The 72,089-nt window shown below is 42.6% G+C and overlaps 2 protein-coding genes across 3 annotated transcripts; both read left to right on the forward strand.

The window, feature by feature from the left end:
* Window positions 1–9,773: 9,773 nt before the first annotated feature.
* LOC117472966 (serine/threonine-protein phosphatase 6 catalytic subunit) lies at window positions 9,774–16,943 on the forward strand. Its single transcript, XM_034118427.1, has 7 exons — window positions 9,774–9,912; window positions 13,744–13,839; window positions 13,979–14,044; window positions 14,134–14,275; window positions 14,387–14,466; window positions 15,082–15,291; window positions 16,091–16,943. The coding sequence occupies exons 1-7, from the start codon at window positions 9,787–9,789 to the stop codon at window positions 16,337–16,339; spliced, it is 969 nt and encodes a 322-aa protein (XP_033974318.1). The 5' UTR covers window positions 9,774–9,786; the 3' UTR covers window positions 16,340–16,943.
* A 4,278-nt stretch (window positions 16,944–21,221) lies between these two features.
* On the forward strand, window positions 21,222–52,137 carry golga1 (golgin A1). 2 transcript variants are annotated; one of them, XM_034118288.1, is made up of 24 exons: window positions 21,222–21,396; window positions 22,165–22,466; window positions 31,931–32,021; window positions 33,628–33,702; window positions 34,645–34,742; window positions 34,825–34,857; window positions 36,024–36,152; window positions 36,759–36,928; window positions 37,319–37,409; window positions 37,518–37,601; window positions 38,195–38,320; window positions 38,659–38,754; window positions 39,075–39,170; window positions 42,937–43,032; window positions 43,911–44,051; window positions 44,234–44,308; window positions 45,396–45,485; window positions 45,698–45,800; window positions 46,957–47,108; window positions 48,264–48,422; window positions 48,529–48,588; window positions 50,155–50,379; window positions 50,470–50,556; window positions 50,714–52,137. In XM_034118288.1, the coding sequence occupies exons 2-24, from the start codon at window positions 22,338–22,340 to the stop codon at window positions 50,792–50,794; spliced, it is 2,487 nt and encodes an 828-aa protein (XP_033974179.1). In that variant the 5' UTR covers window positions 21,222–21,396; window positions 22,165–22,337; the 3' UTR covers window positions 50,795–52,137. The 2 variants fall into 2 exon arrangements, with proteins under 2 accessions (XP_033974179.1, XP_033974180.1); XM_034118289.1 differs by lacking the exon at window positions 36,024–36,152 and having other exon boundaries at window positions 50,714–52,134.
* The last annotated feature ends 19,952 nt before the right edge of the window (window positions 52,138–72,089 follow it).

Below are 72,089 nucleotides of genomic sequence, written 5' to 3' on the forward strand. Positions count from 1 at the left end.
AAAACTGCTTGTATCTGCATAGTTTCGCGTGCGTATAGCCCTATTATTTACACGAGGCCGATAGAAACTGACCCCACAAACGATAACGGGTCCCAAGGTGGATTTGCAAACGAAACGCTCTGGGGGGTCAACCGAGTCCATGTAATCACCTCTATACGAATATTTCCTGAAAAAATAGCGATAGCCCCGCCTCTCCCCACCTCTCCTGCTCACTGCTGTAGCAACTATCAAAAATAGCTGTGTTAATTAAACGCACAAGGGGTTCTTGAATGAAATAATATTATAAAAGGCAAACCAGAATTGTTAACGCCCAATATACTCCTTAAACAAAATAAACAGAGTCAGATTTCATGCATTGATCCATTATATTGACAAAGGAGGATCTCACCCGGTGTTTGTAGAGAATATCTCTCTTTCTGAGCGCGTCCTCTCCACGGAGACGTGCTTCTTGGTCGGGCGATGCAATATCCACAGATTCGGTTTCTTTCAGTTAACTTCCCCGTTGCATTTATCCATATGCTGAGGAAATTACTATATCCCGCTGAATACCAGCAATCGCCACACACACTTCCTCCTGTCAGTAGCTACTGCTAGTGCTACTGCTACTGACCATGCTACAGATATTAGTGCAAAATATACAGCTCCTCGACCACAACCATCAGCAACAAGTGGACATTGTCACAGTCTGCTCCATCATTCACCAGTAGTTTTCCATTCACCTGTCTCACCTGTTAACCACACCCACGTTTTTGCTCACTCTCTTTCTCTTCTGCACCCATTAGCTTTACTGCCAGTATTTAAACCCTCACCAGACACACACCCATTGCCAGATCGTACTTTGCCTTCATGCTAGTCTTTCACGCGTTTGTTACCAGATTGCCCACCCGGTTCCGACCCTGCCTGTCCCTGACCTGCCTGCTCTGCCTGTTCCCTGATCCTGCCTGTCCTTGGACTATCCTGCCTTGCCTGCTGTCTGACCCTGCCTGTACCTACGTTGACCGCCTCGCCTGCTCCCTGACCCTCTGCCCGGCCCTGACTCACCTTCTGCCCGCTGTCCTCTGGTTCGTCGGACTGCACATCATCCGGCTGATACTGTTCTGCTGGTATTCCTCTGCTCTGGTAGTATTACCAATAAAGTACATTACCAATACTCCTTGGTTTCTCGAGTGCTGCATTTGGGTCCTTCATAAGATTGTGACAGAACGATCTGGCCAGAACATGGACCCAGCGCACTCCTCTTCACCAAGAGACCGTTTCGAGAGAATTGAGGACGTTCTCCAGAGGCAGGAAGCCTCGATAGCCTCCCTGGCCACCGAGGCTCATCATGCTAACTCTACACACGACCAGACTCTAACCTATTTAGCTGCGCAGCTACAGCAGCTAACGGCTACTGTGCAGCAGCTAGCGGCAGTAGTGGCTGCTCCAGCGCCCGCTTCTGCATTCTCTCCGATGGGTGGGAACTCCGGAGCGTTACGCCGGGGAACCGGAGGGCTGCAGCCCGTTTCTTACTAACTGTTCTATCCTGTTCGCGCTGCAGCCACACACTTTCGCTTCTGAAGCAGCTCGTGTGGCGTTCACGGTCAATCATCTGACTGGGAAAGCCCGACTGTGGGGCACAGCTGAATGGGAGCGGCAGACACCCGCCTGCTCTTCTTTCCCCGCTTTTTCCGCGGAGCTGCGCAAGGTGTTTGGACCCGTGTCTGTGGGTCCAGACGCTGCAGGAGGACTACTGAGCCTGAGCCAGGGTAATGGATCTGTGGTGGATTATGCTATTGGGTTTCGCACCAGGGGCCGCCTCAGCAACTGGAATTCTGAAGCCCAGTGTGACGCCTATCTGCGTGGCTTGGCGGCTTACATTAAAGATGAGCTGGTGTCTTTTGATCTGCCCAACTCACTGGATGGGCTGATTGAGCTGACTTCCCGCATGGATCGGCGCATCCAGACACGGAGACGGGAGCGACGATCGGAGGGAGTTCAACATGCCTGGGCGCCCCGACATCCGGGTCCGACTGGGACTCCTCCCCTCACTCCAGAGCCGCAACCAGGGGGTGATGAGCCCATGCAGGTGGGTCGCACCAGCCTCACCTTGGAGGAACGTGAACATCGCAGACGAGGTAACCTATGTCTCTACTGCGGCCGGGCCGGCCATTTTGTTTCTCGCTGCCCGGTAAAAGGCAAGGCTCAGCAGTAATGGGGAACATACTGGTGAGCCAAACCCCTGGATTTGTTCCCGCTCAGAGACCATTGAGCCACGCCAGGTTGCTATTACCGTATTGCTCTCAGGCTCTTGCAGTTTTTATTGACTCTGGTTCGGACGCGAGTATTATGGACGAAGAGCTTATGCTGCAGTTGGGAATAGACCGGGTTCCCTTATCTCGCCCAGTTCCAGCCAGCGCCTTAGACGGTCACCTGCTGGGGACAGTGACTCATCAGACTGTACCCGTTCACATGCTCCTGTCCGGGAACCATCACGAAACTATTCAGTTTCATGTTCTCCGGTCTCCTCATATCCCGCTTATCCTGGGTTACCCATGGCTCCGCCGCCACAACCCTAACATTGACTGGGAGACGGGAGCCATTTTGGGGTGGAGCCCCTCTTGTCATCAGATCTGTCTGAAACAGGCTGCCGCGCCTCAGCGTTCGGTGAACCCCAGCCAAGTTCCGGATGTTACAGGGGTTCCACCGGAATATCTGGACTTTAAGGAAGTATTCAGCAAGACGAGGGCTACTTCCCTACCACCACACCGGCCTTACGACTGTGCCATCGACCTGCATCCCGGTACCAGCCCTCCCAGGGGTCGATTGTACTCCCTGTCTGCTCCGGAAAGAGTTTCCATGGAGACGTACATCAATAACTCTCTGGCGGCTGGGATTATTCGCCCTTCCTCATCACCCGCTGGAGCGGGGTTCTTCTTTGTGGAGAAGAAGGACAAGACCCTAAGGCCCTGTATCGACTTTCGGGGTCTTAATGACATTACTGTAAAAAATCGATACCCACTGCCTCTTATCTCCTCTGCATTCAAGTTGCTGCAGGGAGCAACCATATTCACCAAGCTGGACTTGCGTAATGCATACCACTTGGTACGTATTCGCGAGGGGGATGAGTGGAAGACCGCCTTCAACACCGCCTCGGGGCACTACGAGTATCTGGTGATGCCTTTTGGACTTACCAACGCCCCTGCAGTATTCCAGGCGTTGGTAAATGACGTGCTCCGTGACATGTTGGACCGACACGTATTTATTTACTTGGATGACATCCTGATATTTTCCAAGACTCTGAAGGAACACGTGCACCACGTCCAGGCGGTTCTCAAGAGGTTGCTGGAGAACTCACTGTTTGTTAAAACGGAGAAGTGTGAGTTTCACACATCCTCTGTCTCTTTTCTGGGATACATCGTGGGACAGGGGAGCATTGAGATGGATCCCTCCAAGGTCGATGCAGTCACTTCCTGGCCGGTTCCAGACTCCCGGAAGCGGCTACAACAGTTCCTCGGGTTCGCCAACTTCTACCGGAGGTTCATTCGTGGATACAGCACCTTGGCCGTTCCACTCACAGCCCTGACCTCCTCTAAGGTTATGTTCCAGTGGTCCTCCTCGGCTGAGGAGGCGTTCCAGAACCTTAAGGCCAGGTTCACCTCCGCCCCCATCCTCCGAGTACCCGATCCTGAAAGACAATTTGTTTTGGAGGTGGATGCTTCTGATATGGGGGTGGGGGCCATCCTGTCTCAGCGAGCAACAGACAGCCAAAAACTCCATCCCTGTGCTTTCTTTTCAAGGCGTTTGACACCAGCGGAAAGAAACTATGATGTTGGAAACCGGGAGCTGCTAGCAGTGAAGTTGGCTCTGGAGGAGTGGCGCCACTGGCTCGAGGGGACCAGTCAACCTTTCCTGGTGTGGACCGACCACAAGAATTTGGAATACATCCGGTCGGCCCGCAGACTGAATTCCCGACAGGCCAGATGGGCCCTATTTTTCACTCGGTTCAATTTCTCCCTCTCCTACCGCCCTGGTTCTCGGAACATTAAGGCTGACGCTCTGTCTCGTCAGTTTGGGGAGGGAGGTAACATTCCCAGAGGCTCGGACACCATCCTTCCGACTCCTCAGCTCGTCGCCGCCCTTATCTGGGAAGTGGAGGAGAGGGTCAAGGCCGCCCTGGATGACCAGCCGGGACCCAGTGCCTGTCCTCCGAACCGCCTGTTCGTTCCGCAGATGTTGAGGTCTGATGTTATCCAGTGGGCCCACAACTCCAGACTCACCTGCCATCCTGGTATCCAACGTACCCGGGAGGTAGTCCAGCAAAGGTTCTGGTGGGCAACACTTAAGGAGGACACCAGGGAATTTGTTAATGCCTGCCCTGTGTGCAATCAACACAAGCCTTCTCACCAAGCTCCTGCTGGTCTCCTACAACCTCTGCCTATCCCTCATCGCCCCTGGTCCCACATTTCTCTGGACTTTGTTACTGGTCTGCCACCGTCCAACGGGCACACTGCCATTTTGACGGTGGTAGACCGGTTCAGTAAGATGGCTCATTTTGTGCCGATACCCAAGCTCCCCTCAGCTAAAGAGACGGCGGAGCTGGCCCTGCTCCATGTGTTCCGGCTCCATGGGCTACCTACCGATGTGGTTTCCGATCGTGGTCCCCAATTTACCTCTGTGTTCTGGAGGGAATTCTGCACACTCATTGGGGCCACGGTCAGTCTGTCTTCCGGTTTCCATCCTCAATCCAACGGTCAGACCGAAAGGAAGAACCAGGAGATGGAGACGGCTTTACGTTGTATAGTCTCCAAGCACCCAGCGGCCTGGGCTAAACAACTGCTCTGGGTCGAGTACGCCCACAACACTTTGATCAGTTCGGCCACAAAGCTGTCCCCAATTCAGTGTGCATACGGGTTCCAACCCCCTCTGTTTCCGGCCCTGGAGAGGGAGGTTACCTGTCCGTCCGTTCAGGCTTTCATTCGTCGCTGTCGCCAGACCTGGAATCAAGCCCGGATAACTCTTGTTCGTTCGGCCAACCGGTACGCCTCCTCTGCCAACCGCCGACGTTCCAAGGCACCCGTCTACCAGGTGGGCCAAAAGGTATGGCTGTCCACCCAGGATATTCCTTTACGGGTGGAATCGAAAAAGCTTGCACCGAGGTTCATTGGACCATTTGAGATTATAAGGATAATCAATCCCGCAGCAGTAAGGCTAAGACTGCCTCGGACTCTGCGGGTCCATCCCACCTTTCATGTTTCCAGGATCAAACCTGTCCGAGAGAGTGCACTGGTTCCTGCGGTCCCTCCTCCACCACCCCCCCGGATGATTGACGGCGGACCTACGTACACTTTCCATCGACTGCTTCGTTCCCGTCGCAGAGGGAGAGGAGTCCAGTACCTGGTAGACTGGGAGGGTTACGGCCCTGAGGAGAGGTCTTGGGTTCCAGCTCGTCATGTGTTGGACCCCCGAGTTCCATCAGCGCAATCCCGAGCAACCTTCTAAGGCCATCACATCGACGGGCAGAGACACAGGGAGAGTCTCTCCACATACTGTCAGCTCTTCCGAGGAGGACAGTGAGGGGCCTGCTTCTGATGAGGACACCGATTCCCACAGGGGGCAGGAGAAGGAGGCCGAAAGAACTTTTTCAGATGAGTACTAACCCCACCTCCCACCCTCCTCTGTAGATTAGTGTTTAGGGATGTCAGGAGCCGTCCATTAAGGGGGGGGTTCTGTCACAGTCTGCTCCATCATTCACCAGTAGTTTTCCATTCACCTGTCTCACCTGTTAACCACACCCACGTTTTTGCTCACTCTCTTTCTCTTCTGCACCCATTAGCTTTACTGCCAGTATTTAAACCCTCACCAGACACACACCCATTGCCAGATCGTACTTTGCCTTCATGCTAGTCTTTCACGCGTTTGTTACCAGATTGCCCACCCGGTTCCGACCCTGCCTGTCCCTGACCTGCCTGCTCTGCCTGTTCCCTGATCCTGCCTGTCCTTGGACTATCCTGCCTTGCCTGCTGTCTGACCCTGCCTGTACCTACGTTGACCGCCTCGCCTGCTCCCTGACCCTCTGCCCGGCCCTGACTCACCTTCTGCCCGCTGTCCTCTGGTTCGTCGGACTGCACATCATCCGGCTGATACTGTTCTGCTGGTATTCCTCTGCTCTGGTAGTATTACCAATAAAGTACATTACCAGTACTCCTTGGTTTCTCGAGTGCTGCATTTGGGTCCTTCATAAGATTGTGACAGACATGGAGAATTACATGAACTACATGTTGCTAAATACACCGCGGGGCATGAACAGAAGGGTAGCCATGGCAACATTGCGGCGGGGCTGCTGGGCTGCCCTTCTTCGCTGCTTTTGGTGTATTTTGGCGGAAGTTACAGCGCCACTTACAGTCCAGGCATATGTACTACAGCGTTTCCAGCGGCCTCGTTTGAACAGACACGTTAAATGAAACGAATGCATGTGAACGGAAGACTTTTTTGAATACGCATACTGTGCATAAACGCAAACGTTCCCGTGTGAGCGGGGCCTTAGTCTGAGACGTCTAGCGATCGTGATTTCCTCCCTTCTGTTTCTTTCTTTATAAATATGAATTGTAATTGTCTTTTGTACTTTGTGATAGTCTTTGCCTTTCTGGTCTTCCTCCCACCTTTTCTGCCAGATCTCCATCCCTTTCTTCTTAATTACTGCTTTTCCTTCTCCTTTTCCAAGTTGAACTGGTAATGTTATTTCCTTTTGTAGTGCACTTTTTGCTCATTTACCAGCACACTCGTTCCCTTTCACCGGGAAAGCTCATTTTCCCATACAAATATTAATATGACAATATTTAAAGTATAAATACGTTTTATTAATATTTTGATGGAAACATTTGCATATTTCTTCAATAACTTCTAGATCATGTGACCTAATGACTCAAAATCAGTGCTGGATAAAATAACTAAACTTGCTGCATAGGACACACCTCTTTTTATTGAATTTGAATACTTTAAATATTTTTATATTAATATTTGGATGGGAAAATGAGCATATTGCTTCAATACCTTCCAGGTCATGTGACCTAATCACTCAAAATCAATGCTGGCTCAAAGAACTACACTTGCAGCATAGGACACACCTCTTTTTATTCCATGGTAATACTCTAAATATTTTTATATTAATATTTTTGATGGAAAAATAAGCTTATTTCTTCAATACCTTCCAGGACATGTGACCTAATCACACAAAATCAATGCTGGCTCAAATAACTACACTGGCTTCATAGGACACACCTCTTTTTATTGCATTTTAATACTCTAAATATTTTTATATTAATATTTTTGATGGAAAAATAAGCTTATTTCTTCAATACCTTCCAGGTCATGTGACCTAATCACACAAAATCAATGCTGGCTCAAAGAACTACACTGGCTGCATAGGACACACCTCTTTTTATTGCATTTTAATACTTTAAATATTTTTATATTAATATTTGGATGGGAAAATGAGCATATTGCTTCAATACCTTCCAGGTCATGTGACCTAATCACTCAAAATCAATGCTGGCTCAAAGAACTACACTGGCTTCATAGGACACACCTCTTTTTATTGCATTTTAATTAGGGCTGTCAGTCGATTAAAATATTTAATCGCAAATTAATCGCACATTTTTTATCTGTTCTAAATGTACCTTAGAGGGATATTTTTCAAGTTTTTAATACTCTTATCAACATATGAGTGGACAAATATGCTTTATATGTTTGTTTATTATCATTTGAACAATGACAAATATTCTCATGAATATTAAACACAACAACCTCTGAACATTACAAATATTCGCCTCAATTCAACCTGGAACCTCTCTCATACAATACAATACAAAGTGTGTGTGTGTGTGTGTGTGTGTGTGTGTGTGTGTGTGTGTGTGTGTGTGTGTGTGTGTGTGTGTGTGTGTGTGTGTGTGTGTGTGTGTGTGTGTGAAAATGTGGAGACACTGTGGGTGTTTCTCAATCGCGAGTAAAGCTGCTGCAGAGCCACTATTTCAAGCATACTACGTCATCAAGTGCCGCCGAAGTACTGTTCCAATCTCCAGCATACTTGGAAATCTACCGAGCCCGGCGTACTCCGTTTGGAGAAATATCGAGGCTGCACATGAGTAGACTCCGCGGTCTTAAAATCCCCACAATGCTTTGCGCACGGACCAATTTCCCCAAATCTGTGGCGGAAGATGTAAGGCGGGGCCTCTCATATGACGCACACCTGCACACTTGCTAGCCTGTTCCACTCTTTGTTTTCCGAATGGCAGGAAGTATTCTTGACTCGCTTCTGAAGCAAGATGCTCGGCAGACATGTGCTACCAAGCAAGCGTACTCGCGATTGAGAAACACCCCCTGATGGATCGTTGGAGCTATGTGCAGCTCAAGGCATATATCGAACGGGAGCTGCCTGGACGCTGCAATCATGTTGCACGCACTATCCGTGCTGAGTGTGCTGACTTTTCGTACAATGTCCCACTGTCTGGCTACCTGCATAAAGTCAAGTGCTCGGCGCAGTTGTCGGCGATGTCGCTCCTCTGTTTTCATTGAAACAGCTCCTTATATCCGTTAGCGCAGCTAGCTAGCACCAGATGCTAACAACAACAACACGTAAGGTGTGCCTCGCTCGCCCCACACATACACACACCCTCCCGGTCCTCCCGATGGCCAGTCCGGGCCTGCCGGTGAGCGTGGAAGTGTGGTCTGCCACAAGCGGGCGGCAGGAGCGGGGCTGTCAGCATCAGCTTGTATATGGTATTTTAAACTCGATGCGCTCTGAAATTACGGGGCGCGAGTACACTTGCTTGGTAGCACATGTCTTCCGAGCGTCTTGCTTCAGAAGCGAGGCAAGAATACTTCCTGGCATTCGGAAAACGAAGAGTGGAACACGCTAGCAAGTGTGCAGGTGTGCGTCATATGAGAGGCCCCGCCTTACATCTTCCGCCACAGATTTGGGGAAATTGGTCCGTGCGCAAAGCATTGTGGGGATTTTAAGACCACGGAGTCTACTCATGTGCAGCCTCGATATTTCTCCAAACGGAGTATGCCGGGCTCGGTAGATTTCCAAGTATGCTGGAGATTGGAACAGTACTTCGGCGGCACTCGATGACGTAGTATGCTTGAAATAGTGGCTCTGAAGCAGCTTTACTCGCGATTGAGAAACACCCACTGTCACTACCCGATCTGCAGCCCTGCCCTATCTGCAGTGCGCATGTGCGAGATGGTCCGCCATATTTGACAACTACATACGGCAACTCTAATAGGACACTTGACACAGTGGCTTTTGGCAAAGCAGAAAAAGAACCGAGAGAGATGAGTTATTGTTATTACAACGTGACTTCACTATTATTTAACAACTCTTTTTATTGGGTTCTTTTATTTGGGTTTAAGTACATTGTCAGAATAAGTGAGAAATGGATTTAACTTCTGTTAGACAGCTATCATACTGAATAAATATTTACTGTGAATGTATGCAAAAATGTATAGCATATAGCTGTCTAACAGAAGTTAAATCCATTACTCACTTATTCTGACAATGTACTTAACCCCAAATAAAAGAACCCAATAAAAAGAGTTGTTAAATAATAGTGAAGTCACGTTGTAATAACAATAACTTATCTCTCTCGGTTTTCGGAGTTTTCTTTGTGTGCTTTGCCAAATGCCACTGTGTCAAGTGTCCTAGTTGGGTTGCCGTACGGAGTTGTGCATCTCGCACATGCGCACTGCAGATAGGGCAGGGCGGCAGATCGGGTAGTGACAAACACAGACGTCAGGGGGCAGTAGAGGATGCTCGCTGAGTTGTTGCAGGAAGTTGCGCATGACTACAAGCTCGGCACCATGGCGCCTCTAGATCTGGATAAATATGCAGAGATTGCCAAACAGTGTAAATATCTCCCAGAAAATGACCTGAAGGTAAATGTGACTTTATATAAATGTGTTTTTGTTGAGACATGTGATGGACTTCTGATGGTATGTTGTAACAGCGTGATTATCTGTTAGCTAACGTGAGCTAGCTAGTAAGTTAGCCTGCTGACTCCCATCTCTCGGCCAGGAAGTGAAAACAGTTCAAAACAAATGTTCAGTTTAGCTGCAATAGAGAAACACAAGTCCGAATCTCCTTATTACATTTATCAACACTATGAATGACATGTCGTTCCCTGCTGAGGGTAAAATGAAAGATATCCACAGTGACGTAGCGAGGCTGCCTGTCATGGTGGTTGTTTACTAGCAGCATCGTTAGCTGAGAGCAAACACTGTCCACACAGGGTACCCAGGAGAACACACATATACTTCAAGGCTGTTCAAATGTACATATTTAATTTAATTACAGACTACTTTAGTTGTGCTTCAAACAAAAAACAATACTACCAGAAAATATACAAAATGATTTAGTTACAAATTGAGAGGATGAGCAACATAGAAGGAAATGTAAGTTTGCACTTTAAAGCAGACAGACATGTATCCCTGTATTAGCGTTAAACTGTGGAATTATTTCCCAAATGAGTTAAAGGGCTGTATGAACATCTTTAAGTTTAAGAAAATGTATAAAGAAAGAATAATTAGACAGTATGAAGATGTCAGGTAACCTGTATTGCTGATGGTGTTTTGATTGTGATTTTGGTTTCATGTTACTCTAAGTATTCGTTGTAAGCAGCTGTGATTGACAGATCTGTTTTTGAGTAAGGGGCAGGTAAAATAAGACTTTCTTCTCCCATTTACAAAAAACTGCGTAAAGTACATGTTTTGTTTTATAACAACTGCAGAATAAGTGGAATAAAACTAAAGAAAACCTGTAAGTTTAAGGAACAACATACTTCCCTTCTACAAGGCAAGGCAAGTGTATTTATTATATAGCACCTTTCAACACAAGGCAATTAAAAGTCCCTTACAAAAATGAAAAATATTAAGAGCATTAAGAAATGGCCTTTAAAAACATTCATTAAAAAGCAAAGATAATAAAATAAACATGACATTACATTGCATTTAGCTGACGCTTTTATCCAAAGCGACTTACAATAAGTGCATTCGACCAAGAAGATACAAACTTGAAGGAAACAGAATCATATAAGTACATCAGGTTTCATAGAGCCAAAACATTTCAAGTGCTACTCAACTAGCTTTAGATAAGCCAGTCCTTTATTAGTATATAAGTGCTTAGTTAGTAATTCTATCGCTCGAAGTGGAGTCGAAAGAGATGAGTTTTTAGTCTGCTCCGGAAGATGTGGAAGCTTTCTACTGTCCTGATTTCAATGGGGAGCTCATTCCACCATTTTGGAGCCAGGATAGCAAACCAACGTGTTTTTGCTGATGGGAACTTGGGTCCCCCTCGCAGTGCTGGTGCAGCGAGCCGTTTGGCTGATGCAGAGCAGAGTGCACGTGCTGGGGTGTACAGTTTAACCATGTCCTGGATGTAGGAAGGGCCGGAACCATTCGCAGCATGGTACGCAAGTATCATTGTCTTGAAGTGGATTCTAGCAGTTACTGGAAGCCAGTGAAGGGAGCGGAGGAGCGGCGTGGTGTGGGAACATTTAGGAAGGTTGAAGACCAGACGAGCCGCTGCATTCTGGATGAGCTGCAGAGGTCGGATGGCACATGCAGGTAGACCAGCCAGGAGGGAGTTGCAGTAGTCTAGGCGTGAGATGACGAGAGCCTGGGCCAGAACCTGCGTTGCTTTCTGGGTCAGGAGGGGACGTATCCTCCTGATGTTGTAAAGAGTGTATCTGCAGCAGCGGGTTGTTACAGTGATGTTTGCAGTGAAGGACAGTTTGTTATCTAGGGTCACACTCAGATTCCTTGCAGTCCGAGTCGGGGAAACAGTAGAGGGGCCGATGTTGATTGTTAGGTCAAGAGTGGGACAATCTTTTCCCGGAAGAAAAAGCAGTTCAGTCTTGTCAAGGTTGAGCTTGAGGTGGTGAGCAGACATCCACTGAGAGATGTCTGCTAGACAAGCAGAGATGCGTGCGACGACCTGGGTCTCTGAGCGGGGAAAGGACAGAATTAATTGGGTGTCGTCATTGTAGCAGTGGTATGAAAAACCATGCAAGCTAATGACTGATCCGAGCGAGTTTGTGTACAGAGAGAAGAGGAGGGGACTCAGACCCTCTCCAAGTTACCCTGTAGGTAAACATACAAAAATACATGAATAAAAGTTACAGTGCAGTTTAAGATATGAATAGTTCAATTAAAAGCATCGGCAAAAAGAAAAGTCTTCAGCCTAGATTAAAAGTAGTAACAGTTGCAGCGGACCTGAAGGTTTCTGGGAGTTTGTTCCAGATATTTGGAGCATAATAACTGAACTTCTCCATGTTTAGTTCTGACTCTGGGGACAGAAAGCTGACCAGTCCCTGAAGACCTGAGAGTTCTGGATGGTTCATCATTTAGCAGGAGATCAGAAATATATTTTGGGCCTAAACCATTCAAAGCTTTATAAACCAGCAGCAGTATTTGAAATCAATTATTTGACACACAGGAAGCCAGTATAAAGACTTCAGAACAGGAGTGATGTGATCCACTTTCTACAACGATATAACACCTCATTCAATCTGTAAACTGGCGGCTGTGGCTCAGTGGATAGAGTGCTGGACTTCGAATCAGGGGGTAGCAAGTTCGAGTCCCACTGCAGTCAGCATGTCGTTGTGTCCCTGGGCAAGACACTTCACCCCAAATTGTTCCTGTGGGGATTGTCCACAGTACTGAATGTATGTAAGTCGCTTTGGATAAAAGCGTCTAACAAATTACATGTAATGTAATAATGTAATGTAAACTGGAACATTAAGCATTGAACCTTTAATTTACTGTGCAAGATTTTGAATGGATGTAAGAAGTGTGTTAGCTTCTTTCAAGAGACAGCATTTGATAGTAGGAAACTAACAATACTAGTACATTTGGCACCATATTTAAAATAATTAGTAAGGTTATAACTAGTAAGTTACACAGTGTACTGGTGTACTTAAAGGAAAGTGAGTTTGAAGGTTACAATCTGCTGATGAGAGTGAATGTCAACTACGAACAAGTCAAAATTATGATTATTTTAATAACGCTTCTCTTAATATCTCCAGTTGCTTTTGGGCCCCTGAACATGCAGTGTAATGTATAAAAGGGAAATATTCTTACACTGATAACCTAATGTGTTTACAAATATGAAACCACTTGTAGCCCAGCACTGTTATTCTTTGGCTGGCTATAAGTCACAGTCATGCTGTGGCCCACTGACCAAGCAGTCAATGTCAACATATCTTATTTTATAGACACTAGTGGGTTTGTACTAAGAAAGTAACAAGATTACACATCCAAGGTTCTGACCCTCATATGTAAGGCCAGTGCTGATCACTGGGAAGTTCGCTTGTCGTGTAAATATACATTTATTGAGTAGGTTTTAGCCCGATAGTGGAAGTTCACCACGGTCCATTTTTGAGGCAGTTTCTTCTTGTGATCTGTGAACAAAATATAAATCTTTCCATCCCCTATTAGTTGTTCATTTAACGACAATATTACATCTCAGATTTTCATTTTCATTGAACAGCTACAGAGCGTTACGCTGCCATAAAGAGCTGTTAACCTAAAAAAAACGACTTTATGAGTCAAGGTGTCGCAGACTGTAAACCGTTTCACACGCTGTTCACTTGGAAGAATATTTTAGTTTAAGTTAAAGCTTTGTCCTTAAAATTGTCTCAGTGAAAAGCATGCTAGTGCTGAATGATGACTCATGGTTAATGTCTGTGTGTTATGTTTTTATCAATACAGAGGTTATGTGATTACGTGTGTGACCTTCTGCTGGAGGAGTCCAACGTGCAGCCCGTCTCCACTCCTGTAACAGTATGTGGTGACATACATGGACAGGTAAGAACCAGAAGTTCTCAGCGGGAAACCCTTTGTCTCCCCTGATGGTGCTGCACATCCTGCGGTTTACCGAGATGTTGGTCTCTTGTACACATCAAATGTGATGCATGCACTAACCATGTATCTCTTTGTTCTACAGTTTTATGATCTTTGTGAACTCTTCAGAACGGGCGGCCAGGTTCCTGACACAAACTACATATTTATGGTTTGTGCATTGAAATAAGTTTGAACTCAAATGAATCTGTCTCAATGTGTTCTATTCAACAGATGTTAGTAATCCTCTGTCATCTGCAGGGCGACTTTGTTGACCGAGGTTATTACAGTTTGGAGACGTTCACCTACCTGCTTGTGCTGAAAGCCAAATGGCCCGACCGCATCACGCTTCTACGTGGAAACCATGAGAGCAGACAGATCACCCAGGTGTATGGCTTTTATGGTAGGATTGGATTCATGCCCATCTTCAATCTGCACTGTCCCATATCTCACATCCTGGACAATAATCATACCTTTCTGTTTGAAATAAATGTTCACTCTGTTTGTCTTTCAGATGAGTGCCAGACCAAGTATGGGAATGCAAATGCCTGGCGTTACTGCACCAAAGTGTTTGATATGTTAACAGTTGCAGCTGTAAGTATTGACATGACTGGGCTTTGAGTTTGGTTGTTGTTAATAAATAAGGAAGATTGATATGTGACCTGATAAATGATATTTCATCATGGCTTTAAAACTTGTTTATTTCTGATGGTAAATGATGTCTCAGGAGAGAGATAAATCCATGGCGTATCGCTAGAGAAGCTCAGGATGGTTCACTTTTTATGATCTTAGTATTTACATGGACTATGTTAAAGACGGGCAACTTACTGGGACACTATCACAACATGTTTTGGGGGTTGGACAGTTTTTTTTTAATTGCATAGAAGTTGATTTCAGTCCATCTCCTCTTTAATTTAGTTAATTCTTCTCTTTCACCGCCACATTTTTTGCAAACATAAACCATGACACAACATTTGATATGCACTTTTTTCATATAGTAAGCAAACTTGTTTTCCAGATGATATATGTTACCACTGAATACAGTATGTTTATTAACCATGGGTTAAACAACATGTAATGTGATAGATCATTCTGCTTTTCCTTACTAACAAAGCCTCCACAAATGAGCTGGTTCTGTAAAATAAATACAGTTAGATTCATTATATCTATACATTTATGACCTACATCTGAATTTTGGGTTGTTTTCAGCTGATGGACGAGCAGATCCTGTGTGTCCACGGAGGCCTCTCCCCAGACATAAAAACTCTGGATCAAATTCGAACCATTGAGCGGAACCAGGAGATCCCTCACAAAGGAGCCTTTTGTGACCTGGTGTGGTCAGACCCTGAAGACGTGGACACCTGGGCCATCAGCCCCAGAGGAGCCGGCTGGCTCTTTGGTGCAAAGGTCACAAATGAGGTAGGTTGGCCTCACTTTGATTGTGTTACAAGAATACGTACACTTGAGTTCTTACATGCTCGGAAACAAGTACATAAATATGACCTATGCAATTGTAGCATTTATTTTATTTGCTCCACTCCAAATGTCAACATAAACTTTTTATATATTCACTATTTAATTTGAAAATATAAAATAAAAATACACAAGTAGTTCAGGTCAACGTGTCTCAGATCAAGACAAGAGTCATTCACTTTCAAGTCGAGTCTTAAGTCATTTATTTCAGTCAAGTCAAGTTGGGCGTCAGTAAAACACTGGCTCCAGTCGCATGACTTAAAGTCAACAACAACTCGAGTCCACCTCGCTGCTGTCATGATGCAACACTGTTAATACACACAGTGTGCAAGCCCCATAGAAGTAGCAGCAATGCAAAGTGCTTTGTGGTACGTGAAATATAGGATATTTCCTGACTCCAAACAGAACTTGGCCCCTCAATCCTCTGTGAGCAAATAGGCAGTAGGTATGGTGGTGTTGGCAGTTCAGTGTAGTGAAAGCTAATGCAAAATCTGTCATTTTACCTGTGCTTCGTTGTTACATTTTAATTCACAAATAAAATGTCACTTCATATGACAAATCTCAAAAATTACAGTGATGTGAGCACAGCATTTGTTACCTGATGTTGCGTATTTACTTCTGTGTATTTAAGTCCTTCAACTTTTCCTCTCAATGATCTTGTGGGTCCCAACAATAACAATAAAAGAAGGTTCTTCTTTTTAACATATTTTCTTTTTTTTCTTTCTCCATCTTTCAAAAACTGCAGTTTGTTCACATCAACAACCTGAAGCTGATCTGCAGGGCACACCAACTTGTCCACGAAGGCTACAAGTTCATGTTCGATGAGAAGCTGGTCACAGTGTGGTCGGCTCCGAACTACTGCTATCGCTGCGGCAACATCGCCTCAATTATGGTCTTTAAAGACGCTAACACAAGAGAACCGAAGCTCTTCAGAGCAGTGCCTGACTCTGAGAGGGTTATCCCACCCCGAACAACTACACCCTATTTCCTGTAAGCCCATTAAAACCAAACCAAGCAGCCATTTGTTCAGTGCACAGACGGTGGCATCAGCACTTATAAACCCATATGAATTTTGTATTGTACATTTAGAGTATTTACAGTGCACTTTACTGTGCCAACTGCCCGTTGTTATTCCCAGTACAGTTAAGTGAGGTGGCGCAGCAGTGTCGCTGTGCTGTTTTAGAGGAAGGATGAAAATGGCCCTTGTAAAACGTTCATATTTATACATTTAGATTGTACTTATCTATAGAAATTCCCTCTGCTGAGAAATTGCAGGTGCAGTGTTGTATGCAATGTCTCAATTTATTTTGTTATGCTTATGTATTAAAACTGGATGTCAGATAATAAAGCACTGCACAAATTGGAGTTATACACTTAGTGTTATCATGTGATATTATAAATAAACATGTAAACATGGGAGTAAATGTGTAAACAAATGGCTATATCCATTTGTTAGATTTCTGTAAGGCCTGTGATACCTTTGAAGATTCTCTGTGATTTCAAGATTTGGAATCAGTGCTTGTAATTATTTGTTTTCTGTGTAACCATTCTGTTTTTAAATAAAGAAATCCATTAATTGTAAAGGTGAGTTGAACACCGTTGGAGTACTTCTACTTTTGTATTCATGTTAAGGCCCCTACACACCAAACTGACACCAAAGAACACGTCCCGACGGAACACGACTGTTGTGTTGCCTCACGTCTCCTCCGTCTTGGCCAAAAAGTCGCACTGGAACACACCGCAAAGTAGTGTGTATTCGTCATTCAGAAGAGGCAACCAGAAGACAGATTGCGTGATATATAGAAACAACAAATAGCTACCTACAGCTCGAGCCAAGCAGCACAGGGATGAACTATGCCAATATTTTTAACAGTATCTGTGCAGTGCCTTTTCAGTGGGGCAAGATATAGCAAATATGTGTGCCTATCCTGCTATTTGTGTTTATTCTTTTAATCACACAGCGTTAAGAAAAAATAAAAATGTGCCTACATAACTGTCAGTTGCAGCCGCAGCATTATTATTGGTTTAACTACTAACAGTATATTTTTAAAATGACCATCTTGAACAGCTATACATTAAAATACTTCTAGGCAGATTGTGGACAGTAACAAAGTACATTTACTTAAGTACTGTACTGCTCCACTCCCATTCTGGCAAATAGTGTTTCGCTAAGCTGAACGGCGGAAGGTGTCGGCACGGCCGCAAAGACACAACGGTGCGGGACACCAATCTGAGTACTAGGGCGACAGGACGCTCATCGATGGCCCGACATCTATCGGTGTGTCCGGGCCTTATGCACCATAAACTTCCGGAATCTCAAATCCCCTCTTCCCTCTCCTCCCTATTGGCTGACACTGTCCCTGACTCCAGCCTCACCTAGTACGCTTCACCTGCTGACCTGGTCAACACCTACAACAATGCTCTCTTCTCCTCAATCAACTCGCACCAATAAAAACCAAATCTGTCTCTTTCACTCACTCCTCCCCCTGGTACACTAATCATCTCCGACGCCTCAAATCTAAAGGCCGCCAACTCGAAAGACTTGCAAATAGAACCGGTCTTACGATACATAAAGATGTCTACAAACTACACCAACAACAGTACAAAGACGCTCTCAACAGCGCACGCTCCTCCCACTACTCTTCCGTCATGCAATCTGGCAGCAACAACCCTAAGACACTTTTTTCAACATAAGCAAACTCCTCAAACCTATGGATACCATCTCCAACTCCTTCACCGCCACCACATGTGACTAATTCCTCTTGTTTCTTCAGGACGAAATTGAAATAATACACAGCCAACTGGCCAACGCTTCCAACTCCTCCACCACCCATCCTTACCTCGAACCTTCCTTCCCTCCTCCTTCGAATCACCCTTTTACATCATTCACTCAAATCACTACTGCTGACCTAGCTTCCCTAGTCATTGGCATGAAAACTTCAACCTCCATCCTGGACCCCATCCCCTCCACCCTTGTCAAATCGTGTCTCCCCCAACTCATTCCTCTGATCACCGCAGTCATTAACTCCTCTCTGTGCACTGGCCTCGCCCCCCCTGCTTTGAAACTCGCTGCTGTCACCCCTGTACTGAAAAGAACCCGGACTAAACCCTGACATCTTCAATAACTACCTGCCCATCTCCAACCTCCCATTCCTGTCAAAGATTTTGGAGTGAACTGTAGCCTCCCAACTACAATCTCACCTGGACAGCCATAACCTTCATGAACAATTTCAATCTGGTTTCCGCACTCGCCACAGTACTGAAACTGCTCTACTGAAGGTCACAAATGACAATCTCCTCTCTGCTGACTCTGGTTCCCTCTCCATCCTCATCCTTCTTGACCTAACCGCTGCTTTTGACACCATTAACCACTCCATCCTCATCACCCCCCTTCAGTCTTTAATTGGCAACAGGGCCGCCCCTGGCCAACTTGTGGCCCCACGCAAAGTTATATGATGATGCCCTCTGTGTTGCGAGCGTCAACGGGGTGGGGGGGGTGGGCGGGGTGCTAGTGGAGCCTCGCAGCGGTGAAACTGTGGCGCGCTTAGACTGTAGGTGCACCGCATTTGCGCTTCAGATGAGGCTCCCTCCGCAAAATGAAGAACCCTCCGCAAGATGAGGCCCCCTCAGCAAGGTGAGGCCCCACGCAGTCTGTGTGATTGGCCTGTAGGGAGGGCGGCCCTGATTGGCATAACCGGCACCGCCCTCTCCTGGCTCAAATCATATCTCTCTGGCAAAAAACTATTCATTTCCATCAACAACTGCAAATCCCCCACCGCTTCAGTCACTCACGGCGTCCCCCAGGGCTCTGTACTTGGTCCCCTGCTTTTCATCATTTACATCCTCCCACTTGGACAGATCCTCCGCAAACACCGACTTCGGTTCCACTGTTACGCTAACGACACCCAACTCTACCTCGCTACAAAAACTATTTCTGCAACCACCCACTCCCAACTCACCAACTGCCTCACTAACATCTAAACATGGATGCAAAACAACTTTCTGAAACTAAACTGTGACAAATCTGAAATAATCATTTTTGGCCCAAACTCACTAACCGCTCCACCCAGGACTCCCCTCTAAACATCGAAGGCTCCATCGTCAACCCCTCAACTCACGTCCGTAACCTTGGTATCATCCTCGACCCCGCCCTCACTTTCCTCCCTCACGTAAACCAGGTCACAAAAACCGCCTTCTTCCACTTAAAGAACATTGTCCGCACCAGACCCCCCCTCTCATCCACCGCTGCTGGAACTCTCATCCATGCCTCCATTACATCCCGTCTGGATTCCTGCAACAGCATCCTCTATGCATACATCCTCAATAAACTGCAATATGTCCAAAACTCCGCTGCCCGTATGCTCACCTCCACCCGACGCTCCGACCACATCTCCCCTATCCTCCATGACCTCCACTGGCTCCCCATCAAACACCGGATTGACTTCAAATGATTACTTCTCACCTACAAAGCCATCAACAACCTCCCCCCCCCCCTACCTCACTCACCTCATCCCAAGGCCGTAAATGTTGAAGTTAAAAGCATCAATCTGGTGCACTTTGAGAGCAACATTAAAGGTGGGGTAGGTCATTTTGGAGAAACCAGCTCGAGTGCGCTAGAATTTGAAAATACACAGCCGGAAAAAATCTGCCACTTCCTTACAGAGCCCCTCCTCCAACACACACGAACGCGCACATGACCAATGAGGGCACGAGATAAGTTTGTGCACAGATGGAAGGCTGACAGGCAGGTAGGCCATCCAGTTATTTTAGCCGGGCCGGCTAAAATGATTGGTCGTGCTTTTTACAGTTGGCTTCCACAGATTACATTTTTTTATGGATTTTTTGTCAAAGCACTTAAGATATTCATTGCTGTCGGGATGTTAAGAGCATTCCATGGAATATAACAAAAAGTGTATCTCGAGCCGGTTTCTCAAACTTATCTACCCCACCTTTGTCCACCTATGGATACATCTCTCAACACTCTCAACACCCATATGAAACAGAACTGTAAACAGATTTACTTTTACTTTATGCATATTTTACAAATCACTCCCTAGCTACTATTCCTGAAAAGTTCGGTTTTAACATCAGAACTACAAGTTATTTACACAAAGAAGCTAAACCGGAGGGTTCATTAACATTACCATTACGAAATAAAATAATATAGTTTAGGGCTAACTTGGATTAGGACTAGGCCTACTGTTTATGTTCTTTTTGTTTTATTTGTACTGTTTCTGTTCTGATTTTATTTAAAGTGTCTTTGAGCATTAGGAAAAGCACTATAAAATCCAATGTATTATTATTATTATTATTATTATTATTATTATTATTATTATTATTATTATTATTATTATTATTATTATTATTATTATTATTATTATTATTATTATTATTATTATTATTATTATTGTTATTATTATGTTGTAGTTGAGTATGGTTTGATGTAAATACATCTTCTGTACTTTTACTTTAGTAGGATTTTTTATGCAAGACGTTTACTTGTAATAGAGTGTTTTCACTATTTATAACGGGTATTTTCACTTCAGTAAATATCTGATGATTTATTTCACCTCTGCAAATACAGTTACTTGGAGCACGGAGAGGCATTGATTCCATTTGTCAAAGCCACTGCAGAATTAAGCGTTTCTCAAGCATTTGATATTTGTTTTTGACATATACTAATACATTATTTATTTATTTAGTCACATTTTAAAGGCAGGTTACAGAGATGTTGTAGTATGTTCATCTTGGTACATCTCTAAAGGTGCTGGCTGATACTCCCGTATCCTCTAGACGGCGCATGCGCCCACATTCCTCTCAGCTCTGTAGCCAATGAACAGAGGCCCCGCCGTGTCGTCATCAGTCATCTGTGTTGGGATGAATACGTGTAGCTCACCAACTAGCGGCAGCTAGCTTGTCAGTCGAGACAGCTAGTACATATTGACTGTCACAAGGATAGCTTTTCTTTACGTGTATACAGCAAAGAAGCGAACGTACATTCATTGAACATTTGAAAACGCTACGGACTGATCCGTTGTTGAAGTTAATATGGTAAGAGAAAGGCGACGAGCAAGCTAACGACAGCTAGCATCGCCCGGTGGTGGTGTTAACTCTTATTGTTATGGCTAGAAGAGCTAGCTGGCTAGCTGTCTGTCAAAACATAGTCTGACAGTGTCATTGTACATTTCTTAATGGGATTACACTGACGAAACACACAGACAGAGCTTTTACTTTGCAGCAATTTGTGACATCACTTTGGTTGGAGTCAGTAAGAATACACTGTAGCGTTGACACGGAAACACATTTATTTACAAACTCTAAATGTAGTTTTATTTCCTAATGCTATCATTTTTGATGAATTGCATACTTACTCCATCATAACATTTCCTCAACCCGCTAAAGAAGCATTTTAACCTAAACCTTTAGAGTCTCTGGTGCAGAATGGAAGCATTCAGAAGGTTGAAAATTATGATCAAATTATTGGACAGTTTTTTGACATACCAATTTGACAAACATGGATTGTTTTCCAGTGCAGTAAAACACATCCTTCAATTAACTACTTAATTATCACCTTATTATTATTCTTTGTAATAAATGGTCCTTAAAGTAGAAAGACTTGACAACCAAAATGTTCCAGCTTTTGTCTGTCTTTATTTTTGCCCGAACAGCCCGTCTATTATAAAATGATAATAATGGTTGTGGAAAAGCTCTTGATCTTGTTGCTGGACTCATTACAACAATGTGACATGTGACTGTTCTTACAAGAAACCCATGTTGTTAATCTTGCAATTTTGATAACTGTCTCTTTTCTTTTCCTAGCTGTAACAGAATGGAATTACCAGAAACAACTTGTTTGGAGTGGTACTGCATAAGGACGCAGTTCTGTTTCAGCCTTCAGAACAAGGAGCCATAAACGTCCATGTGTCGCAGGAAGTCCCTTACTCTCCAGAAACTGCAAATTGCACCAAAAAAGAGACACTCAAAGGACAGACATGTTTGCCAAGTTGAAGAAGAAGATTGCAGAGGAGGCGGCCACAGCACCTCGGAGTGGTGTTCGGATACCGCGCACCATCAGCAAGGAATCCATCACCTCAGTAGGGGCCGACTCAGGGGATGACTTTGTAAGTACTTTAAGAACTCATCACAAGTTATTATTCTAATGTAATCAAATGTTTTCATGTTTTGCAGATGGTCTGCTCCCTTTTTGATGCATAATCAATAGTGATGGGAATTATGGCTCTGTGAAGGGAGCCGGATCTTATGGCTCCGTTCCTTTCAAAGAGCCGTTCAAAAGAGCCGTTTTTTTTTTAAGGGGGCGGGGCTACTAGGTTTATCTGCGAAATAATCACCAGGATAATGATTGACTGTATTGCCACTGCCTAATGTCAATAATCGGCATTGTAAACATGACACAAGGTGGCGCCATATCCATGTCATTCATGTCAGTGAATGTACTTTGAATTTACCCTCTGTATGTGTTAAGTAAATAAAGTTGCCTTGCCTTGAATGAAATTCATGCAACTCTTAATATTAGATAGGCCTACTGTGTTTTTAAGTGGCGATGGAGATTATTTGTTGACCCTGCTTTAAAGGATATTTTGCCTTTACAAATGGTGCGCTTTATCACTGCCTGGGTTTTGGTTGAAGTGCATCCAAATGCTGCTGCGTTTTCGCGTTTGGCTCATTTTCCATCCGAAAAACACGTGGTCTACCTGTCCTGTACCAGTTGTTATGACTTCTCTCTCTCGCGTATTCCGTTAAGACCCACCCCACCTCACTCCTCGTGCTGAAACCTACCAATCAGAGTAGGGGCGGGTCTTCACAGAATACGTTTGGGGAACAAAATCAAGCTTTTTAAAAGGCGAGTGGATTTTGGCAGGCAGTGAGTGCGGACCAACGATTGAACGATAACAAGAACGGCTCTCACCAAGTACGACTCGGTTCCCCTCGTTCGTACCAAAGAGCCGTTCAAAAGAATCGACTCGTTCGCGACCGACACATCACTAATAATCAACCACTGTTTGGATACTTTATTAGATTGGGTTTGCTTAACACCGTCACACCTTTGTGTTCCAACCCACAGTGGACAACTTTTAGGAAATACTTTATCACCTTACAAAATAGTTCAGTAACTTTTCAGTGTTAATCTAATAATAAGTATTTAATGGTAAGTCCTGTTCCTGACTCAAGAAGAAACTAAACAGCTTTGTTTTTGCTGGATGATTTATTGTATTTAACTGTTATTATCTAGCTTTCCATATAATATCTTTGTGTTGCACATTTGTATTGATTTCACGATAAACATTGTGATGGAAGCATCCACACTGAGTAACGATAACCATGTTGAGGCCCCATAATAGATATCAATGACCTGTTACTGCTGTACGTCTCCAGCAGAAAGAAATGAAGATAAGGATGGAAATAATAGGAATAATACAAACTGTTGAAGGAAGCTGATGATTGACTGATGCCTTGTCATGCAATGTGCGTCTTTCAGCACCAGATATGCAAGGAAAGACAGAGAGAGAGATATATAGAAGCTGTTCATTTTATTTAGCTGATAGCGAATATGTTCAAAGAGCATTTAACTAATCCATCCCCATGTGTGAATATATTCATATTCAGATGGATTTAGTTTGAATTTGAGTGTTTCTTATGTTCATCAAATCGCTCTTAAGTGATCCCAGCAATATTGTTGGCTGTTGTCGACTCGTCATAGTTGTGGCTTAGAGTCCACCATCCATTTCAAACCCCATTCCCCTGTTGGTGTGTCCTTTGAAAGGACACACCAACAGCTTTGAAAGGTGAAACAAACATCTTCATGTACCTGATCTGACAACACACAACACGTGAAGGGACTTTCTATGAACTGCAGGAACTGCAGGAACTGTAGCCGACCTCTGCTTTACGAGTAGCTCATGTGTGAAACATGGCAGTGATCACAGCAGCATCCATAACAAAAATGAACGAATGCTGAATGAAATCACTTTATTCTCAACTAATTGATTAATGTCCATAACTGTAAGGAATAGATCTGTTTGTGGCCTCACGGGTCCTTCATGAACTGCATTACAGTGAGTTTATTTGAAAGTGGATAAACAGAAACTGCTGAACGAAGCACCCTTACTATTTGTAGATGCTTGTATGTCTACCATAAAAAGCAGCACTGATATTAAGGACAGTGTTCTATACTCTGTTGAATTTTTGTAATGTTTTTTATTTAACCTTTATTTAACCAGATAAAAGCATTGAGATAAAATCTCATTTACAAAGCTGACCTGGCCAAGAAGGCAGCAACGTTACACATTATGACACATAACACAGACATGTAAAATACAGATAACAACTAACTAAGACGAAAAGCAGTCACTACATTGTGCACATTTGGGACAGTAAGAAAGGTACTACTTATTACTGCAAGAGCAGCTGGTGGTAAGGACCTCAGACAACTTCAATTTAAAACAGGCTATAGGGACAAGTGCCATCAGTTTGAGGCGTGATTGAAGGTTATTCCAAGACCAAGGACCATAATGAAAAAGACTCCTTTTTCCAGCCTCAGCAGGTACCTGGAACCGTATCCAGGCACTGGATCTGAGGTTGTAACAGTCACAAACTGGAGCAAATCTGGCACATATGTACAGTGGAAGCTTACCTAAAATGGCTTTATACATTAATAAAAACCAATGCTGCATCCTACGCATACTAAGTGAGGACCATCCAGTTAGGCTATACAGTTTGATGCTGATGGCCGAGGTCCAGCTGCAGTAATCCCCTCTGTCCCGTGTTCTAAAGTGCAGCACCACTGCCAAATGACTAAATGTCATCAGCATCACATCTTCCCTCTCAGTGCAGAACAATGGTTAATGATTAAATACATCATTTCATATACCATGCCAAAAACCACACTAAAACAGCAGCAATTACAAAAATGAAAGCTTTAAAGCTGTTTTTTGTATTGCCTACAATTTGTCTTTGCCATACTCGGGGTGAAAAAAAGACAGGAAACTTCTTGTAGAAGTCAGTGTTTTCTGCACAAGAACAAGTACGTGGACTCTTTTTTAATAACCTGCATTTATTTATAAATTGAGTGGAGGGATCACCATGCTTTGGGCTGTGTTGTTGACTCGTGGCCTGGATAGTTTGCCATCATTAAAAGAAAAGGGAATTCTCAAGTTTACTAAGATATCCTCCAGGATAACTTCAGACTGGTGTATGCCAGCTGAAGCTCAGCCATGGTTAGGTGGTGCAGCAGGACAATGACCCAGCCTAGACCTCATTCCAATAGAAATGCAGTGGAATGACCTCAAGAGAGCCGTTCACACCAGACATCCTGAGAGTATGGCTGAGCTGAAGCAGTTCTGTGAGGAAGAATGCTCCATTTCTCCTTTCCCCCTCGTTTCAGGTCTGATCGTAGCTACTGGAAGCGCTTGTTTGAGGTTATTACTGCAGAAGGAGGTTTTACCAGTTATAAAATGGAGAGGGTTCACTTACTTTTCCTGCCAAGACATAAAAGATTATAAATGTTTGTGTGTTAATAGCTTGTTTGTCTATTCTTGTGACTTTGATCAGATCACTTTTAATGACCAATTCATGCTTAAAACCAGGACATTCCAAAGGGTTCACATACTATTTCTTGTCACTGTAGTTCTGGAGACTCAAAGAAAATTGCAGGAATGAATGTCAGTGCTATGATGGGAACCCTGGCTGACGGCTTTTGAAGTAGTCACCAGTCAGGCAGTTTCTAGGTAGCAGGGTGTGCCTCACATTACATTGTGTTCATTTCATGCAGGCAGGATACAGTGTAACTCAGTCCCAAACCAACCAGTCTAACATGAAGCCCTGTTGATTCACTTCTCGTTTCCCAACAGAACACGCACAGCTGACCTTTCTGTCTTTTGTAACTGAGTTGTTTTCTTTGGATGTGACTGCTTAATTGACCTGTTTTAGTGCCGGGCAGTGCACAGTAGGGCTGCACGATTTGGGGAAATAATGTAATTGCGATTTTTCTGACAGATATTGCGATTGCGATTCGATTTGCGATATTTGTTTTTAAGTGACCCAACGGAAGTCTATTGTAAAATGCGGCCATATCTCCGGCTAGGAAGGTCGTATCAACGTGCTCCCGAAAAGTATTTCAAAAATACATGGCAGGTGATTGGATCAATCTGTCTATCACCTTCTATCATGGGCCACTTCTGATTGGTTAACAATGACTGGTACATGTGGAGCACAGCACTTCTGATTGGTGTGGATGACTGACACACAAGAAGAACTAAAAAACTAAAAGAAATCGCAGGCTTTGTGATTTGATAATTGTATCATTTTAAAATCGCGATTTCGATTTAAAATCGATTAATCGTTCAGCCCTAGTGCACAGTCACAGTGCACAGTCACAGGGCTGACCAGACTCCTGAGGCTGTATAGTCAACTCAGTTTCACTTGGCTAAATCATAGTGAAGTCGCTGAGGAGCCCTGCTGCCAGCTAACACTGTTTCTCTGGTGCATCCACAGTAGTGTGGGCGCCGTAGTTTAACACTTGTTTGCGTGACCATGACCGGTGGTGTGTTTCCTTTCTGCAAGAAATCATCTGCGGTCTCCGAAGCCTGATAAGGATGTGTGTGTAGTACAAAACGCAACAAACTCTAACTGATATGTGTTGGGTCCAGGCTCAAGGGCGTATGGCACTCTCAACTCTTTCCAGGACATGCCGGGGCCCTGCCTGCCAGTAGCTTTGCCGATATGTGTGTTGATAGTAATAGATTAAGAGCGGTGAATCAGCTTAGAAACAGGAAGTGCTCAAACGTTTGTGTGAATTTATCAAATTTAGCAGTGATTCCATGTCAGCCACAGCTTGTCACAAAAAATCTTACTGATAGTGTATTTAACAAACTTAAACTAGCTTTATTAAATGTCAGGTCTTTGGCAGGAAAAACATTTTTAATCAATGATTTTATCACTGAGCACAATCTCGATTTTATGTTTTTAACGGAAACTTGGATTGAACAAAATAACAGTGCAGCTGTTCTTATCGAATCACCCCCTCCCAACTTTAGTTTTATGATTCAGGAAAGAATGCAAGAGAAAGGAGGTGGAGTTGCTATTTTGTTCAATGATTCCATTCAATGCAGGAAGACATCTTATGGGAACTTTGCTTCTTTTGAATATGTGGCCCTTCAGCTGAAATGCTCCTCTCGAGCTCTGTTCCTAAATATCTATAGACCACCCAAATACTGTGCAAGCTTTTTTGATGACTTTACTGAACTGCTGTCTATAGTGTGTATTGACTTTGACCGTCTAGTCATTGTTGGTGATTTTAACACCCCTGTTGACAACCCCCAGGACAGAGGGGCTAAATAACTGTTTTGTGTTCTTGATAACTATGGACTGACTCAGCATGTGACGGAGCCCACGCACAATAAGGGGCACACTCTGGACTTAATTATCTCAAAGGGTCTGAATATCTCTAAGGCGATATTTAACTGAAAATACTAGGGAAATGTTTAAAGAATTTTTCTTCCACACTTGCCCCTGCTAACATCTCAGTAAATGAGCTAGTAGATCATTTTAATTAAAAGATTAAAGATTTTATAGATGCCATTGCTCCAACTAAGGTAAAGGAAGTGACTGGCAAGAAAATATCTCCATGGAGAAAGGCCATGACTGTGAAAACAGAAAAAAGAGTGTCGAAAAGCTGAACGTAGGTGGCGAAAAACAAATCTCCAGGTTTATTTTGAAATCTATAAAGAGAGACTTGGCCTTTATAATTTGGAATTGAAAAACGCACGACAGTCTTTCTTCTCTGACATCATTACCAAAAACAAAAACAACGCACATGCCTTATTTGCTACCGTCGACAGACTAACAAACCCCCCAGTGTCAGTAGCCTCTGAATTTCTATCCACCAGGGCCTGCAATGATTTTGCCTTCTTCACTGACAAAATTCAGAAAATCAGACAAGCAGTCAGTGCCTCTGCATCAGGTACAGCAAATGTGTTGTCCCTGTGTCCACCTAAAATCAATTCAAACACCATGACACAATTCCATCAGATTAATGATAAAAACCTAGAGGACATTATACAACATCTGAAATCCTCCTCCTGCTGCCTTGATATTATACCAACAGGATTTTTCAAAGATGTTTTTCATTGCATGGCCTCAGATCTACTTCACATAGTAAACAAGTCTCTTTACTCAGGTGTTTTTCCACAGGCCCTGAAAACTGCTGTCATTAAACCGCTCTTAAAAAAGAATAATCTAGATGCTTCAGTAATGAACAATTACAGGCCAATATCAAACCTGCCATTTCTAGGTAAAATCATTGAAAAAGTTGTTTTTCAACAGTTGAGTAATTACTTGCATTTAAATAACTGTTTGGATGTGTTCCAGTCAGGCTTTCGTCCAAACCACAGCACTGAGACTCCTCTTGTAAAGGTCTTCAATGACATCCACTTAAACACAGACAGTGGCAGAACTTCAGTGTTAGTATTATTAGATCTCAGTGCTGCGTTTGACACTGTTGACCACAACATATTACTAGACCGACTAGAAAACTGGGTGGGACTTTCGGAAACAGTTCTAAATTGGTTTGAATCCTACTTAAAGGACAGAAAAAACTTTGTTTCTATAGGTAAATACACATCTGAGTTGACAAATATGACATGTGGGGTTCCTCAAGGCTCCATCTTGGGGCCTCTTCTCTTTAACATCTACATCCTACCAGAGATGGAGTACTCGAGTCCTGGACTCGGACTCGAGTCGGACTCGAGTGCCGATTTTCGGGACTCGTGACTCGACTCGGACTCCCGCACTGATTGACGCGACTCGGACTTGGACTCGTGAATTCTCGCGCACGATGACTTGGACTCGGACTCGGACTCGTGAATTATCGCGTACGCTGACTTGGACTCGGACTCGGACTCGTGAATTTTTCCCCCCATGATGACTCGGACTCGACTTGTACATTGACGCTCCGACTTGGACTCGGACTCGGACTCGAGCAAGTTTTCTATGGAGTCTGATGTCCTCTATCCTGGCGTGTGCACCGGCTGCGAGGCGAGTTCACGTACTGGGCCCCGCTATTCCAGTCTAAAGATGTCTAGAGACACACCCCGCATCGTGCTGTATGCTTTCACACATTCTGCTTCCACATTGGAAAAGAGCAGCGCAAAATGCTCTATGTGGAAACAATATTGAAGAGAAGGCTCCGTAACACATTACTCTAAACATCGAGTTCAGACATATAGGCTGTCTTGAACACTATCATCAGAGTAACGTCATCTAATCAATACATAAAGATTCAGCCGATAACACGAAAGCATATGGCTACTTAACATGCAGAATGACGTCATTTTGCATGCTAAGTAGCCATGTGCTTTCTGGGGCTAAATCTTTATCAGTAAACCGATTTAACCGGTAAAAGTTCCTTCAAAATAAGAGTCCCGATCTTATTACTATCAAAATAAAAGTGCAAAACGAAAACTTTACCATAGGAAAATATTGGCATACAAATATAATCACTTCTCTAAAAGGTAACTCATTTTAAACATAGTTTATATATAATAATAATAATAATATTAGTAATAAGCTTTATATTTGTATAGCACCTATTACAAGAATTGTAGCCAAACTCGCTTCACAGCAGTTCAATAGACAGATTAGTATAACATGACAGGATAAAAGCAATGTAGAGGAGCAGCTACATTTCAACACATATATCCATGAAGATTAATACATGAAGACTTGTGACTCGGACTTGACTTGGACTCTTCTTAGGTGACTCGGACTTGGACTCGGACTCGAACACAGGTAATGATGACTCGGACTCGGACTTGACTCGGACACTCCTTGGGTGACTCGGACTTGGACTCGGACTCGAACACAGGTAATGATGACTCGGACTCGGACTCGACTCGGACACTCCTTGGGTGACTCGGACTTGGACTCGGACTCGAAGAGTGGTGACTCGAGAGTGACTTGGACTCGTGAATTGGTGACTTGACTACAACACTGCATCCTACCACTGGCTCAGATAATGAAAAACAACAAAATAAGTTACCATAGCTATGCGGATGACACACAAATTTACGTAACAATTTCACCAGGAGACTATGCTCCAATTCAAACACTGAGTAAGTGCATTGAACAAATCAATGACTGGATGTGTCAGAACTTTCTCCAATTAAACAAAGATAAAACTGAGGTAATGGTTTTTGGAGCCAAGGCAGAACGTATAAAAGTTAGCGCTGAGCTTCAGTCTGCAATGTTCAAAACAACAGATAAAGCCAGAAATCTAGGTGTAGTCATGGACTCTGACCTGAGTTTCAACAGTCACATTAAAACAATTACTAAATCAGCCTACTATCACCTAAAGAATATTTCTAGGATTAAAAGACTAATGTCACAGCAGGATTTGGAAAAACTTGTCCATGCTTTTATCTTCAGTAGACTGGACTACTGTAATGGTGTCTTTACAGGTCTCACTAAAAAATGTATTAGAAAGCTGCAGCTAATTCAGAACGCTGCTGCTCGAGTCCTCACTGACACTAAGAAAGTGGATCAGTCCTGTTCTGAAGTCTTTACACTGGCTTCCTGTCTGTCAAATAATTGATTTCAAAATATTGCTGCTGGTTTATAAAGCATTGAATGGTTTAGGCCCAAAATACATTTCTGACCTACTGCTAAATTATGAACCATCCAGAACTCTCAGGTCTTCTGGTCTGCTTTCTGTCCCCAGTCAGAACTAAACATGGTAAAGCAGCATTCAGTTATTATGCTCCAAATATCTGGAACAAACTACCAGGAACCTGCAGGTCCGCTGCAACTCTTACTACTTTAAATCCAGGCTGAAGACTTTTCTTTTTGCCGCTGCTTTTAATTGAACTATTCATATCTTAAACTGCACTGTAACTTTTATCCATGTATTTTTTCTTTTAATGTTTATTTTATTATCTTTGCTTTTTAATGACTGATTTTAAATGCCATTTTCTTAATGTCTAAAACTAATAAACTTGCCTTGCCTTGCCTTGCCTTGCCTTGCCTTGCCTTGCCTTGCAACCACTTCATAGATTTGTATTACCTGGAGCTGACTAGCCAAATACCACTGACATATACAGTAATACACTGGTATTCAGACCCAAATCTGGAGATATCTTTTTAAATAGTTTACAGCCATGATCCAGAATGAAAATCTGCAGAACCTAGCCACATTTCTGTTGTAATGTGATGGACAATATTTATTTAGGATAATGAAGAAACATCTCTTTTGTATTAAAATCTGCAGTTCCAGATTTGTGTGGGCTTGTACAGAACACTTTGATAGGAAACATCAATGATTCACTTCAGGTTTTGGACTTGATGTGTGGACTTTTTGAAATGTTCTGACTAATAACCACCAGATTATAAAGTAATCAGTAGAGTGAAACTACCTACTGTGAAAACAAAACTTAACACTTAAGTGCTTTAGACAGATTTGAGGATTATTGACTGATAAACCCACTTAAGATGGATATTTGGTCCATTTCCCTCCACAAACAGGATGAATATTAGGTGCTATGTATTTTAACGCTTTGAGTGTGTCTGTGTTCAGGCATCTGATGGCAGCAGCTCCAGGGACGACCTGCCTGCACAGCTTCTCAGGAGGAATGATCAGATCCGCAAGCTGGAGGCCAAGCTATCAGGTAAGTCCAACATCCACCAGTGCTGCGGCCATAGACCCTATCCTAACTGTTTTATCATGAAATTATAGAAACACAATGCAATCTCTGAATGACCGAGGCTAATGATAATACAAACATTTATTGACTTTATTTCTGTCGCACCTTTCATGTAATACATGTTGCTTAAAGTGCTTTACATATACAAAAATGACAACAGAATAAAGACAAGTAACAAGTTTAGTGTCCACTTAGAAGGACGTTAACACAATTGTAGAGGCTACTGGGAGCAGTGTGTCCAAGATGTGTTCTCTTTTCTTTGTTTTTGTTAGAAGCAGCAGAGTTTTGGTACAATATCAAATCACTTTTTTGGAGTTTGGGTCCAAATGCAACACAATATTCCAATCAAATTTCAATAGAAGCATGAATTATTTTTTGGCATCTTGGAGGGTCAAAAATAGCCGTACCTTTCCAATGTTTCTGAGGTGAAATAATGCCACCTTGGTACCTGCTGATATGAGATATAAAACTTAAGATCAAATCAAAATCAAATCAAGTTTAATTCTCAAGATAGAGTTTAAAATAACAACCAGGGTCGGATTTCCACATTTTTTGGGCAGCTCATCGCTTTTCGATTTGTGACCGACTAATATCAATTGTTTCCTGTCCTTATTTAGTTTACATAGAGTAAATACACCAACAACAAGACTTTTGAATGTTATGAATCCAAGATGCGGAGGGATAGATTCATTGTTGCAATATGTTTTTGATTTAATCAAGACTATTGTTCATCTTCATAAAACAATAACATTGTTAAAGCTATATGTATATATATTATACTTCATAAATATGAATATATCAATGCATAGTTAAGTGTGATACGGTAGAAATTCCAAATATATATTTTTTGACATTCACTTTCTAGATCATCTGAATTTGCCACAAAGTTTGGAATTTGAAGCTCTGTTTGCCTGATGCAATATTCAGCACAAAGAATGGGTTTTTCTAATGATGATCATATGAATGTCTCAGAAGGATCATATGATAATGTGTTGCTGTGTGACATAGTCCTGACATATTTGAGGCTTAGGGTGTTTTCTCCTTTACTCAGTCTAATAACCCCTTTGTCCTTTGGGTGGCCTATGTGACTTTGTGCCCTTAGTAAAGGTTAAAGGTCGCACACGCTGCCTTTCAACCAGCATGGTTTTCTCAGATAAGAAATTCATTAATAGTTTTCCATTATTTCTCAATCATGTTTTCCCTTTTGCTTTCTTGTGTGTGTGTGTGTGTGTGTGTGTGTGTGTGTGTGTGTGTGTGTGTGTGTGTGTGTGTGTGTGTGTGTGTGTGTGTGGTGTGTGTGTGTGTGTGTGGTGTGTGTGTGTGTGTGTGTGTGTGTGTGTGTGTGTGTGTGTGTGTGTGTGTGTGTGTGTGTGTGTGTGTGTGTGTGTGTGTGTGTGTGTGTGTGTGTGTGTGTGTGTGTGTGTGTGTGTGTGTGTGTGTGTTGTGTGTGTGTGTGTGTGTGTGTGTGTGTGTGTGTGTGTGTGTGTGTGTGTGTGTGTGTGTGTGTGTGTGTGTGTGTGTGTGTGTGTGTGTGTGTGTGTGTGTGATCATCCCCACCTCCCAACACTAGACTACGCTGAGCAGCTACGAATTATGCAGAAGACCAAGGACAAGCTTGAAATTGCATTAGAAATGCAACAGGATTGTACGTACCTCTACTCTCCTCCCAATGAGCTTCCTTTCTCTCATCTGTCTTTCTGCTGTTAATAACAATCACCTAGCCTATCATCATCTTCTACCATAAAGATGTTTTTTTTATTCAGAACATTATACGTCAGTATCAGCTTTAGACGTTTGCTTTGGGAGTGCTGAATGCTTTTACTTCTAATCTAATTCACCCTTAAAACGTTTCTACTATTTATGAGCATATTAATCAGAGTAATCTTTGCATTTTCTATTCATTTGTTGGTGTACTCACTTTCTCTCAATCGCCTCACACACCTACGTTAGTTTCCTAGATTTCCTACAATCTGTGACAACTACCTTGATTTCCTGTTACTTAAAGCTGGACTCATTTGTATGAGCGCTTATGAGCAATAACAACATTTAGACTATTGCAGATCCACATCCATTGTTTATAACATGTCTTATAGCTGTGTTGCACTCTGGTAGATTGGACACACTTCTCTTGCAGGTACTTTTGATAACAATGTTAAGATTATAGTGTAGGTCTTCTTTGACTCTGAGGTTGAATTTTGAAGTTTTGGTGCATTTTTGGTCCTTGACTTGGGTTTGTGCAGGACAAATATCACAATCTGAGCCCCAGTGACAGAGCTGTGTCCCGTTCCTTGGAGACGGCTGTCAGGAAAGTTCCGATGCTTTTAATGAAAAGTGAAGCTACTGTACTACTTCACACAATAATTGCAGTGTTAGCTTTTACAAATTGTGCTTTTAGTTTGTGTCAGCTGCTAAGCATTGCCTGTCTTTGCTTATGGGATGAACACACTTCCTAATCTGACTCTTACTTTAGACAACAATGCCACTGTCTGTGCTATTTAAAATGTCTCTTCTCTTTGGCTTCATAGAAACCTCTCTGTATGGTTTCCATCTTTCCCTTTCTGTTTTCTTTCCTACTGTCAATGCCCAGTTTCCATAAAGAAACTTCAAGACCAGAACGAGACTCACCAGACCAGCAGAGCCAAAATGGCAGAGGGGATGGCTCTAGCTCTGGAGAAGAAGGATGAGGTAAATAACACTCCTGTTTCACTTCATGCACAGTCCTGATTTATGGCATGTCTAGTAATCACTTTCTATACTTTACCTGCAGGAATGGATTGAGAAGATGACTGATTTGGAAAAGGTGGGTTTTTAATTCTATAAGAATGAAAGTAAGCTGTTTATTATGACTGTTTTCAACATGTTATATAGAAGGGTCAAGGACACATTACGGTGTTTTCACATTATCCTGAGTGATTGACTTTCAGTTGGTGCTGCTGCCCATTTAGTTGGGCTTGCTTCTGCTGGTGGGGAAATGGTCTATTAAGGTCTGGTGCACAGAAAACAACCTGGTTAAGAACCTTAAAACAACCACAGGATCTTCTCCTAGTAAATACTATATAGGATTTTATAAGTTACAACCATGGCATCAAGTATGCCTGTCACCAAGTATCAGAAAGCAAAAAGAAGTTACACCAGTTTGTTCTGCTCGTGTCCTACTCTGTGTATAAAAGTACATAAAAGGGGTGACCACAGCTGAAAGGAAAACTATTTTAGGCAATATTAATAATTGGTTGAAACCAAACTGAACTCCAGGTATTAAAGCCCACTTTCCCCTTTTCCACCAAAATGAGCACATGTATGCACATTGCAAAAACACAAACCCCGGTCGAAGAGGGGGTAGAGTCCCTCCCCATTACCAACAGACCAGCATGCATTTCAGTTTTTTGTGTGTGTTTTTTCTGGTGGGTCACGTTTGATGTAAGTAGAAGTGGTTCCTTCTTCTTTTATCTGTCACTGTTTCAGTCTATTTCAGACTTTTAAAGTTGGAGATGTCAGAGCAGTGGAAAGACTAACAAATAGGTTTTAATGGGTCTCTTTTTGTTTCTGTTGAGTTTGAATGAAGTTATTTTATTCAAAATAACAAATCCATTAACGTACAGTTACCGTTTTCTAACAGGAGTTTTTACATTTATTAATTACAATAATTGTCCAAATACCAGTTTTTTCTGTATCCACTATAAAATCCCTTCAAAGCACGTCACATAGCTCGCGCCCAGAAGGTGGCGAAAATCAGTGTGTCCACCCGGCGTCATGTTTCTGTCACTGCTGATCAGGTAAATACCGTGACTACTGCAGAGTCAGGATTGAATGCAGAATGTAACTTTTCCTCTGCAGAATCAAAAGCCAGATGTTAGTGGGTGTAAGGGGCTTATTTCTCCAGGGGCTTAGGACTTGGAACCTGCTCATACCCTCAAAATGAACAATGCACGTGTACCATAAATTGGTATAACTGTTGTGTTTGTTTAGGAGAAAGCTGCCCTGTCAGCCCGGCTAGAGGAGATGATGGAGCAAAGCTTAGCACTCTTCCAGAAAAGGGATGACCTGGATGAACTGGAGGGCTTTCAGCAGCAGGAGCTCGCTAAAGTTAAACACATGGTGCGTACATGTGAGCTGGATGCTTGGATTTACAGCAGTATCATACTGTAATTAGACGAGAAGGTGGAACATTGCTACTACTCAATTCAGATTCTGGTAGTTGCAAATTCTGCTTTATTGGATATTTTCTTAATTATTCATGACATTTAAATCATGCAGCATTAGAAAAATACTTCAAACTAGCTGGTAACACCATAAACTCAATACGTCTCTCTCTCTCTCTCTCTCTCTCTCTCCTATATCGATCTCTCTCTCTCTCTATCTCTCTCTCTCTCTCTCTCTCTCTCTCTCTCTCTCTCTCTCTCTCTCTCTCTCTCTCTCTCTCTCTCTCAATTCAATTCAATTCAATAAGCTTTATTGGCATGAATGTCAGGTGAACAATATTGCCAAAGCATCAAGGATAATACAATTCAATAAAATTGATAAAATACAAATACAATTCATTCATTAAACAATTTACAACAATATATTATTACAAAACCTCAAGTATAAAATGTAAAAAGAAAGAAAGAAAAGAGACCCATGAAGTAGAGGAGTGATCGTTGCTGTCTCTGAGGCTGTGACATGCGCTCACATGTTGATTTGTTTACCATTTATGTCCATCAGTTGCTGAAGAAGGAGGAGCAGCTGAGCCGGAAGGACCAGGAGCTCCAGCAAAAGGAGGCTGAAGTTCAGTCAGCAAAGCGAGGGCTGTCTGAGGTCAGAGGGAAACTCCAGACTCTGGAACAGCAGCACGAAGAGAGCTGCACAATCAACACTGAGCTGGAAATCGAGCGGTAAGCAGGAACGCAGCAGGACTGATGGGATTTGTATGCTCTTTTCTTTTAGCCTGTTGGTTAATCTTCTGAATCAGCTGTGCTATCAGATAGCTAAGCTTTCCCAGACAGTCATCCCCAGTGGAACTGCTGGGGATTTGCCTGTTAACTATAAAGTTAACAAACAAAGGAAACTACAAATAATACAATCAAATAAATCACAATATAGAGTTTAAACATGATTTTTGCTTTTTAGGTTTACTGCTGATATCATATATTGGAAACCATGTCGTGTCACCTTTATGTCTCCTGCATACTTGCATAAAATGTCCTCTCTTTATAAGTCTACATCAGTTTTGGTACTTGATTTGTGTGAAAGAGCACAAAGTGCATGTGTGTGACTGTGCACAGAGAGGAGCTGCTGCTGCTCAGAGAGGAGGCGGAGCAGAAGTTGAGTGAGCTGCAGGCCGTCCTCCAGCGGGTCTCTGAAGACTTCCACAAGGTCAGAACACAAGCTCCACTACTTATTTACTTAACGTATCATGGTACTCCTTCATACATCCCTTTCAGTCTGAGAGTGGGAGAAGTTTGAGAGAAGTTTGTTTTTCAGTCACAGGGTATGGTGTCGACTTTAGAGAGGTCCCTCCATGAACTGCAGACTGAACATGACGCCCTGAAGTTGCAACAACAGAAGGTCAGATCCATTCATGTATCTTCAAGCACAGTGGTTCCCAACCTTTTTCTCTAGTGTACCCTGTGAGCTGGTCGCCATTCTATGGTCGCATTCAAACCTAATAGTCACTTCTTTGGTGCGCACCAGACGACGGTTTGTTACATTGTTTCATTTTTCAGAAGGTTTGGTTTGCGTTCACACAGGCAAACCTCAGAAGGACTATAAACTGTCAACAAAAGTCATGTGCACGGAAATGCTGTTCAACAATTGGTCAGACAGTAAGCGGCTAAAAACACAATTCCCGGCATTTCTACCGTAGCCCCCCGAATGGAGCATCGGCAGGTTATTTTCATGCTGCTGTTAATCTGGAGATCAACAGACTCTAATGGACAGCTCATAGGATTATATAATCAGACAACGTGCATTAAAAAACATTATAACACATGCGTATAATGAGAGACGTTCTGCAGTCAGGAGGAGGTTTCACCGACAACAGGGAGCTCTGATGAGATTGTACCACCATGTTTCTCAATTAATTAACAATATCTTAAAATGACAATATTAACAATTCAAGTCAAACTTTGGTGATTTATGTTTTCCTTTGACATCATCAGGCTGCTGTTACAGAGGAGGACAAGGAGCGCTTGTTAGCGGACCTTCAGAAGAAAGTGACGTCTCTGGAGAGGCGGCTCCAGGGGAACCTGAGCCAGGACGAGCATCTGCAGGAGTTTCTCAAGGAGGTGAACAACATCATCAGGATGAAAACTACCATTGTGTTGCTCATAGTTAAAAGTATTGCAAAACTCTAAACAAATCTTAAATAACATCAAAATATATTCAGAACTTAGATTTAGTTGTTTTCTGTTTTTGGTCCTTTTATTTAAATAATTATCAATCTCTTAATAGAAGAGTATAATATTGAGCTTACCTTACATTTCATTCTGATTAAGCCCCGTCCCTTTTCTAGGGAATTAATCCGAAATCTTTTCAGAATCCGAAATCCTTTTTTTGTCCTGCAGAGGGAAAAAATATGATTTGAAAACCAAACCATTTACCTGTCCAGTTGTTGTCTTTTCAGAAGTGTGGCCTTGAGCAAAATCTGGAGGAGACGAGAGCAGAGCTGCTGTTGGTTCGGACAAACCACGCTGATACTGTGAGCGCTCTGGAGACACAGGTAAACCACTGCGGGGAAATCTGCTGAAGATATGATCTTTTGCTCTTATTTGAATGAAAATGTATGTAATATTCACTCATTGTGCTAAATAAGCAGACATAGGTCACCAATTTACAGTTGGTGTTGAAGTGTTCAGGTGAATAAAACTAGTTCTACTTCCTTCCTTATTTGCCTATTTTCATTTGCATTCATTTCTTATCACAAGCACAAGGTTAACTATGGCAAAGCTCTTGCAACTTGCATACAAAGGTTGTCAAAGGGAAACCGGTCATATTGAAAGTAATAAATCAGTGTGGGCTGTGTGTTCCTCTCTGACCCAGGTTTCCAAACTGAACGGCAACATCACTGAGCTGCAGACCCTTCTCCGGCACAAGGACGACTCCTCCAGAGCCTACAGAGACAGAACAGACACACAAGTAAGCAAGCAGACACATTAGTGTCACAATGACAGATAACATTATTCATTTACATATTTCATCTTCTTGTTCCCTTAAAGCAGGGGTATTCAAATCCAATTCAACAAGGTTTCCTCAAGCAAAGGTCCGGAACATCATAATGTCTAACTTGTCTAATTAGTTTGATATATATTGAAGTAGCTTATTAGCTGTATCATTGTCGGCATTTAATCAACAACTGACCATCAAATAAACAAATATTATATATAATATTCATATTTATTGTCACTTAACATTGAACTGTACAGAAATATAATACTGTAGGCATGTATAATGTTCTTCTTGGGCTGCATTTAAAAATATAATAAATAAAATAGCTTTTGGTATATTGTGCATCTTAAAATGCAAGTGCTTAATTTAAGAAAAATTAAATAAAGTGTAGCAGCAGCTTGAGTTTCCCTTTTTTCTTTAACTGTTTCACATCTTGACTTAACAGTCTCAGACTATTTTAGAATATATCATATATGTGTATCAACAAATCTTAACAATTGAACAGTTTGACAGTTCTATTTCTGTCCCTTTTATATCCCACTCCCCACTTTGTTTTGTTCAGTGAGAGAACTGAGCTCTAGCTTGTCCTGTCAGGAATTAAAAGCTGCTTATTTCCTGTGACCTCAGTTCAGAGTGGGAATGTTTGGTCACAAACGTTGTGCTTTGTCTCATAGTGGCGTTTCACATTGGGACTTTTAATGAGCGCCATGGTCTCCTAGCAAACAAGACACACTGGGCCTGTGCTCCCAGTGGGCAGGATGAACATGGATGAGTCTGTCCATTCTGGGTTGAAAGCTCTGTTTCACTGTCCACCTTTCTCTTCTTAGAGATCGCCATGTGTACTTATTCTTCTCTCCCTGGGTGTTTCTCAATCTCGAGTAAAGCTGCTTCAGAGCCACTATTTCAAGCATACTACGTCATCGAGTGCCGCCGAAGTACTGTTCCTATCTCCAGCATACTTGGAAATCTACCGAGCCCGGCGTACTCCGTTTGGAGAAATATCGAGGCTGCACATGAGTAGACTTCGTCTTAAAATCCCCACAATGCTTTGCGCACGGACCAATTTCCCCAAATCTGTGGCGGAAGATGTAAGGCGGGGCCTCTCATATGACGCACACCTGCACACTTGCTAGCGTGTTCCACACTTCGTTTTCCGAATGCCAGGAAGCATTCTTGACTCGCTTCTGAAGCAAGATGCTCGGCAGACATGTGCTACCAAGCAAGCGTACTCGCGATTGAGAAACACCCCCTGTCTACAGCATGGATGTATAATAAGAACTGGATACAGCGTGGGAGGCGGGGCCTCATTCATTCCTATGAGAGTTGCTCATTCGCGCATGATGATAAAATGGCCCAACTTTTGAGAGAGCGAAACATCACAGATTACCCGGCATGCCTGAGAAGTACCCGTATGTGCGCTCATAGCGCATGCGCAACTTTAACCATGCCCCCCAAAATGCTCGTTCACATCAAGCACGTCAATTTGCGTACACGTAACAGCACCGCACGTTCATGACAGCATGGTAATGTTTGTTATTATGATAGATTTGATATTAACGAGGCGGCAGTTAGCAGCTAGCGGTTAGCTAGTAATTATGCTAATTTACACATCAATTATGTACTTTTATATTACGCTGTAACAGGATCTAGTGATATCCAAGCAACAGAGCTTCATTTAGCATGAAAGAATTATTGCACTGTATATATATATATATACACAGTGCAATAAGCTTCTTAGTGCAATAAGAAGCTACAGGGACGTTAATCTACGTCGGTAATATTAACTTTATTTAATACAACATTTACGGTACAAGATTTAATCATACAGCCCATGTAGTATAATATTTTACAAATTATGAATTACAGCAAACATGTGCAATATATCCATTATTACAGCTCCGTGGGCTGGCAGTAAGGCGATATGGGTCCGTTCTTATTGTACATCCATGGGTAAAGATAAACGCATGTAGTGCTGAACACGTAACATGAACGTGCCGGGCGGCGCGGTCCCGTGGGTTAGATGCACGTTCATAATGCAGAGGGAAATAACTCTCAGAATAACGTTATTAGCACATTTTTACAACTTGAGAAACGAATGTTTTTAATAAGGGCTATACAAGTGTTCATACTGGGTAGTTTATTTAGTTTAAAAAAATGTATCCAACGATTTACAGACCACTCTTTCCCCATGTAAGTCAATGGCAAAAAGTGTTTCCGGGCCTGGCAACCAAAAGGAAGTGTAGTACCGCCGTTTGGCCAGCACGAATATTTTCATCAGAGTCCGGCGCACTTCCTGGGGGCTTGGTCTACAGCTGACTCGTCTCTTCTTCTGTGTTTCTCTCCCTGTATCGCTCACTCTCTTTCGCCCCCTGTCTGTGCCGGTTAGAATAGAAGCGCCCCGTCAGAATTGAAAATCCCTTAATACTTCATTGATTATAAGTCCGGGTCTGTACAGGTCGGCGTCTGGGTCCGCACCAAATGATGCCCGCCTTAAAGCATTGTTCATTAACAAATCACATAGTATTGGGGGACAAGGGAAGCATACAGTAAAAACTGTCTGACAGTGACCATAATGAATGGTCTAACTTTATATAATATCCCACAGGTGAACAGGTTCATTGGAAACAGGTGAGTGTCATATTTGGGTCAAAAAGGAGCATCCCCGAAAGGCTCAGTCGTTCACAAGCAAGGGTGGGCGAGGTTCACCACTTTGTGAACAACTGCGTGAGCAAATAGTCCAACAGTTTACGACCAACGTTTAATCAACATACAATTTCCAGGGATTTCATCATCTACAGTCCATAATGTCCTCAAAAGATTCAGATCATTTGGAGAAATCCCTGCACTTAAGGCCGGAAAGCAACATTGAATGCCCGTGACCTTCGACCCCTCAGGCAGCACTGCATTAAAACCTGACCTCATTCTGTAAAGGATATTACCACGTGGGCTCAGGAACACTTCAGAAAACCATTGTCAGTGAACACAGTTCGTCAGGTTAACACTCTACCAAAGCCAAAGCCATATATCAACAACACCCAGAAACTCCACCGGCTCCTCTGGGCTGAGCTCGTCGGAGATGGACTGACACAGAGTGGAGAAGTGTGCTGTGGTCTGATGAGTCCACATTCCTAATTGTTTTTGGAAATCCTGGACGTCGTGTCCTCCGGTCTAAAGAGGAAAAGGACCATCCAGATTGTTATCAGCGCAAAGTTCAGAAGCCAGCATCTGTGATGGTATGGGGGGGTGTTAGTGCCCATGGCAACTTGTACATCTGTGAAGGCACCATTAATGCTGAAAGGTACATAAACGTTTTCAGGGACGTCCCTTCTAGACAATGCCAAGAGAAAGAGTCGGGGTACCAGACCGGCCTGCCTGCATTGAAAGTGTTGTTGGAGGGAAGGGGATGTAACACAGTGGTAAACATGACCCTGTCCTAGCTTTTCTGGAATGTGTTGCAGGCATCACATTCAAAATAACTGAATATTTGTAAAAAAACATAAAGTTTATCAGATGGAACATTACATATCTTGTCTTTGGAGTGAATTCAATTGAATATGGGTCAAAAAGGATTTGCAAATAATTGTATACAGTTTTACAGAACGTCCCGACTTCATTGGAATTGGGGTTTGTATATGGGTCCTCATCTTGATAGGAAATACATTGATTTATGTTGAATGGCTGATGATGTTGCTCACAGTATAGAATGCTATAATCATTGTACAACTTTTTGTTTCAGATCGCTGATTTGGAGCAGAAGGTGGTGGAGAGTAGTGACAGACTGAGGAGTGCAGAGCATCAGATCACAGAGAAACAGCAACACATGGAGAAACTGGTGAGTACCACAACTATCAAGAGCAAACACTGTCTTTTAGACGTTTCCAGAAATGACTGTCGGTTGACTTATACCTAGAAACCTTTGGTTGCTCTCTGGGGTTTCATTCTGCACAAAATGGCTCTGGATAGTAGAGAGTACTAGGAAGTTGAGTTTGCTTCACCGAATATGGAATAATCGGGAACTATGAATACAAAATGTAAGCACTTTTCTCAATGTGTTATTGTAAAATGGTTAAATATAAAAAAAATATTAATTATTACAATAATATTTTATTATTTAGAAAAGTCTGTACTTTGGTGACATCTTTTCAGCACAAAAATGATAATGATGTGTAATGTAATAATGTCATTCCATAACGTAAACTGTTTCAGCGCAGGTAATCCTGCAGGAAAATCACTTTATTGAAAAACTATTCATGAAAACATTTATGTTTTATTAGTCTTGTTGTCAGTAAAAATTGTTCGTGTCGATTACGAAGAATTCAGTTTCAGGTCCAGGAAACATTTTTTCCCAGCAAACCTTAACTCGTGTGGCTGTGTCCATGATATCCAATGTTTGACCTCTATGATAAAGACCACATTCTCAGGCCAGTTGGATGCACTGTATGAATATAACCATTACGGGTGTGCTGTCACACTATGTACTCATTTATATAATAAGCTATTTATCTACAACCTTTATCCATTTGTAACATTTCTAAGAAAGAAAAAATAAAACGTATGTTGCTAGTGAAAATCTGAAATGTTTTATGCACTCAAGTCCTTTTTTAAGGAAAAAAAAATATATATCTATTTCCAATGGGTTTAAAATCTAAGTTAAATTGGGTTTTTGGATGCTTTTGTTAACAATGCATTTTGTTTGTGTGTTATGATCAGCAGGGAGAGTGTAATGCAGAGAAGGCCTTTCTGGATCAGCAGGTGTGTTTGCTGCAGCAGCAGAGCGAGGAGAAGGCCAGCCGCCTGCAGCAGAGCATCAGCTCCCTGCAGACTGACAGACAGCTGCTGCACCACCGACTGGTAGGCTCCTCATGGTCTCTTCTCATTAGGCAAACATGTCTTATTATTATATATATAGTAGTCATGCTGTTCCATTGATAGTTTAATGGATACAACTTTACTATAAACACAACCGATATATATATAGAGCAAAAACACTGTTTGCTCTGTGATGACTGATCGTTTCCCTGCTCCTGTGTTAGGCTGACCTGGACAGTCAGAGGGACGAGGCCACTTCCAGCCTGAGCCAGCGGACTGAGGAGCTGGAACAGTGCAGGGTAAGATCCACTACAATACACAAAGCTCTGATCCATCATTCATATTCACTGTTTGTTGTTTTTTTGTTTTTTCAAGTGTTTTTTATTGAGTTCATCTTCCTACAAAGTGTTATTCTACAAGGTACCTCAACGAGTCCCTTACATGTTTCAAAGGAACTTCTGCATGTTTTTTAAATCAAATAAACAAATAATAAAAGAAAATAGGCATTTACATGACACATGAAATCACACATTTATAGAAAGGTTGGTGTGGGGTTCTCCCTTCGAGAGATGATAAAAAGCTTCTCCAAATCCTTTCAAAGGTAGAATATTTACCCTTAAGCACAAAGATACGTTTCTCAGGAGCAAGGGAATATGAAAGCCCACCAAGCCAGACCTGCAAGCTGTTGCTTGTTGGTGTTTATTGCTTGTAAATAAGCAGTAGACAGTCATTTAACCCACTGTTTTTTAAATAGAAACATGAAATGGGGAAAAACAACTATTACAAATGTAATTCAAAAGTATGTAAACACATAAACCTACATATTTTGTACTGTCTTCACATAATGTCATACAGCTTTGCTGACAGCCCTATTACATACTCAAAAGCTATATATTTAGTACTTAATACGGCTATGCAATTAATGCATTTTCTATCGAAATCACAATATGGACTAGTGCAATATTCATATTGCAGGAAGCACAACATTTGCCTAAATTTGTGTTTAAATACAATTTTTTGAATGAAGAAATGTGGAGCTGCAGAGCTATACCAGCCTACAATTTGTATTCTACAATTAACAAAACATATTTGCTTTGTCCAGATCCTCCTGAAAATCATGCCATAATCATTTAATATATTTTCCAATGATAATGATAATTTTGATTTAAAAAATGATCAATCCCTTCAATATCGTGAAGCATATCCCAATGGTAATATCAGTCAAAAAGTCACAATAAGTTATTTTATCCAAATTGTGCAGCCATAATACTTGGTGACATTCACTAGAATTGTCAGATCCACTACAAATGTATAGTTGTAAAGATTGTTTTCATAAAGGAGAGCAGATTGTGTTTGTAGTCCTCACATCTTGCCTCGGCCCCTCAGGCGGAGCTGAACAGTCGGCAGACGGTGAGCACAGAAATCGCAAAAGCTCTAGAAGAAAGCAGAAGACAGAAGGAGGAGCTGCAAACACAGGTCTGTAGGCAACACACGTCACGGAACATTCACAAAGCCTGACAAGCAACAGCCGACATGTGGCAGTCTCCCTGTTTAGTTGACTGAATCTTATTTGATCATTACAGAGTGTAAGACAATGTAAAAGAAATACAGAGCGGTTTGTCATCCTGTAGGTGTGAGTGTAACAGCTGTGCAGTGTAATCAAAAGTGTTTCCTTTGCTTGGTGTCAGGTTGGAGAGCTGACTGCATCCCTGCAAAGCTCTCTGCAGCAGGTGTTCACTGTCAATAAGAAGCTATCACTGAAAGAAGAAGACATCGAAACGCTTCAGAGTGGTACACACACACACACACACACACGCACGCACACACACTCACTCTCACTCTTCACATCCTTTAAAAAAATATCCACCTGAAGGTCCTGTGCTTCCATAGTCAGGTTAAAGGGGTAATTAGGATCTTTTTGCAGTTCTGTTGTATGAGGTACTTGTACAGTATTTTCACGGCCTTCTCCTGCTGTGGGACAGCTACACAATCTATGTTTCAACGGGGAACTGAAAAAGTTGTCTTTGCGCTGGCAAAAGACACCAGAGTCCATTGAAAAGAAGAAAATCTATATATTTTCTAACATCGCAGACAACGGGGGATGCTTGTCTACTGCTGCCTCCATCACTGTTGTATGTGTGACTTTGGCTTCAGTTCCCCTTCAGAAACGAGTAATCTGATTTCACTGTAATATGCCTTTTACTCTAAATGAAATAAAACGCATGGATTTCATGAGAGAATTAACGTTACATGATGGTTGTGGCGGCTCAATCCCGAGTTGCGTTTGAGTCGCCGAGAGGCTAAACTTGGCTATAAACTGTGACGCGTTTTCGAAGAGAAAGTCCATAGTGAAGCCATATCGTTTTAAGGATATTTAATAAACAAAATCATAACATAGTAACTATGGACAAAACGGTCAACAGAAAAAATGGCAGCACAAGCTCACCCTCTGTCATCCCCACTCGACATGAAACAGGTGACTTAAATAGACAAACCACACCCATGTGACAATTACCGGAAGTGCTCAACAATCAAATAAAAGTGACGTAAACAAATAATAATAATACAAATAATGAACTTGGGCTAAGTAGCATTATGGCGCCTACAATGGTCTCAACGCTGTTTCTTTTCCAACCTTCCAAGACTGAAAAATACTATTGGAGCTATGAATACTTATAAGCATCTTTGATCTAAGAGCAGTGTTACAGGCTTTTTAAATTGAAATGCTTGCACTGAGAGTAGCCAAATCATCTTAGAAGTGGACTTCACAAGACAATTAAAACATTGTTAAAACAGTAAGTTTTCTTTAGGTTGCTACTGTAGTCACTCTGCAGGTTTTGTCAGTATAAAATAAGTGTTATATGTAAAGTCTTGGATTTTAAATGGTTCTTTTAATAAAACATACATTTTTCATAAATGATGGTGCTTGTGTGTGTATGTGTTGCAGAGGTGCAGTGCCGGCAGGCCTCCCTGGAGCAGCTGCAGGCGGAGGTGGAGCAGCAGTTGGCGCAGGTGGAGCTGGACAAAGACTCCCAGCTCAGCAGCCTGAGGGAGGAGCTGCTCAGCCAGACTCAGCAGCTCGATACCTGCCAAGCTCGGGTCAGCACCTACACTCGGTGTACACACACAGGGTCACACACACAGGGTCACACACACAGGGTCACACACACACAGGGTCACACACACAGGGTCACACACACAGGGTCACACACACAGGGTCACACACACAGGGTCACACACACACAGTGTCACACACAGGGTCACACACAGGGTCACACACAGGGTCACACACAGGGTCACACACAGGGTCACACACAGAGGGTCACACACAGGGTCACACTCAGTGTACACACACAGAGGGTCACACACAGTATCACACACACAGGGTCACACACACATGCATTCATACTCTTGTATGGCACATCCTGTCATTTCTAACGCGAAAAATACATTCAGGAAGACCAGTATTCAATATTAGAAGCTCAAGTTTTAAAGGATAGTTTGGGTGTTGTGAAGTGTGGTTTTATGAGTTACTCATCCATAGTCAGTATATGACCTACAGAAAATGGCGGTCGGCACACAAAACATCCAAACTATTCCATTAAGAGATAAGTTTGACATTAAAAATAATGTTAATTTCCCATTTTGTTTTTCATACCTGTAAATACATTTATTACATTCTCTTTGAATGTGCCACCATCAGTTTACCCTTACCTTTTCAAAGTATTTAACCACAGTTAAATTCATGCATTCATTAAGTAGAATGAATGCATGAATTAGCATCAAATTATACTTGAAACACTAAAACTAAAAATACTCATTATGCCAAATGTATTATATTGTGGGATTATAATAAGAGATGCATTAATGTGTTGTTCATTTACATTTTAAGGTGTAGCTTATTTAAATTACTTTTTATACTTTTGGGCATCTTAATCCATAATAATATATCATAATAATAATAATCATGAGACTTCAATTTGCATTGCCATAACTACACTGTAGCTACCGTGCTACCTCCGAAGTAACTAGAAACTATGTAGTCAAAATATAGTAGCGTGAGAAGTACAATAGTTCATTTCTAAATAAAGTGGAGTAAAAGTATTTGAAATGTTAATACTCAATGAAGTACAAGTACTTCAATATTGTAGTGAGTACAGTCCTTCAATAGATGTACTTACTTTCAAACACTGGGTCAGTGCCACTGATGGAACTTGAAGGATTGGTCCGTGTGGTTTGCTTTCTGTTGCTCAGATCTCGTTCTTGGAGGTGGAGGTGGAAACGTTGACAGAGCAGCTCCACAGCCCCGAGGTGTGTGAGGAGGATCAGAATGGCAGTGTGACGGTGGATGACCTAGATCACATCCACAAGGTCAACAGAGACCTGGAGCAGCAGCTCACTGACAAGAACAGGGTTGGTTATCTTTTTACTCCACTCTGTTCTTCCAGCTTTTAAACAATTATTCATAATGAACGCATACCTGCAGACACACATAAAACATACTGTCATTGTTTTGCAGACCATCAAGCAGCTGCAGCAGAGACTGGCAGAACTGAAGAGGACGCTGCAGAAGGAACTGGTGAGACACACTGAGGATCTTCTTAGGTTCACTGTTTCCTTTTCACAATATGTCTGCAAACTGTGAAAATGTCTTGATAAGAGAGAACAGAAGCCCCGAGAGGCAATTGAGAACAATATTCTAGTGATGCATGTACAACAGGTTAAAAAAAGTTTTTTCCAAGATAATCTTTCTTATTTCTTTAAAAAATGTCATCTGTGAAAACAGATGACATTAAAAAAAATGTTGACCGTTTTTTTTCTGGATAGTGTTTCTAGGGATCGACCGATATGGCTTTTTCAAGGCCGATACCGATTATTAGTAATCAAGGAGACCGATAACCGATATTTGGAACCGATATACATTTGCAGTAAAATCAGAAAAGCTTGGTGTCAAAATGTAGAATAACAGAACTTCTTTGAAATGCCTTTTTATGTTTAATGAACTTTTCAACATCTTAAAACTGGTTTCCTCTCTGTGACCCTGAGTAAAGTAAATGAAGTAAAAATAAAATAAAAACGACTAAAACTTGTTCTGAACTTCTGATATTTGAGTCTCACTCATTTAGTAGTCCCAATTCAGCAGCACCAGATTGTGGTGCAGAAAGCAGAGTTGCTGCGAGGCTCCACTAGCAGCCGTCACAGTCCCAGTCCCAGTCCCAGCGCGTACCAGTTTCTCCGCTGCGAGACGCTACCCGCCCCCCCCCGGTCCCTTTGTAACTGGGAAACTGATAGAATTGGATCATAAGATCGTGGTGTTTTTGCAACTTCAGCATAGGGGATTGGGATGTTTATTGAACTTCAGCTTTCAACTGATTTACCTTGGAAACACCGCTCACTGTTGCTGCTGCTTGCCTCTGTCTGTGTCTGCGTTCTTCGCACCTGCCTGTAATCTGAGAAGGTCCCGCCTTTCTGGCTGGCTGCAGCCCGGAAAATCTTCAGTGTTGATTGACACTTCAGTAATAGCCTATCAGATAGCGCTGTGGGCGGGACATTGCTCATGAAGAGTGGTGACTGCAGCCAGAAAAATGCGGAATATCGGTCTCGATAATCGGCCAGGCCGATAATCGGTCGACCCCTAAGTGTTTCTACTAATTCCGTCACCATGTGTTTGTTTCCAGGTGAGTTTTAATGTCTCCAGCACTCCAAACGCAATGAACATATATTGTGTTTTGTTACATCTGTTATGTCTTTGTTTTGGCTTTTTCTCCACTGGTACTTTAGTCATAAATACAGGAGAGAAAATAATTTAAAATAGACTGAGAAAGAAAAATCACCAGAATGTATTTATAGTCCTCTCTTGCCTCTGTGGCCAGTCCCCCCTGTTCTTTATATATTGGCGAAACATGTGCAAGTCATGTGATCTGGAGACGACCCAGAATGGCTCAGGGACAGCTCTTAATGTTTCTGAGTGGCCCAGCCAGACTAGTCTAATGCCCAATCCATCTAAAATCCTCTTCTTACTTTTTCCTGATGGAGTGTTGAAGTAGATTGATTTCAGTGTAAGGCAGTTGCATAAGAAAATGGGAAAAGTGAAGAGGTTTGAATACTCTCTGAACGACCAGTGTTTACTTGTTGTGCTCTGTAGAAGCTTAAGCCTGAACCAGAAGCCGAAGGGAAGGAGAAGTTTCCAGAAAGCCGGGCAGAAAAAACAGAGAGGGTTTATCCAGAGCCGCCACCAGCATCCACGCTTAGCCCCCCCACCTCCAACACCACGGTGACCAACACCTCAGACCTCAACGACTCACGAGAAATCAACTTTGAGTATCTCAAACACGTCGTACTCAAATTTATGTCATGTAGAGAGGCTGAGGTAGGCTAAAATAATCTCTGTCAGCTGGTTGTTGACTGACTGACCCTGGTTCTGTTACCAAGTCTGAATCTGTGTGTCTTGCTCTGTCAGGCATTCCAGTTGATACGCGCTGTGTCTGTGCTGCTGAACTTCTCTCGTGAGGAAGAGGACATGTTGAAACAAACTCTGGAGTACAAGGTTGGTCTTCAGTCTGCAGCTTAAAACACCTGTCTGTGCAATGATTTGGTTAATGAAACTTAGAACACTTCAATGAAATGAACCCATATATACAGTACATTTATTAAAAGAGTTGCATCCTAACTTAACCTGATGTCTGCTGTGTTAAATGTTTTAGATGTCCTGGTTTGGATCAAAGCCTTCTCCGAAGGGTGCCATCCGGCCTTCAATCTCAGGCTCTTCAACTAACTGGAGCTGAGTAGCAGCAGCAAGAATTCAAGCTGTGGAGAGAAAGGAACCGAAGGAGGGAAAAATCTTTCTGCTCGGGCTCCCATCACTGAGCAGGCTCTAGCTTTAAACTCTGAACAGCCTCTCTAGGTTTTCTGGCTCTGTGAGGGAAGGACTGTTCATCTGCTCCGGTGGGACAGAGAAGGGCTGCACAGGATGTTCTTAATCAATTGTTGATTTTTAAATGACATTATTTCCTTCTCATTGGTTGGGGCCAATGGACCTGTGGCCATATGTTACAGAGAGTAAACTGACACACATCACTCGTACTGTGGTTTAGGTGTCTACATGAAGTCTGATTTCTCTTCTGTGACAAACATCACAGTGAGTTAGCATGTCAGGACGTGAGAGAGTTTTAGAAGACGTGACAGACGGACTTGACAGTTATCTTAGATCATTTCTACAATGATTCACACGACAGTCACATCTGTTTGTCAGAACAGAAGAACATTGTGACTTCTTTACTGGACGAGTGGTGCAGCATTCATTGCTAACGGTCACATGGTTATTCTTTCAGTATAAATCACAGAGGGCTTCTCAATGAGTGTGTCATTAAACGATGGGACAGGTTACCCAAGCTGGTTTCAGTACCAGTGAGTTTATTTAATAATACCTGCCAAATTGACAAATAGTTCACATTTCTGTCAAAGGATCTAAATGTATCTACATTTAGAGATTGAGGCCCCTCTGCCGATTGTTTTTCATCAAATTGTCATCACACATTTTCCTTGCTTGAAAAGTGTACATCATTTGATATATTCATTATAGAATTGAAAGGAATGTGTGCATCTATGGTCTGATGGAAAAGGTATACAATTCTTAAAAGACTACTTTACAACTTTAAAAAAAAAAAAACAGGGAATCCAGACTATCTGTTCAATGGCACACCACATTTTTCCAAATGTTCTAACACTGACATGTTTACCAATTTGTGATAGAGGATTAATTACGATTAACAGTTTTTTTAATCACTTCAAAAGTAAGTTGGGCATTTAATGAAACTTCCTTGCTCTAATTTCTCTGTAAAAGCACACTTGCTTCTTAATTCTTTACACTGTCATTGGAATCATTTTTACAAGATGGTAGACTGGTACTGGTTCTTCAGTCTTATACCAGGATAACAGCATAGTACATACAGCGCCTACTAATCTGTTAACAAAACTGTCATCATGCCCTAGCCACACGGAGACGAAACGGATCGTATCCGCTACAGTTCTCTTATCATATAGACGGTTCGGCCACACGAGGCCGACAGGGAAACGCAGATAACGATAACGATAACGATAACGGGTCCCATGGTGGGTAGATCTGAGGACGCAACGCTCTGGGGGGGCTAACGGCTCCGTGATTACGCCCTATACGATCATTTCCTGATAACGAAAAATGCTGACGGGCTGTCAGGAGAGGGGGAGGAAAAGAGAGACTCCGTGTATTATTCGAATCATAAATCGAATCGATAGATTTATGATTCGAAAACTATAAAAGTAGGGTAGACATGTGGAGATTATCCGACTGAACAAAACGTGATCCGTCTCTTAAATGTGTGTCAACCACAGACCTTATTTCGAGCTATTTTCCAAAATCCAATGGAGAAATTGCATTGCTTTTTTGTCGAAGGAACCCATGCGCAGCTTACTTCCGGGTTTTAGGACGCGTCACTGTGGCACTCTATATAGAGTCGTTATTCATTTGTTTTAAAGCTCAATAAATAACAAAGAAGACCTTTGACCGGCACTTTTATAATTTTGTCCGGAAGATTTCAACTTTAACGGAAATGTTGACCTGCAAAAAAAAATTCTAACGGAAACTCTGCCGCACGGTTCCCTTGTCCCTTGGAAGAGACGGAGAGGTGGGTGTTTTTCATCTGCTGGTGGACTACCGGGGAGATTTACAGCAGGAGCACACGCTTTCTTTGGGGAGGGAGAAAAAGAGCCAGAGCCCTGGCCCCTGCCTCTCCCCACCTCTGCTGCTAAATCCACCGCGGAGAATAAACAGAAGGGCAACCATGGCACATGCATGCTCGGGAAGTCTTCTTCGCTGCTTTAGGTGTATTTTGTGGCGGAAGTACAGCGCCACTTACAGGCCCGGCATATGTACTACAGCGGGTCGAGCGGTCTCGTGTGGACGGACACGTTTCTGGTGCCGATTGCGTGTGGACGGAAGACTTTTTTGATATCGAATTCGGTTCGTTTTCGTTACCGTCTCCGTGTGGCTAGGGCAAGAGGGCTATCAAGAACTACCTGGCAGGCAAACTGTTATTGATACGAGTTAACATCCCAGCAGCCGTTGCCCTCAAATCCTCCCCCCTCATCTGGATTGGTAGACCTCAAATGCTATTGCTTACCAGTAGAGTTAAGGTCTACCAATCCAGCAGTTGTGCTTGTTGCAGGATTGTATAAACATCGTTCGTAAATGTTGCATTGGAGGCTCAGGTCAGGGTAAAATTTGAATAATTCCAATTAATAATTAAAAGGGATTTTCAAAGTGTGAGACTGTCTGCTCTACTCAGACAAAGCTTAGGAAAGGTGCCCACCCACTCAATCACTTCAGACGTCATTATTGGCATAAAACAGTATTTCCCAAGGGGTTCTTCATTAGTTTTTGACTTTGGGAAAGTAGGAAAAACTGTATAATTCTCTACTGCATCTCTGAATGATCTCTTTAATCACCTCACACACATGCTGTTCTATGAGATCTTTCTTTGATGTTACATTTATTTCAGATCCATTAACTGAGTCAGCTGCAAATGTTTGGAACCCCACCTCCCACTTAAAAAAAAACTCATTTAGTCTACAGTTGTCCATTTAGATAATATAACAATGTGATAAAATAAGTGAATGCTATGTTAATGATGACCGGAGGACATGCTCTACCTTTACCTGCCTTTGCTAATGTAAATGAAATACATTCCACATGTCTATTTATATATATATATAAATATGTACATACTGTATGCATTGAAATCTTTATAAATCTGTGGATGTAAATGTTTGGATGTGACCAGTTTGCAGTGTTTATCATTTAGTGGGAATGCTGATAACAGCATTCCAATTATCTGTTCTTCTACGCACTAAATTCTTTAATTTTATTCCGCCCGTTATTTTGCCGGTCTTCTCCCACATTCCACATCGCAGAAACTCTGTTAAAACATCAAAACGTTCAGCTCGATCGGGAATCTATTGCTATTACTTTTCTCATTCATAACTTTCATAATTCCCGAGATATATCTCATAATTCATCACATTTTTAACCATTGAAGTCAATGGAGAAAATCTTCAGACTTGAACTATCTTCATGCGACTTCAACTGCTAACTGTTCCTTCATACTTTCACTCAGAAACCTCCTTCCAACTTTAAAATGTTACACATCTTTCTGACATTATTCGTGTAACACAGCTTTTAAATCTGATTCTTACTTTTAGAGATATTAAACATTGTTCAGACCTTGGTAAAGAGGTTTTCTTCAGATTTTAACATTATAGAGTGCGTGATGTCACAGCTAGAGTGTAGGACAGCTTGAAATTTGCCTTCATATTTTTTTTTAAACCTGCCATAATTCCCAAACCCTACATTCCTGAGACATACCTTTTCATGACAAACGGAGGAAAACATCTCGTAGCGTGAAAAATCACAAATAATTAAGCAAAATAATTAAACAAAATGCCTCGAGGGCATGAAGTGACTTTCAACATGCCTCCATTAAAGCCCATTGTAATTTCAGGCTGATATTTCCTCACAGCAGCAGCCGCACACCTTTAGTTAATCTGCCAAAAAGGCCACATTATTGACCCGAAAGTACACAAAAAGCACACTTCAGATACTCAAGGTCCTTGAGATGCTTCACGCTTTGAAATTTCACCGATATCTGTTACGGTTCTTCAACAAAACATTCACATGTAAGAGGTTTATCTCTCATTCAGAACAATGGAAACCTTTGGTCTCTGGACACCTCGTTAGCTCAAATATAAACACCTGTGTAATGGAACACGATGATGTCATAACTCCAACTGACATGCTCAGAGCAGCAGACTTCAGATAATGGTTAATGGTCCTGCCCTCAACAGCTCTACGTCAATTATGGGGTGTCATCATATGCCGTTTCCATGCCATAAAAGACGATGTCGCTTTACATTAACTCCTATGAAAATGTTCAAAAAGTGCTCAAACTTCACATGTGTGCTAACAGTCCAGCCGTGAAGACATCTACGGGACAGTTTTGAGATTTCTTCAAATGCCGTTGCCATGGCAACACAATGCTCGCCATGAAACACGGTTTTCTCATAACTTCAGTGAAAATGCTCCAAACGGCCCAACACTTCACAGGTTTGGTCAACGCATCTAAGCGTATTATGGGATGTCATCAAATGCCGTTGGCATGGTGACAGATCATTCACCATCAAGTTAGTTCAAAAGTTTGCAGTTCAAATATTCTGCTGCTTTTCCAAGCCTTTTTACTTTCTTTTCTTCTCTCATCACACATTCAAGGCCCCAGTGTTCATGTATCATTTCAATCTAAATTCTTCACTTTCTTCTTACACATTACATTTCAGCAGCAGTTTAGCGTCAGATGTTCAGCATAAAGCATTCCCACTAGCAATTTCTTCAGGAATTGCATTCTCTAGTTTTGCTTGATCTTTAAATTCTTTGAAATGTTTTCGCTTTATTGGAGTCTACTACCTTTGGCTAATTTAATTATTGTAAAGGTTTTAAATAACATAGACAACTTTTCATGTGCTGAGTTCTTGAAGAAGACAGTATTTGGCTCAGGTATAAAGCTTTACCCCGCCCTGCCGCCAGTGGCGCTGTTTGTGTAGAATCAAAGTGAGACTTAAAATCCACGAAGAAGAATTACTACATATTCTGAGCACTCGCAGTGTCTGGTCTTTCTACAGTACCGTGAGGAGAACATGGTGGTATAGCCTTCACTCGATCATTCACATCCACTTTTTTAATTTATAACATGAATACTACACGTACACACACGCTTCTCGGGTAGCCGTTCTTGCGTGTGTTGATTAGCCAGGGATGCAAACTTGTCACCTTTTGGCGAAATTTGCCATTTTGAATCCAAAATAGGTCGTTTGTGTGATTCATGTAGATCTGCAATAAAAATATTTTTGGGGTATGGGGGGGGTCTGGGACCCGGAGTAATCTGCGGCCGCGAGCTGTTATGTGCCATCATGACACGCATGGTGTTCTTTTTTTATATATTATAATGAAGCGCGAGCTGTGTGCTCGAGTCTTCCTGCCTGTCGGCTCTGCTCATGGATGTATAATAAGGCTCTGCTGCTCCGGGATGAGGGTCTAGCTTCAGCAGCTACATTACCTACGGGTGCGTTCGTTAATATTAACTGTGTGGTCCGGAGTCACTGTGGCACAGACTGGACCGCTGGTGATCAGCTGTTAGAACGGGCCGTTCAGGTGTTCAGAGCAGAGCTCCCTGTCGGAGCGGCAGAGCGTGATGTGCACTGAAAACTTTTTCTGTCGCAATATTATAGTTGAGCTAGCTAACTAGCATACATTGTCACTATCTGCTAACGTTAGCTTTAGCCTTCGTTTTCTAATAGTTGTTTTCATAGGCTATAAACGGAGGTGGTATAAGTATAGATCTTGTACTTGAGTAAAAGTAGAAGTACTCAGATCTTGTACTAGAGTAAAAGTAGAAGTACTCAGATCTTGTACTTGAGTAAAAGTAGAAGTACTCAGGTCTTGTACTTGAGTAGAAGTACCAGAATGTAGGAACAATCCTGCAATCAAAATGTTCCTCAAATAAAATTATCATCAAAATATAGTTAAAGTAGCGACAGTAAAAGTAGAAGTACTCAGATCTTGTACTTGAGTAAAAGTAGAAGTACTCAGGTCTTGTACTTGAGTAAAAGTAGAAGTACTCAGGTCTTGTACTTGAGTAAAAGTAGAAGTACCAGAGTGTAGGAATACTCTGTTACAGTAAAAGTACTGCATTCAAAATGTTCCTCAAGTAAAAGTATAAAAGTATTATCATCAAAATATAGTTAAAGTAGCGACAGTAAAAGTAGTCATTGTGCAGATTGGTCCATTTCAGAATAATATATATGATGTGTTTTATAATGATTGATCATGAAAGTGTTCTCAAAGCTGGTAAAGGTGCAGCTAGTTTGAAGGACTTTGTATACTGCAGGGTAGTGTAAGAGTCGGGAGTCATCTGATAATTTATTCCGGCAAATTATTCAGACCTCCTAATTGACCTAACCGAAGTTATTGAGTCTATGTAAGTTTACTGCTTGGCTCAGATCCACCAACGTCAGCAAGATCTCACCTCTATTAACTCCCCGAAGAACCAGGTTCAATTAACTGCTGTTTCAATTCAGACGACCCCCTAAATCTGTTTAAGCGATCCCGAAGGATTTTGATATCAGTAAATTAGGTGTGGCCCTACCTAAGTGTGAGTGTGGCAGTGTGCAATCTTACCTTTCAAGCAGGAGAGGAGAGCGCAGATGTCTTTTAAGTTGTCCCAATCCAAAAGGTGCGATCAGTTTATTTGAAGAAAAATAGGTCCAAACTTATACAGGGTTTTTACCTTCTCTCGTTACAACATTATAATCATACTAAACCTATCATGCTGTGATCATGTTCTAATATGAAACTTTAATTCACAGTTTTACATTTATTACCATCATTTGTAACTTCAACTGCCCAATTCAGTTGTGACATTTAAAATCGATAGAATTTAGAGGCATTTCCTCATAAAAGACCGGTGATAATAAAAAGCACATTAAAACTTTCATTCACCAAATCAATTCACATCAATTCCATACCTTTTTTCCGACACAGATGGCGGGTACTAACATTCAAAAACCCATACCTATCCGCATGAATTCGGAGGAAGATGCCTCACAGATGGCGGGCCTAACACTTCACACCTATATTCCGACACAGGTGGCGGGACTAACATTCAAAAACCCATACCTATCCGCATGAATTCGGAGGAAGATTCCTCACAGATTGCCGGCGGGCCTACATTTCACAAACACATCACTATCATTCCACTCACAAACACATCAAGTAATTCCACTCCTTCAACCCAGAAATTCACTCCGCATTCAACCAAGACATTTGAGAGATATTTACCAAGTTTGAGAGAACCTTACAGAGAGAAAAAACCCAGCTCTCAGGTAGAGAGCGTTACCGAGAGAGAGTATACCAGGGGATCCCCCCCCCCTCTCTCACTCTCTCCAAAAAGAAAGTTCCTCCACATCTGCCAGTGTCTTTATGCTCGAAAACAGGATAGAAAAACCTAAAGACACCTCCTCCATACCCATATTTGTGGAAACTGGGCATGGCCTCTGATGTAAAGAACTGGACATGACCAGACATATTCTATGGCTCTGGCATAAGACACACCTTCCCATGTTTGTGTAAAAAGGACATGACCCCTACTCTGCAGGACTTGCAAAATATTATTCTCGGCTATGACATAACCACTTTTTTGGGGCCTCAATGTATTTCTCCTTAAGTCAGGAGCCCCCCTCCCTGTGTACTGCTGTGAGGGGAGAGAGAAGAAACTGCCTCTTTCTTATCAGTGACACCCATAAACCATTATAGGCCTTACACACTCAATTTAACAAACCACTATGTTTATACTGTAAATATAGAAAATCATAACATATGAAACATTTTCATTGTGGGTTATACAAGAATATAATTGACTATTTGATTATAACTAACTTTCGTTTTAATTATTCAACCTAATATGAAGATCTCAACACGCTCTTTTTAAAACGCAAAGTTATCAAAACAGCAACAGATAAAATTGTAAAAATACATACATATTTCATACGTAAAACTTCAAGCATCAATATCATGAAAAGTTCTTCAGTATGTGAAATAAGGATTTTCTCCGCTGAGTCCAAACTGGCGTCCACCGAAAACATAGTACCTCACTGGAATGTTCTTGTTGTCACATAGGTCAGGCACCAGAATAAAACGAGCCCTTGGGCCGCCACGATGATGGTATATTTGTGTGCGTACTCCCACTCCGCCTGGTACTTGCAGGAACGGGGGGCCCATCTGTTGTTCCGGTGTAGACTCCTCAATCCATGTTGCTATCTGATGTAACTCCTTGACCCTGACCATGGAGGGGTTGAGGTTCCTCCCTGGATGACACCTCCAAACGAAAGGCCAGATAGCTCGGTCGACAGTTGTTATGGATATTTTAGACCTCGTCAATAATCGCTCACGGTTGCGTTGTCGTCTTTCCAGGTGAGCCCTCATCACGAGGTGGAGAGGCTCCATCTGTCGGTGTGTGTAGATTCACTTGGTTGACTTTGTGACAAGGTCAATGAGGCCCCACACAATGATAGCATAAACGAGGAACCAGAGGCATATGAAACAGCTTAGCTGGCACTCGCTCATGACATCCTGTGTGTGCAGTGTGAGATTAGGTGTATGTGGTGCGAGTGTGGTGCTGGTGGTGACTTGGCACGTCACTTGTTGTCGTTTGTTTCTACCGTCCCTCCTGGCCTGTGACTATGACTTTGCAGTGGCTGGCGTGGACCCACGTGGCTCTCTCGGCGACCTTGACCGCTGTCTGGGTGACGAGAAGCACCTGGTAGGGACCTTGCCAACGGTTGGATTTCCAGCTCTTTCTCCGGAAGTCCTTGACCAGCACAAAGTCACCGGGTTGGAGATGGTGAAGTGGACCAGTGGCAGGGGTAGGTAGGGCTGCTGCTACCTGGCGTCTGATATCTGACCATGCAGTTATCAGGTAGTCGTCGTCCTTTTTGGGAAATCTACTGCGACCTGAGTGGCTTAGCGGGTAGAGATGCAGCCTGTCCCACATAGCTGGAAGAAACATCATCCTCCACTGGCAGGGGTACAGGTGACTCAGCCGCTGGCTCCATGCTGCACAGGTTTGCTGGGTCCAGGAGTTGGCTTCACTGGAGGCACTGTGACTGAAGTAGTCCCGCTAGGCAGGTTCAAATACTCTTGGTAGATTGAGGTATTAATCTCTTCCATATCGCTATAATCAAGTATACATTTGTTCTCTGATTCATTAAAGGTGTTTCAGTTCAAAAACTTCCCCAAGGATTTTTTCAAGGGGGTCATGTATTCCATATTCCTCTGGAATTTCTATACACAGCAAGGTGATTGTTTCTCCTCTTAAGGCCCCTACACACCAGGCCGATATCGGCCGTCTTGCGTTGTTGGGCGAAAACGGGTTCCTTGTCGCCCAAAGTCAATTTGGTGTGTCCCGAACCCTCGGCCGTGACACGCCTTATTTGGCCTTTCACGGTCGACACCCGGCCGATTCAACATGTTGAATCGGCCGTGTGTCGGACACAAGCTATCGGGCCAAGAAACCACTCTGATCAGCTGTTCAGCTAGCAAATGAGAAGCGAAACGGAAGTAAGGGACGTAAACAAACGATTTAAGGCACAAGACAGCAGCTAAACCCCAGCAGGTGATACTTAAAGACATCAAACATAGCCCTTAAATGTCCTCTCTTACCTCCCACACATAGCAGGGACATCTCTGATATCGGCGGGAGCGTCCCCGGCTGTCCTCTGCTGAGAGCTCCGTGATTTGTTTGGTCAAGTCCGGTTTTTCATCTCATCGTAAATTTAGCAAGAAGTGGCCATTATTACATTGCTGACTCAATAAACTACACACCCGCCAGAACACTGCGATCATCAGATGCAGGTCTATTAACTGTGATTTTATAGTATGTCTGCACTTTATGTGCTCATTTCATCATTCATGTATTTTTATATTCTAAAACATGTTTTCGATGGACGAGAGTGAAAATGGAACGCACATGCTATTTGTTTGTTTATATCAGTCTGTTCTTCTTCTCTGTCTTCCGGTTGTTGCCTATTTTGAATGACGAATACACACTACCGCCGCCTGCTGGTAAGGAGAGTTATTGCCACTCACGCATGCGCAGTTCGTACGTGCTCGGCTGAAGTCTTTGCGGTGATTTCCAGTGCGACACACGGCCAATACGCAGGAGAACTCGTCGATGGAACTGTCGGTGTCGGGTGTCGGCGAGTTCTCTGGTGACTGCCTGGTGTGTCAGGGCCTTTACTCAGTTGGCCTCTAACGGCAGAAAGCACTGGGCCATAATTGACTCTTATCAGTTTAACGACCTGACAGCCCAACACCTCCATGCTGTGTGAAAACCAGCAAAAAAGAAGGGGAGATGTTCTCAAATAATTCTAATTTAAATTAATACTGCTGTAGGGTACAGGCATATAACAATTAAAAATAACTGAAGAGAAGAATAATAATGTAAAATTAAAAACAATGAGAAAAATCAAATAACGGTTGTTTACCATTTCCTCTTTGATTATGAGGTATTCTCCATTCAGGCTCTAATGATCCATATACTAATGGACAGAGTTTTGTCTGGCTTCTTTCTTTGCATAATTCACTAAAGATCCTAACAGTTGTACTGCTAAATCAATTGAGATATTGCCTGTTACTCAGATTTAAATTCCCTCTTTTGCTCTGTAAAATATCCCTTGGTTCAGAACTTATCAAGACAAATTCTAAATTATTGTAGGAAGATCCCACAAAAAGCCATCCTCTCCTGTGGAAGAAAGCACATTAATCTGCCACGTGTGTGCGCAAAACATGTCATGTGATGTGAGACTGATAGCATCAATAGTGGATTGGGTAGGCCGCAGTCATATTCCTATCTGGATTCTAAACTCAGTTGGCTTGGGTGAACCGGCCCCCTCTTTTGGAGTGAAACTACGTTCCCTGAGATTGACGTCACTGTATCCAAACCTTCTAATTTAGTTTTAAGCTCACCTCTTTCTGGTCTTCGCCCCTTTCTAGTCACCCATACACGATTTCTGAATTTAAACGGAAAAGGTGTGATAGTTAGATATGACCTGACCTTTGCCCTAGGTAACTTTTCCATGCATAGGAATATATTCAGCCTGGTCAAATTGATTGGAATGTCCCAATTTGTTTTACAGTTTTTTATACTCCACTCTTTGGCTGCTCTAACACCTCTTTCTGCTACCCCATTTGTTTGAGACTTATATGGTAACGACCAGATAGGTGTGCTCCCATTATCCTGCAAGAGTGACAAAACGTTCTAATTTTTAAAGTGAGTCGCATTATCCATTCTTATTCTCTCAGTTTTAGGAAAATTACTGATATGTTCCGCCATTTTAGCAGACACTGTGTTCCCTGTCGCTCTGGTCAGAGGATATACAGGTTTATGACTCCCTCCATTATCACAGATCAAAAGGAAATACTTGTTCCCACTAGGAGTGCGGGTCAGAAAAGGATCAGCACTAAAACTGATATTTTATGATAATGTTCAGGATGAACTTTCTTGAACCCATCCACCTCTGCACATTGAAGACATGTTGACCGTGTGTGTTGTAAGAGCAATCACAGCTTTGGTATGAGGATTTTATTGTTGAGACAATATTTTCTCATCCAAACTAGGCCCACATGGCCTAAACTGCCGTGTAATTCACGCACAACCTGAGGAGCTTCTTCAGGAGGTACATGAATGCTTCCACCCTTTTTCCATATACTAGGAAATATGGCAGTCAGGTGGTTAACTCGTCTCCTGCTTTGAGCAAGCGCATCAACTTTTCTATTTCCCTGATAGTCGAAATAGATCTTATCTGTATGGCTACGAACATGATTCCACTCTAGGATCAGTGGCGGCCGACCCATAGGGGCGCTAGCGGCGCCGCCCCCCCCCCTCTTCCCACATTAAAAATAAAAAAAAATTAAAAAATATATATTTAAAAAATATATTTTTTATTTGTATTTTTATTTTTAATAAACAAGGTAAATATTATATAATTGGTATCAGTAAAATGTATAATCTACAATACAATCTCGTTTAAAATTGTGTTACGATGTCTAAAGTTACTGATAAGCAGAGATGGGGTCGTTACTAAAAAAAAGTAATATATTACATATTACATATTACTTTAAAAAAAAGTAATATATTACACTACTTCGTTACTCTCTACATAAAGTAACTCGTTACTTTACTCGTTACTTTACTCGTTACTTTACTCGCAGGGCCGGCCCGCCCCTCCCTACAGGCAGATCACGCAGACTGCTAAAGTTTCAAATGTTCTCTTTAGTTCAGTTTCCATTGTCGCATAAGACTGATCCAGATAGCTCTGACTATGGCTGTCCTCTGTCTCCTGCTATCTGTATTTTGCGCAGTATATCTCTGAACGATGCGATGGTGATTCCACTGTGCAAATGGGCAACATTACCTCTACTATGAAGGATGCTACAAGCCTGTCCATCTCTGCTTTGGTTACCGGTCCTCCAAATTGTACTTTGTGCTGCTTCGGAGTCGGCGGCGGCGACTCACAACATCCTCACTCTGGGTTCGGGGGTCCGGTCCTTAGCTATTAGCTTCACCTTAGCATGTGTTCTTTGCAGGTGTTTGTTGAGGTTTGACGTAGTGTTTGCAGCAGTGGATAACAGCTTCTGGCCTGGACACAGTTTGCACCTCACCGTCACATTCCTGTCTATTCTTCGGACGAACTCAAAATTATGGGCATACCTCCACCCCTCGAAAGTTATCGCTGACTCTGCCATGTTTATGCAGCACTGCAGGAGATGTGGACGCGCAAATCGCGCAGATTACGTACATATAAACCTGCGGCGGAAACCCCTCTTGTCTGTCAGTGTGATTATGACTGATTTTATAAAAGTAACGAAGTAACGCGTGTCGGGGCAATGTTAGTAACTGTAGTGTGATTACTGAATTATAAAAGTAACGCGTTACACTACTCCGTTACCGACAAAAGTAATATTATTACAGTAACGCGTTACTTTGTAACGCGTTACACCCAACTCTGCTGATAAGTCACATGTTTCCTGCCTTGTCCTTACCCTTTCTCGTCTGGGCGCTAGCACAGCGCGCAGACGAGAGTGCAGCAAGTGCAGCAGAAGCCTACTGTTGCTATCTCTAAACTATGCCGCCGAAACATAATTTCAGCCAATCAGCGTCGTCAAATCTGATGGTCACAGGGCTCCTACGTCAGCGCCCGGTGCAGTCTGTGAGTTGTTTGGACTCGTATACAAGGAGACAAAACAGGAAGCTGTCATACACTCTGGAAGCTACCATTAGCAGCTAATGAAAACTCAGTTTTTGACATAAAAATGGAATTATGGATCATCAATCATTTTTCAAAGTGACAGACACATTGGATTAACCTATGGATTAACCTTCAGCTGCGTTTTTCTCGTTTTTGATCAGAATTGTTATTCTGCAAAAGGTGAGCATATCTCCGTGTTTTGCTACCTAAAGCTACGTCGTGTGATGTCCGTATTTGCTTCCCCTGTCGCGAGTTCTGATCGCTCAGTGATGATACTTATATTTCTAGAATCTGTGGAATCTCAGTTTGTTAGCATAAACTTGTTTGTGCATATCCGATAAGTATATCGATTGATTTATACCTAGAGTGCGTTAGCATTTTTTCGCTCAGGGCTCATTTAGACGCTTCTTGTGAGACTTGTGTTTTGTTTCGGTAAACATGGTTCATATCATCAGTTAGCTGCGTTTCCTCTGAGTAGGACACATGAATAGTTTTTTACATTTTAAGAAGCCCTGAGACACAGTTTCGTGAGAAAAAAAACAGGGGAAAAAAGCCCCTTAACAGGTTAAATGGGAATTAAATTATTTTAAGTAATTTTGAGTGTTCCCAAAGCCCCGGTGTTCTGCAGTTTGTGTGGGCCTACTGTACTGTTGCACAGTTTATGCTGTAGAAACTATGTCCAGGACAAGGTGTTTGGAAGTTTTGGAAGATTCATAGCTAACCACACTGAAGTTATGGAGGTATTGATCAGTCTTCTCATATTTTTAAGCCTCAAATTGTCCTTCCCCTTCCCCCCCCCCCCTCTAACATCACCAGAAGTCATAATTTAGGGGGTCTTTTCTCACATTTTTTTTCCGGGGGAGCATCCCCCCGGACCCCCCTAGTATTGTTTGATCACCATTTCCACAGCCCCACCTAAAATATTTTCCACCAGCCGCCACTGGTTGTGACGCTACTCCTTCCTGAGTTCATGCCATGGCCGAACTCTGAGAAGTTAGAGGAGATGGCGTTATTTTTTTGAGGGCAGATGGGGTGTGCCACAGTGTGTAGGTGCAGTAGATGGATCACACATCCCCATTCTGAGACCAGAGGAATACCACAACGAGTATTTCAACCGCAAAGGCTGGCACTCGGTCGTCCTGCCTGGTGTTGTGGATGGTAAGGGCCTCTTTTGGAGTGCTTTTGTTGGCTTACCAGGGAGCATGCATGATAGCAGAGTGTTCAGCATGTCATCACTGGGTAGTTTTGTGGATAGAGGTGGTCTACTTCCTCATGTAACAAGGAATATTGGTGGACATGATGTGGGTTACTATATCTAGCAGGGACTGAAAAGCGGGTAAAAATGGTTCTGATGAACTAATTTAGTTCCTGGGGCTTTTTGGTGTGAACGCAAATATATCGTAGTTCTGATGAACTATTGTGGGAAAAGTACTCCGGTGTGAACGCGGCTATTGGCAAGCCCGCCTTAACCTGCCATCAGGCCCTGGGGCTGATAGGTTTTGTAGGCCCCCTATTTAAACAACAAATCAAAGTAATTTATAGCCTCGGCAGGCTCTGTGAATAGATCTCACACACACACACACACACACACACACACACACACACACACACACACACACACACACACACACACACACACACACACACACACACACACACACACACACACACACACACACACACACACACACACACACACACACACACACACACACACACACACACACACACACACACACACACACACACACACACACACACACACTATTGGAGCAGAACACCTATCTGGTGGCTGATAGCCCCCCCTCCGCGCCGTTCGTTGAATGAGGCTGATCTCTATTTAATTAAGAAAGGAATTGAAAACACCGGAATCAAAAGTTATAACAATTATCTGAGTTTACTCTGGTAGGGAATACAACACGTATACAAGTTATACAGAGTACTCCGGACTTCAGGCTTGTGATGCTGTATACAGGTAGACAGACCATGTCTTCAAGAAACGAGAAGTACAGACTTCAGGTTTGGGATGCGGTTTACACGTCTCTAGACCAGCCTTCAACAAACCAGAAGCATTTTACATTCAAAAACAACAGTATTCATATTCATATTTTGGAGCGGAGATGTGTTGACTTTTCCCTTCCCCTTTTACTCCAAAGTGAATTAGAGAGTCCGTGAGGAGGAGCTGTGTGAGTTGCTCACTCCCCCAGGTGTTTTTACTGGTTGGATTCACTTCTGGTCGGGTTCAATACAGCGAATCAGAGTTCTGACCAGAACGTGAGATTCTAAAGTTTCACAAGGTCAAAGTCAATCTTATCTCTGCCCCGATATCCACTCCCTTACTTTCCCATGAGATCTTTCACATAAACTATTCTTTCTCATACAATTAAACCTTGTGCACAAATATAATGATGCCCATAAAGAACCTTGAAAACAATATGTGTGTGCGCTGGTGAAAAGGAGGTGTGTGTGAAACAGGATCTCTGGGTCAGTGAGTTGTAAGTGAGAATATCATTTCTATATATGTGATTACTTAAAACAGTTCAAACAATACATGTTCACTAAAATACAATTCAAAATAATACATGTTTACTTCAATACAGTCTAGAATCATATCTTTTTACTTCAATCCCTCTTTTGATCTCACCTCACAAGATCAACATATAGCATTTGAAACATTACCACTGTCATTCTTTTCTACTGTGTCTGTCCCAACATTTATATAAATCCATCAAAAGCTGGGATTTAGAGCACTTTAAACCTTTAGGAACAGTCCACAACAACAATTTCTTATGACAGTGGAGGGAGAATAAAATATGTCTAAAAAAGTTCGTCCTTGTCGGCTGAGTCATCGTACTCTTCCCCCTCCGACGCATAAGCCAACAAGGGCATTTGGTACGAAGGGGAAGGGGCAGCTTTTCCCTCAATGGTGGAACTGATGAGTCTAACACACAATGAGCGGATACAAGGCACACAACAACAACCACATGTCACCAAAATGGCAATAAAAGTAGCCACAGAAATTAGAAGAGACATTATTAAATGTTTCCATTTTCCAAACATGTTTGTCATCCATTCCTCCATAGGATTGTTGATCCCTGATTGTTCATGCATGGTTTTGGACAGGGTACGTAGACCCTCTAAGGCTTTAGTCACTGAACCGTCAGGCGCCGTGTTGTTGGGAATAAACGTGCAGCACATATCACCGAACATTGCGCAAACACCCCCTTTCTCCGCCAGAAGCATATCCAACGCCATTCTATTCTGTATAGCCATAAGGGAGGTAGGCTCCAACTGTTCAGCTAGGCCTTCTACTGCGTCCCTAGTGAGGTTCGCCAAACGTAGGACATTGTAATGTACAAAGTTAATCCTGTCTACATTTTTGTTAGGAGTAATGGGAAGCAAAGCTGAAATGATAGGAATATTTTCGAACCCTGCTGCGATCTGGTCAGCTAATTTGTACTCATTAGGGACCCCCCGAGGGATCCCTATGGAGTCAATGTAAGTAGGGGAGTTACTGGAAAGGTCAAAGTTGACTTCTGCGTCCCTTTTGTTTAAAACGTGTCTTCGCCGTCGGTTAGCCAACTGACCGTTCGAGACGTGTTTCGCATCGAGGGGAATTAACCTGTCACCTAGTAATGTCAAAGGGGCATGGAGGCGGGTCATTGCACAAAGTCCTATTGATGCTTCCGGAATTCTGGTATACAACCGTCGGCCGCCACAATAATAGTAAAGCCCACCCCTGGCCCAATGACCTACCATATTACCTGCTAGAGTACTGTTGCACCAATCAGAGGAAACATTACCCAGATTAAATTTAGGGGAGGCGCTGGTTAATTTGAAACAAGTGTATCCCCCTCTGCCTTTTCTTGGTGTAAAGGGTCCTGTTTTTGTGCCATTATCAATCGGTGGGAAAAGGCTGGCTAAGGTTGTACAGTTTGATGGGCTAGCCATTTGGGTAAGTTTTAACATGCAGTTGTAACCCCAGATATCTGAAGGGAAGAGAGGAGCGGGGTCAGTTATCAAATGGGGACGAGCGGTCGCACAAGCTAAACAATCACCTATCATTTGTTCGTGAGCAGTCCCAGCAACCCATTTTAACCATAGATTATCATCAGTAAAACCCGTGGCCATTTGAATTATGTTCAAGTTCGCCAACTTCGCTAGTACATTTATCTCCACCGATGATTTTGGAGATATATTGTATCACGGCGGTAGTTGGGCGAGTTACTGCTGGTTTCGGAGTGACAACTATTTTGAACAGACCTTGGGGTGACTTTCTTCCTGCGTGTGCTGCCAAAATATATAGACCTGCATCGCCGATCTCAACCCCTCTTAGGATAATTGAGACAGGGTTGCATCTTCCTCTAGCACAGGGAGAGATAGGGTTCTTTCTAATGACTTTCATTCTACGTTTTAGTGACGCAACAATCCTTGCTGATTTGAATTTAGGCGTATATCCCCAGTCTTTCGGACCAGAGTTAACTAGTACATAAGACCAGGATTCGCATTTACATCCTCGGGTGTGAGTATTGCATACTGTTGGGGTGAGGCAGACATATTTAGCAAATCCTGAGTATGATCTGTCATAGTTGGAACATGGGGCGATTGCGCACAAATCTATGTCCACTATTCCGTCGCTACCTTCTTGGAGAGTGAAGGTTCTTTTTGGAGACATAAGGCTCGCTACTCTAGTCCCTCTTTTGGTCCTTTCTATCTCTTCCTCTGGGGCGAGAGTTGGAGAAAGAACATCATTAGTTTTACAGACAATGAAAATTATCGTTACCATAATGGTAAGTAGGAGGCCCAGGCCCGCTACCATTCTCCAGTGCCCGTACATAATTATGCTGTTAGCTCAAATTCTTCTGGTATCTTTAAACCGTATATTACCAATGGCCAATGCGATCGTACCTTGGTTCCCCAGAATACAAAACGTGCCCCCTGAGGGAGATTGAGACCCAGATATGCCAAAACCCTCTTTAGTACGAGGAGTATTTAAATAGACATCTACCCTCGTCCAGATGTTGAGTAATGATAAAAGGGCCTATTTGGAAAGTAAAACAGGAGTTACTCCCAACTTGGTTAGTGATTGTTTTTAATGGTAAATGTGGGTCCCCACATATGTCAGTAGTCTGTCCCAAAAGAACCCTTCAATATTTCCTGAAACCTTTAACACATAGTTCTGTAGAATAAAAATAAACAAATCCCTTAAATGGGGGAATATAAAAAATACAAATCCCTTAAACAAATGGGAATATAAAAATACAAATCCCTTAAACAAATGGGAATATAAAAATACAAATCCCTTAAACAAATGGGAATATAAAAATAAAGTTGAAAGTTCCTCCAAAAAATGGATTGTTCAGACAAAGTTCCACACCGGCTATATCAACCTGTTTCAGCGGGAAGTGGAGTTCTCTGTGCCGTCTTGGTTTGCTGGTGTCTTCGTCCCCCCAGCCCGCTGACGGCGGCTTCTGGGCTGCCTGCTAGAGAGATGTGCCCGGATTGTCCTCCCCCGGCCCGCTGATGGCGGCTTCCGGGTCGATGCTGGAGAGATGTCCCGATCCTCCTCCTCCGGCCCGCTGATGGCGGCTTCCGGGTCGACTGCTGGAGAGATGTCCTCCCGATCCTCCTCCTCCGGTCCGCTGATGGCGGCTTCCGGGTCGACTGCTGGAGAGATGTCCTCCCGATCCTCCTCCTCCGGTCCGCTGATGGCACCTCCTGGGTCGACTGCCTTGACGAGGGCCAGATCTGTCCTGATGTCGTCTAGGGTCCTCGCGACGAGGGCCAAATCTGTCCTGATGTCGTCTAGGGTCCTCGCAGGTGTTTTTCCCGACCGCACACTGGCTCCAGTGGTACCAGTTGTCTCCCTTTCCATCTAGGCGGACGGCATGGGAGGTCCTTTGGGTCACTCGGTAGGGACCGGAAAACCTGGGGTTGAGTCACTTAGGCCTGATGACTTTCAGCCAGACGAACTCTGCTGTGTTGGCCTCGTGTTTCTCGGGTCCCCCTTTGGCATCAGCAACTTGTGTGGAGAAGTCTCATACCAAGCCCTTAAGTTGCTGGAAATATGGTTTTGAACTCATCTCTTCTACTTCTTTAGTGTTTATTGGCGGCACCAACTAGACTGGAGTGTGGACAAGAGACTATGCAGAAAACAATAAACAAAAAATAAAATAAAAAAATAAAAAAATAAAAAATAAAAAATAAAAAATAGAACAAAAATAAAACAAAAAAGGAACAAACAAACAAAACAAAAAATAACCAAAGCTAGATTATTTTAAATGTATCAATTTCTCTTAAAAGCAACAAACAAAACAAAACAAAGCAAAAAATAGCCAAAGCTAGTATTTTAAATTGATAAATTTCTCTTAAAAACGTAATAATCTCACATACATATTGTCTGATGTATATCCTATCCCCCCTTTTTCTGAAATAGAATGCCGTTAACGGTGTTCTTATTTTCAGAAATATCGAGCCTTATACATCAGTTATTAAATATCAGCTATATATTATATATTATTACTACTTATATATCAGGCATTAAATGTCAGCCTTCTTCCAATCCCCCAGTTTGATCCCACTGTTCTTCTCGTTCAAATTCTAAAAATAATATAATATACAATATGTCCAGCAGATGGAGCCAACCCTTAATTTATCATTAGTCTGTTTGTTTTGTGCCACACCCTATTGGCCACCAGATGGTAGCACCTGACCAGTTGCTCGCGGAAGCTTCCGGAAATTGGAGCTTTTATATAATTTTTTCAAAATCTCCTTCTATGATTGACCTCGTTTATATTATCTGACTTATGTTGATACGTGTTCGTTTGTATTTATTTAATATACTGGGCAATTATTGTCTTTAATTCTAAATGTTCAGTATGTAATTTTTCAGAATATTGTAGCACTCCCTGTTCGCCACCAGAGGGCAGCAGCTGACCACGAATGAAGTGCCTCTGTCTCTATGTCTTATGCAAATCTGTCTCCACAGCTCTTCTTACTGGATTTTTCTCTCAATTATTACACAGATTTGACTTAAAAAATCACACAGAGTTTATTCCCTTATACAGTCTGTCCGGCTTTTTGTACGATGTTTATTCCAACAGATAATTGCGGGTTTTAAGCGCACTTCGACACCCCTCTTTAGAGATGCGACGCTTACATGGAGTTTAATCCCAAACCACAAAAATCCTTTATCGTCTCATTCAGCCTTCCAGACTATGACTTCGTACTATATGAATTCTATCTCTGTGTACTACTTCTTTTCTAAGTATGTACTGTGTACAGAGTGGTGTTCTTAAATTATGTTTGCAGTTTTACATATATTTATCCGTACAGTCAGGCAAATTTTTATTGTGCGATGTATATTTCAACAGATAGCGTGACTTCCTGAAGCAAGCTTCTACAACCCCCTCACGGCGATTGCGGCTTCAGGCAAGGAGTCGAAACCCAGTCAGCAAAATCTCTTTATCGTCACGTTTAATGAGCCTGATTAACCCCACAGCAAGAGTTGTGATGAGATTCGGTCGTTCCAAATAATTAGTTGGAGGTCGCGTCTCTCTCCTCTTGTATCACCCACCATATAACAATTACAGACATTTTATACATTTAAAGCACCACGAAAAGTAATCGCATTAATCAATCTTATCATGATCTGCGGGGAATTTAACCCTTCTGTTTTTCACACCTCCGTAGTCTTTAATTGAAGCACTGCAAGCTAACCGTATTAATCAATGTTATTTTGACTTACGGGGAATTGAACCCATACATCTTTTACAGCGTTGCAGCGTTCGTACTTAGTGAGTGAAGGGCCGGGACTGACCTACCCGCCTCTCTCAAACACTATTAAACTATTCCAACCAGAATACGTATTGCATTTCCCACCGTGACTAAGAACACTGAGAACGCTGCTGACAACTCTACATTTTTAGTATAATCAATCACAGATTTTTGATAGTCAAAACAGGTGTCTGCTCACCTTTTGTGTATAGTGCGCTTGGTTCAGTTGTCAACAGTATCTCTGTGTCCTCCCCCTGGACTGGATTCCGTCCCCTGGCTGTCGGTGTCCCTTTCTAGAGACCAGCACTCATCACGTCGGGGTCACCACTTGTTGGAGCAGAACACCTATCTGGTGGCTGATAGCCCCCCCTCCGCGCCGTTCGTTGAATGAGGCTGATCTCTATTTAATTAAGAAAG

The sequence above is a fragment of the Trematomus bernacchii genome, unplaced genomic scaffold (genome assembly GCF_902827165.1).
Source record: "Trematomus bernacchii unplaced genomic scaffold, fTreBer1.1, whole genome shotgun sequence".
Lineage (NCBI taxonomy): Eukaryota > Metazoa > Chordata > Actinopteri > Perciformes > Nototheniidae > Trematomus > Trematomus bernacchii.

Coding starts and splice junctions, on each gene's coding strand:
- LOC117472966 (XM_034118427.1), top strand. CDS start 9,787: ATGCTCGCTGAGTTGTTGCAGGAAGTTGCGCATGACTACAAGCTCGGC. Junction 14,276..14,386: donor CCAGGTGTATGGCTTTTATG/GTAGGATTGGAT, acceptor TTTGTCTTTCAG/ATGAGTGCCAGACCAAGTAT. Junction 14,467..15,081: donor ATATGTTAACAGTTGCAGCT/GTAAGTATTGAC, acceptor GGTTGTTTTCAG/CTGATGGACGAGCAGATCCT.
- golga1 (XM_034118288.1), top strand. CDS start 22,338: ATGTTTGCCAAGTTGAAGAAGAAGATTGCAGAGGAGGCGGCCACAGCA. Junction 32,022..33,627: donor GCTGGAGGCCAAGCTATCAG/GTAAGTCCAACA, acceptor TCCCAACACTAG/ACTACGCTGAGCAGCTACGA. Junction 45,801..46,956: donor CATCGAAACGCTTCAGAGTG/GTACACACACAC, acceptor TATGTGTTGCAG/AGGTGCAGTGCCGGCAGGCC.